This window comes from Lolium rigidum, chromosome 1 (genome assembly GCF_022539505.1).
Source record: "Lolium rigidum isolate FL_2022 chromosome 1, APGP_CSIRO_Lrig_0.1, whole genome shotgun sequence".
NCBI lineage: Eukaryota > Viridiplantae > Streptophyta > Magnoliopsida > Poales > Poaceae > Lolium > Lolium rigidum.
This window is the reverse complement of record NC_061508.1, coordinates 207,258,340-207,330,428: the sequence shown is the minus strand read 5'-3', so window position 1 is coordinate 207,330,428 and position 72,089 is coordinate 207,258,340. Positions and strand designations below refer to the sequence as shown.

General features: G+C 43.9%; 2 protein-coding genes and 1 long non-coding RNA gene across 3 annotated transcripts; 1 reads left to right on the top strand and 2 right to left on the bottom strand.

Moving 5' to 3' along the window:
- Nucleotides 1–31,955: 31,955 nt before the first annotated feature.
- LOC124654441 (probable CCR4-associated factor 1 homolog 11) lies at nt 31,956–32,747 on the top strand. The gene has a single exon (XM_047193442.1). The coding sequence runs from the start codon at nt 31,956–31,958 to the stop codon at nt 32,745–32,747; it is 792 nt and encodes a 263-aa protein (XP_047049398.1).
- A 667-nt stretch (nt 32,748–33,414) lies between these two features.
- Nucleotides 33,415–37,490, bottom strand: LOC124683019. Its single transcript, XR_006996532.1, has 5 exons — nt 37,393–37,490; nt 36,481–36,577; nt 35,943–36,131; nt 34,185–34,321; nt 33,415–33,640 (listed from the first exon to the last, which is right to left on the bottom strand). It is a non-coding gene; the product is annotated as an uncharacterized LOC124683019 (long non-coding RNA).
- A 4,954-nt stretch (nt 37,491–42,444) lies between these two features.
- LOC124683018 (protein DETOXIFICATION 16-like) lies at nt 42,445–49,172 on the bottom strand. Its single transcript, XM_047217601.1, has 8 exons — nt 48,948–49,172; nt 44,538–45,082; nt 44,342–44,428; nt 44,198–44,254; nt 43,878–44,116; nt 43,172–43,290; nt 42,945–43,031; nt 42,445–42,692 (listed from the first exon to the last, which is right to left on the bottom strand). The coding sequence occupies exons 1-8, from the start codon at nt 49,143–49,145 to the stop codon at nt 42,582–42,584; spliced, it is 1,443 nt and encodes a 480-aa protein (XP_047073557.1). The 5' UTR covers nt 49,146–49,172; the 3' UTR covers nt 42,445–42,581.
- Between the last annotated feature and the right edge of the window lie 22,917 nt (nt 49,173–72,089).

Genomic DNA, 72,089 nt, shown 5'->3' with positions numbered 1-72,089 from the left:
GATAATCATGCTTACTGCATGGTTTTGTTGTTTAAACAAATATTGTATTTTGATTAGAGTGACACCTTGTGAGGTTTAATAAAAATGGAAATGGTTAAGATATTGATCTCCATTCTTTTATAATTTAGGAACCATTTCTGTTTAAATGATTTGAAAATTTAGAACATGTGCATGATGAATATGTTATATTTTTCTATTGCTTAACCATAGTGATTGCTCACATATAGTTGAATTATGGATAGGGTTTAACAAATGGTATAGGGTATGGAATTGGTTCATTATTTTATGTGGAGAATTATTCCTAAGGTTTTAAGAAGATGGTTAAGAAAGTTCTATAATCACTAATCTGGTTTTAGTAAACTTTAGCTTGAACTAATTAAGATGGATCCTATGTTTATTATTAGCAATGCATTTGCTAATGATGGTTTAATTGATAGAACACTACTTCATTTGGTCTACTAGGATGGAAAGGCAGAGTTCAATATTTTATGTGAAGTAATTCCTAGGTGAAAGGTTTAGGGTTTTGGTGATGCTTCACTAATTGAAGTATTAAATAGGCATGAGGCATGGCAGGGTTATAATTATAATCCAAAGTAATCCATGGGTTGGAATTAACATGTAGTTTAGGGTTTAAGTTGTGACCACCAATATGATACACAACTTGAATTAGGATATGGCATAAGCTTTGGTTATGTTTTACTAATGGGACATGGCTCTCACCTCCAAGATCAAATATTGACTTGAACAACTAGGATTAGTATTTTTCTAATATTCTTGTATGAACATGGCTATGGTTAGTATTATAATTTCTCTCACTTCTCAATGTCTTGGAATAGCCTAAGATCCTACTCAAGATATGCTGATATGATCCTCTAAATAGATGGTTTCCCTAGGAATTCTACCTTGGTATCTTCTGTAGCTTGTTCTTCAGGAAATCTGAATAAACCTGCATCTTGTGGTATGCCTCCACCTCCTAGCTTCTTCATCTTGATTCTAGTTATTTCACATGGAGTGGCTCTAGGTGTTTGTTCCCATGTATGATGGTACTTGATGACCAAATGGATGAAGGATGTGGCTCTATTTATAGGCTTGGGCAAGCTCTAGTGTCATGACACCTAGGTGGTGACTCTTGATTTGGTTTGATGAGTAAGGTGCTTGGGTGTCATGCCCTCATCCATGGCAATCCTTTGGGCATGAGGTGGCATAGCTTGGAAAGCAAGTCATGTAGATATTTTCATCCCATGTGGCAAGATCATTATCCACTCATATGATTTATTTTTGGATAGCCAAGTGGCATTTGCTACTAAATATCTTGTGGATGGTTTTATTATTGTTGATGAGTCACTATATTATATTTGATTGGATTTATATTATAATATTGGTGAAAAGGTGGAACTTGAAGGTTATTCCTCAAATTTGGATAGTTTTTGTTTGATTTCACCAAGGCATGATCATATGAGTTTCAAAGTACTCATAGTTAATTTTATTCAAATAGTTTGATCTATAATTCGTAATGTAAATGGATTTAGTTTTATGATATTCCATGTATTTAATAAGTTATGATTTAAATAAGAATGTGTGGCTTTTATGCACTTTAAACCCTGTGGTTTACCTTATTTATAAGTGAATTAAATTACACACAAAAGTAATTGCTAACTTTTAAGTGTTAGTAAGTTAAGTTAGATTCTTAAGAATGTGTCCTTTATTGATCCAACCTATGGATCAAATTATGTCTACCCAAAATAAGGTTTTAGCAAAGATCACAGTGAAGTTTATAGCGCTTGACTTGATGATCTACTTCAATTCCGAGCAAGTCAAGTGAAACTTCGATTCTTGTGGTAAGTTTTATTTGAAAGCGCGAAAATTCCCCGGATTTTCTATGCATGAATGCAATGCACACTTTGGTGTTCTCTCATTTTATTGTCTCTAAACCTGGGATATTACACCGCGATCAGGAGGTGGGCCGCGATCAAGATGGGCTTGGAAGTTTACATATGGAAGATCTATGAAGCGGCCTTGCACGGAGAATTTGGGCTAGTTAGCCCGTGTATCTTAGCATAATAGATTGTGTATCGATTTAGAAGTTAGAGTTTATCTCGTGCACGGTTTAGTGCACGCCCTCATTAGAAAGTCCCCTGGACTATAAATATGTACCTAGGGTTTATGGAATAAACAACAACTCACGTTCAACCCCAAAACAAACCAATCTCGGCGCATCGCCAACTCCTTCGTCTCGAGGGTTTCTATCGGGTAGCGACATGCTGCCTAGATCGCATCTTGCGATCTAGGCAGCACAAGCTCCACGTTGTTCATGCGTTGCTCGTACTCGAAGCGCTTTTGATGGCGAGCAACGTAGTTATCATTAGATGTGTTAGGGTTAGCATTGTTCTTCGTTTAAGCATGCTTACGTAGTGCAACCCTTGCATATCTAGCCGCCCTCACACCTATCTCGGGTGTGGGGGCGGCACCCGCTTGATCATTATTTAGTAGATCTGATCCGTTACGATTGCTCCTTGTTCTACAAGGATTAGTTTAATATCTGCAATAGTTAGGCCTTACAAAGGGGGGGAGGATCCAGTGGCACGTAGGGTGGCGTCCGCAAGTCCTAAACGGGATGTTCCTAGGATCAACTTCATGTTGGTTTTTTGGCCTTGTTTAGGATCGGCTTACGAGCACCGTGCGTGGCCGCAAGGCCCAACCTGGAGTAGGATGATCCGATTATGCGGTGAAAACCCTAAATCGTCGTAGATCTCATTAGCTTCATCTTGACCAAGCAGGACCACCAAGTATTCGTGCACCCCGTACGGATCATGGGTGGATCGGCTCTTTGAGCCGATTCACAGGATAACCTGAGAGCCGATCGAGGCTCGTATTTAACGTTTACATGTATGCCTGCGCAGAAACTAAGCGAGGCATCCTCATCACCTTCCCGACCAGGTATAGGTCAGGTGGCACGCCCTTGCACTTCGCATCGCCGCGTGTGACCAGAAGAGCATTGCGGGCCGTCGCTCGGAGGGGTCTCAGCCAGCCGCAGCTCTAGGCTCTTCCCGGCTCTACGGTGTTGACAAGGCCGCTGCCCGCCGGTGGGTTTTGGCAGTCAACAACAAGACCTTTTGAAATGGTTTCAATGGTTTTAAAATGTTTCTAAACTAATAAGAATCACATTAGAGTCAATAAAAGTCAAATCAAATGGAGAGAAATCAAATAGGGAGAAAATCCCAATTTCACTCACATACACATAAGGCCAATTTTGCAAATCTTCACCAAAGGCCACCATGGCTTGATCTCTTGCTTGTAGAATACTTATATATGATAAACCAACACAAATGCATCAAAGAAACAAAAATCAAACCAAGGAAAATCTCAAAAACCTTCACACATATGATAATGGTCATATGTCACCTTTTTATTTTCTTCACCACTTTGCCCATCCTTATCTTGTTATTCCTAAACCAGACATGGTCAACTAAGGCCACCTCATCCAAGACCAAGTGATGGTGAACAATGTTGGTGTTGACCACCAGGCCTAGAGTTGACTAGGTTGACCACAAATGAGGTGCCAAGATGGAACCCGAGAATGAAAACAAGATCATCTCACTTTTGAGATTTTGCAAATCTTCTTCAAAATGAATACTACCACCACACATGTTTGTCTCTGGTCTTTTGCAACTCAACCAAACCAAACATTTGAAAATTTTGAATCCTTTTGAGCTAAACCAAATTTGGTAAAATTTGGCAAATTGCAAATAGACATAAATTCCAACACTTTTTGAACTAGTGCTCTACCTCAACCTAACCTGCCCCAAACTAACCTACATGTCCCCTTGACCCCTCTCTTCATCACTCCACCCCAGCAACCCTAGAGAGGCAATGCATGGCATGCATGCACACCCATGCCGGCCATGGCGCCACCTTGCCGAGCCTCCCCTCTCTCCCTTCTTCCCCAACCACGACCACCATGTCCAGTACCTCCACCTCACCTCCCTACTGCAGCCTATGCAAGCCCTGGTTGGAGAGGACGCCGACAGTCGCCGGAGATCGCGCGCCCAGGACGGCCAGGACATGCCGATGACGTCACCGCAGTACCCGCCGCGGACGTTGCTGGCCACCTGCCGCCTCGCCAGCACACGCTCGCCCTGTACCTCCTCTTGACGCCTTGAGCATCCCCGTGCCACCGCGGACGCGCCAGACACGCACGCGACCACTGCCCTTGCCCGCCGCCGCCGGAGACAAGGACGGAATCCCGCCGCATCCGCGCCAGTACACGCCATCGCCCGACCGTCGTACGCCTCGTCGTACCGTGCCATTAATACCCCTTCGTCGCCCTGGAACGACGACCTCGCCGTTGACCTCGTCCGCGCCTCGCAGCACACTCGCCCCTCTATAAATACCGAGCTCCCCTCAGCCATCCAAGCACACCAGCAGCATCCCCACTCTTCCCTCACCCTCCTCGACCACTTCCCCTTCTCGATTCATCACCGGAGCTCCCCAATTTAGCCGCCGGAGCACGCCAGTACCTCATCTCGCCGGCGTCGATTCAGGCCACCTCCAGCCTCGCCACTGGTACCAGCGCACTCGCCGTCGACGACAACCTCGCCTCGCGTCAACGCCGACCCTCGCCGGAGCCTCAGCTCGCCGCCGACCCCCTACCCCGCCGTGCCAGCACCTCCCTTCTCCCCGACGACGACGACGTGCGACCGTCGGATCGCCATCTAATCCAACCGCTCACGATCACCGGTACCGTTTCGGTAAGAGTAAGTCGCTGACGTGCGGGCCCCTTTGTCAGTTGGCCCGTGGTGCGTTGAAACGTTACCTGGGCCAGCCCAGTCTGTCTTCTCTCGTTTCAGCCCAAGTTGCTTTCCCGCCAGCCCGTTAAATTTAAATTCGGTTTAATCAATTCAATTCAAATTCAATACTGGCTCCAACTTTGAAAATTCATAGAATCTGTTTGGCTTGGCCAAATTTAACAAACTTTATATTGTTAGACAGCTAGTAAAAATTTCTACAACATGCCACTGGTCCCACCCCAAGATCTGTTGTAGAAATAGAATGATAAAAAGAAGAAGGCAGAGACTTTTTCATATTCACATAATTATTAAAAATCAACCAAAATAGGTATTTAAGTAATTCCAACTCTCATAGCTCACATTTGAATTACACTAATTGTTTCTGCAAGAAAATGGTGTGGTCACTTTGAATGACCATGGCCTAGCTTAATTAAAGGACTATATGGCTATTTCTAGTCAAAGATATTGTCTAAAACTATTAATAAATCACATGGGAGTTTTTCTCTCACTTAAAACTTTTCATGAACAATTCAAAATGAGGTAGAGACTCTGGTCATTTAGGTCTCATATGAATTGTTGATGATATTAAATCTTTACCATATTAGGATTAAATTGTATGGGGTGATTCATCTCATTTAAATCATTTTCTTAAATGATGATTATGAAGAGGTTGATTTAGTCAACCTAGGTCATATATTATTCATAAGAGAAATTAAATCTTAATAGGATAATGAGAGGAAATTATTTCTCTAAGTAATTAAAAGTAACACCTTAATTAGAATGAGAGGGAATTATTTTTCTTAAATAAGAAAACAACACATCTACCCACTTAATAGTAATGTGTGATGCTAGTTTAATTGGTGTAAATTATATGAGGTGTTGCACTTCATTTAAATCTTGTCCCAAGTACTTTCATATTAAGTTTGGACCCCTGGTCAAATGCTCTCATATGAAATACTTGGAGATTTTAAATCATTTGGAGAAGTATTAAATAGTATGAGGTATCTCTGCCTCATTTAAATCATTTTCTCAAATGATGATGATGAATGGTTGACTTAGGTCAACCTGGATTCATGAGGGATTGTTTGAGAAATTAAATCTTAAAGAAGACTCAATGAGAGGAAATTATTCCTCAAGAACTATATGGAAACTATCATTTACATATGAAATGAGAGAAAATTATTTTTCCTCAAGCAAGACCACCCATGCACCAAATTGTGTGAATAGAATAGTTTGTGTGAATACATGTGATGTTTAGAATAGCCAATGAATTGCTTGGTGATTGTACCTCGTATTCGTATTTTAGACGCTAGTACCGAGGAGTATCAAGAGGAGGAGGAGGTCTACTTTCAAGGAGAAGAAGACCACTTTGATCACCTCAACCACCAAGGCAAGCTATACTCTTGCAAGTTAACACCATTGCAAGTTCTATTGTTGCAAGATAATACTCTTGCAAAGTGCAAAGCTCACCATGAGCAAGGCATTACCCCATTTACTTTATGCTTATGATCCTATTTCCCAGTTTTACTGTACAAGCTTTATTTACTTTTGTTTTACCAAAGTACTTTTTGATTCATGATTCACTTGGTTAGTATTGGATTAGTACAAGAGTATCAATGTTAGCCTAGAAGCAAACAAATTACTTAGCACCCCTCATAATTAGATGCTAGTGCTAAATTAAAGATGACTACTCTAGTTGGGAACTTGTGAATTGAAATGACTTTGAAAACCTTGGAATGATGAGTCATTCTTTTGAAAGAATTTGAAGGTGAATATGACTGGTGAATGACTTGGTGAATTTTACCAAAACTGATGGTTGGGTTCGGATGCGATACCATTCCAATTTTACAAGTACCCCCACAATACCTGATATGGGTAGGGCTTAACTAGAAGTTTATGTATCTTAGTATGGGTTCCCTCTGAACAAGCGTCATCGGGGTTATGCCAAGGGCTGCCTCCAAAAAGATATGAAATGGTGATATGACCTGAAATGAGGTGAATGTCCGGCCCAAGCCCTGTGCAGTTCCCAGGCTGACAGTTGTCTTCACTGGGAGGCCAAGCTCATGGGGAGAGATGCCTATATTAGGGTATGTAAGTGAAAGGTTATGGTTGGTAGTCCGCACACGGAGTGTGATAAATCAGGGCCAGTTAACCCTGACGGATTATTGCAAATGTTGTGGCACAAGTGTACGACCTTTGCAGAGTGTAGAACTATTCGAATAGCCGCGTCCACGGTTATGGACGGTTGGAAAAGCCATACTGTTCCGTCATCAGACCATTTTCAAAAATGTGACATGGGAAGGGTGACTTGTGATTTGAACTTGAAATGGTGACTTTGACTTAAAAACACAACTGAGTTGTGGGAATGACACTAATGTTCCCACTTGAGTTGGTTAGCACTTGAAGAGTCTTTATTTCAAATACTTGTGAACTAAAATTGGCTTTATGCAAAAGAAACTAGAGCTTAGCACCTCCTTACTAGAAATGTTAGTACTTACATTAGTATTAGTTTGCGAGTACTTTAAAGTACTCACGGCTTTGTCCGTGGCTATTCAAATGGCCAGACTATGAAGAGGAGCAGAACTATCAAGAGGACGACCAGCAGGACGCCTACGACAACTAGGGAATCTTCTAACGTCAGACGTTGGCCTGTGGACCAGAGAGTCCCTTCTATTTACGCTTCCGCTATGAAACTATGAACTTTGTGTATGTTGATCAATAGATCAACTATTTGTGTAATATTGGATCATGTGATCCCTATTTGTAAGACGACTATGGTATGTAATGAATGATGACTTATGATATTCAACTGTTATGTCTCGCAACAATAATATTCCTGGGATTGCGATGTATGGCATAACAGGCATCTGGACTTAAAAATCTGGGTGTTGACAAGTTGGTATCAGAGCCATTGTTTGACCTTAGGAGACCCTAGTTAGAATGGACGTCTGGAAAACTTAGTTTCAAAAACCAATGAAGTAAATATTTGTGAAAACTTGTTCTTACTCTTATCCTTGAGATCTTTTTCAAAAAAAAAATGAGAAAATCTATACTCTACTTTCTTTGCAAGCCTACCTAAAAATTTTGCACACTTGACTATTTCTTTAACTTACTTATCCTAATTGCTCACAGATGGAGTACCAATGGGAGTTCTATCAGCTTGGTCCCGGAGGCGACCTAAGGTTCGAAAAGGATTTGAAGCAACTAGTGGAATATCTAGGACACCCGTATCCCGAGTTCTTCGGAATACCCCTCAACAACCACTCCGGAGAACCACCTCGGTGGGAAGTTTTTACTGATCTACGAAGAAAGCTTGGAGCCCCGGTATGGGAAACCATCTGGTTTTCTGTAACGGGAAACACTTGGAAGGAAGGACTAGTCAGAGCTATGCAAGAAGCAATTTCCCGTTTGTGTGGACAAAATGAGAACAAGATCAAGAACACTCGCTTCATCTACTACCCAAGACATGACTCCATGGGAAGATCGATGACCATGCCACCACCCACGGAGATGAACCCCTATGTAGCACACCAGGACTTCAGGCTGTACAAAACCTGCAGGGATTTGGAAAACGCCCTCGCCTCTCACCAAGCACATTACCCGTGAAGACGTAGAATCCCCCCCCCCTGAAGAGTAGTATCACTCCAGCACTTAAGTAGGTGTGAGTTGTATCAGGATCCCCTTGTATCGTAGAGCGAATGAATGGTTCTTCAAACCAACGGTGTGTTAGATTTGTAATGTATGATGTTTGGTATGAATGAAAAAGTGTTGTCGGTTTTACCCCCTCAACACTACTCAAGTTTTCAAGTTTTGAACTTTTTGAACTGTAACTCAAACAAAACATAGAAATTTCCCTCTTATCTTATCATCTACTCCGATACTCAGATGGCCCCACCAACCCGCAGCGCCAACCAAGACGCCATGATGCAGATGCTAGAGATGATGATGGCAGATCGCGAAGCCGAGAGAGCTGAACGCCAGGCCAACATTGCTGCACTGCAGCAGATTGCTCAGAACAACAACGGCCATGGACACCACGACCACCCTGGGTCAAAACTGTAGAACTTTCAAAACACCAACCCACCTATTTTCAGTAAGACCGAAGAACCAGTTGACGCAGATGACTGGCTCCAGACAATGGAGAACAACCTCGAAGTTGCGGGAGTAGAAGCCGCAGAAAAAGTACTGTTCACCACCCACTACCTGTCAGGACCTGCACGAGCCTGGTGGACAAGCGCCCGCGCAATGAATGTTGGACAGATGATGACCTGGGAAGACTTCAAGCTGAAGTTTAGCAAGTACCATGTGCCCCAAGGACAGATCAAGATGATGAGAGACGAGTTCCGTGAACTCAAGCAAGGCAGAATGTCCGTGGTAGAATACCGCGACAGATTCCTTACTCTGTCAAGGTACGCCCCGGACGAAACCGACACCAACGAGAAGCGGAAGGAAAGATTTCTGAACGGACTCCACGACGAAATGCAGACTGTACTGGTCAACATTCCCTTTGCTGACTTAGAAGCCCTGGTGGACTCAACCATCCAGATGGAAGGGAAACTACACCAAGCCAATGAGAACCGCAAACGCCGGATGATGAACCAGCATGGGTCCAGCAATACCCAGAAGTACAACAACAACAACTCATCGGGAGGATATACTCCAAAATACAACAAGCCCACTGCCCAGACCTACCGCCCAAACTACACCAACAACCACGGAGGACCCCCGAAGCTCGGAGGCAACAACAACAACAATCACACCAGCAACAATAACCCCAACAGCAACAACAACGGGAACAACAACAACAACAACACTGGCCCGAGGACTGGAAGCAATGCCATCCCCGTCACCCCGAAGGACAAGTCAACTGTAAACTGCTATGAATGTGGAGTTGTGGGTCACTACTCCAATGAGTGTCCCAAGAAGCTTGCCAAGATTGCCGCCAACACTGCTGCACCTGCCCAGCAACAGCGCCGCTTCGCCGGTAGAAGGAACCAGAACAACAACAACGGTCGTTTCTACCACATGACTGCCAATGAAGCTCAGGAAGCACCCCAGACCATGCCAAGTATGTTTTCCTGTAAATCCAATCGCTCAATCTTTCTTAGGAACCTAACTTTTCTTAAAATCTCGGGACGAGATTTGTTTAAGGGGGAAGGGTTTGTAACATCCCAAATTTCAAAACAAAGAGAAAATGAATGTCCTTTTCCCAAAAATGAGAACCAACAAAAAACTTTTCTTACAGTGAGTGCTATGCATAGTGCTCATACCTAACACTTGTGCTTTGCCATGATGAGTGTTACTATGTTTGTGTGATAAACCCTAAAACCCTAAAGTGATCAAGTGAAGATCACATATAAAATAAAAGAGAAAGAAATCAAATAAGAGAAACCCTAAACCTTGATCTTCTCAAAAACCAAAAGGATCTATTTTGAGAAATTCAAAATAAAGAAAAAGACATATATAGGTAAATCTTGAACCCTACCTTTATTACTTTTGCTAAAAGGTGGTGAACCATGGTGAACCCCACTAAACCCTAAACCTTATTCCTCTTGTCACAAATCTTTGAAAAACCAAAATAAAAAGAGGTGATCTTAAATAAGAAAAAAAAGCATATGCAAGCCTATGGCTACTTTTTTTGCAAATGCTCCAACTTTGAGTGTTGACCTTGGTAGATGTTCTGAAATATCTCAACACACCCAACCAAGTACTTACCAACCAAGTTAAGTGAGAATTAAAACTCAAATGCAACATATGCATAGAGACATATGTGACACATAGCCATTTCATCAAACCTTGACCTATGACTTTAAACCTTGACCAAATGATGTGAAACCTTCTCCAAACCTAATCTAATGCTAAATTAACCCTAACCCATGCCCAAGTAAAGCAAGAGGAACAATTTACAAAAATAATAAAATTTGACACCTCACCTCTTATGTGTTATGGCCATTTTTGCAAATCTTTGAACAAGACCTTTTGAAATGGTTTCAATGGTTTTAAAATGTTTCTAAACTAATAAGAATCACATTAGTGTCAATAAAAGTCAAATCAAATGGAGAGAAATCAAATAGGGAGAAAATCCCAATTTACATACACATAAGGCCAATTTTGCAAATCTTCACCAAAGGCCACCATGGCTTGATCTCTTGCTTGTAGAATACTTATATATGATAAACCAACACAAATGCATCAAAGAAACAAAAATCAAACCAAGGAAAATCTCAAAAACCTTCACACATATGATAATGGTCATATGTCACATTTTTATTTTCTTCACCACTTTGCCCATCCTTATCTTGTTATTCCTAAACCAGACTTGGTCAAGTAAGGCCACCTCATCCAAGACCAAGTGATGGTGAACAATGTTGGTGTTGACCACCAGGGCTAGAGTTGACTAGGTTGACCAGAAATGAGGTGCCAAGATGGAACCCGAGAATGAAAACAAGATCATCTCACTTTTGAGATTTTGCAAATCTTCTTCAAAATGAATACTACCACCACACATGTTTGTCTCTCGTCTTTTGCAACTCAACCAAACCAAACATTTTAAAATTTTGAATCCTTTCGAGCTAAACCAAATTTGGTAAAATTTGGCAAATTGCAAATAGACATAAATTCCAACACTTTTTGAACTAGTGCTCTACCTCAACCTAACCTGCCCCAAACTAACCTACATGTCCCCTTGACCCCTCTCTTCATCACTCCACCCCAGCAACCCTAGAGAGGCAATGCATGGCATGCATGCACACCCATGTCGGCCATGGCGCCACCTAGCCGAGCCTCCCCTCTCTCCCTTCTTCCCCAACCACGACCACCATGTCCAGTACCTCCACCTCACCTCCCTACTGCAGCCTATGCAAGCCCTGGTCGGACAGGACGCCGACAGTCGCCGGAGATCGCGCGCCCAGGACGGCCAGGACATGCCGATGACGTCGCCGCAGTACCCGCCACGGACGTCGCTGGCCACCTGCCGCCTCGCCAGCACACGCTCGCCCTGTACCTCCTCTTGACGCCTTGAGCATCCCCGTGCCACCGCGGACGCGCCAGACACGCATGCGACCACTGCCCTTGCCCGCCGCCGCCGGAGACAAGGACGGAATCCCGCCGCATCCGCGCCAGTACACGCCATCACCCGACCGTCGTACGCCTCGCCGTACCGTGCCATTAATACCCCAAGGACCGCCGTGACGTCGCCTACCTCCTGCGCACCTTCCTCGCCCCTTCGTCACCCTGGAACGACAACCTCTCCGTTGACCTCTTCCGCGCCTCGCAGCACACTCGCCCCTCTATAAATACCGAGCTCCCCTCAGCCATCCAAGCACACCAGCAGCATCCCCACTCTTCCCTCGCCCTCCTCGACCACTTCCCCTTCTCGATTCATCACCGGAGCTCCCCAATTTAGCCGCCGGAGCCCGCCAGTACCTCATCTCGCCGGCGTCGATTCAGGCCACCTCTAGCCTCGCCACTGGTACCAGCGCACTCGCTGTCGACGACAACCTCGCCTCGCGTCAACGTCGACCCTCGCCGGAGCCTCAGCTCACCGCCGACCCCCTACCCCGCCGTGCCAGCACCTCCCTTCTCCCCGACGACGACGACGACGTGCGACCGTCGGATCGCCATCTAATCCAACCGCTAACGATCACCGGTACCGTTTCGGTAAGAGTAAGTCGCTGACGTGCGGGCCCCTTTGTCAGTTGGCCCGTGGCGCGTTGAAACGTTACCTGGGCCAGCCCAGTCCGTCTTCTCTCGTTTCAGCCCAAGTTGCTTTCCCGCCAGCCCGTTAAATTTAAATTCGGTTTAATCAATTCAATTCAAATTCAATACTGGCTCCAACTTTGAAAATTCATAGAATCTGTTTGGCTTGGCCAAATTTAACAAACTTTATATTGTTAGACGGCTAGTAAAAATTTCTACAACATGCCACTGGTCCCACCCCAAGATCTGTTGTAGAAATAGAATAATAAAAAGAAGAAGGCAGAGACTTTTTCATATTCACATAATTATTAAAAATCAACCAAAATAGGTATTTAAGTAATTCCAACTCTCATAGCTCACATTTGACTTACACTAATTGTTTCTGCAAGAAAATGGTGTGGTCACTTTTAATGACCATGGCCTAGCTTAATTAAAGGACTATATGGCTATTTCTAGTCAAAGATATTGTCTAAAACTATTAATAAATCACATGGGAGTTTTTCTCTCACTTAAAACTTTTCATGAACAATTCAAAATGAGGTAGAGACTCTGGTCATTTAGGTCTCATATGAATTGTTGATGATATTAAATCTTTACCATATTAGGATTAAATTGTATGAGGTGCTTCATCTCATTTAAATCATTTTCTTAAATGATGAGTATGAACAAGGTTGACTTAGTCAACCTAGGTCATATATTATTCATAAGAGAAATTAAATCTTAATAGGATAATGAGAGGAAATTATTTCTCTAAGTAATTAAAAGTAACACCTTAATTAGAATGAGAGGGAATTATTTTTCTTAAATAAGAAAACAACACATCTACCCACTTAATAGTAATGTGTGATGCTAGTTTAATTGGTGTAAATTATATGAGGTGTTGCACTTCATTTAAATCTTGTCCCAAGTACTTTCATATGAAGTTTGGACCCCTGTCAAATGCTCTCATATGAAATACTTGGAGATTTTAAATCATTTCGAGAAGTATTAAATAGTATGAGGTATCTCTGCCTCATTTAAATCATTTTCTCAAATGATGATGATGAATGGTTGACTTAGGTCAACCTGAATTCATGAGGGATTGTTTGAGAAATTAAATCTTAAAGAAGACTCAATGAGAGGAAATTATTCCTCAAGAACTATATGGAAACTATCATTTACATATGAAATGAGAGAAAATTATTTTTCCTCAAGCAAGACCACCCATGCACAAAATTGTGTGAATAGAATAGTTTGTGTGAATACATGTGATGTTTAGAATAGCCAATGAATTGCTTGGTGATTGTACCTCGTATTCGTATTTTAGACGCTAGTACCGAGGAGTATCAAGAGGAGGAGGAGGTCTACTTTCAAGGAGAAGAAGACCACTTTGATCACCTCAACCACCAAGGCAAGCTATACTCTTGCAAGTTAACACCATTGCAAGTTCTATTGTTGCAAGATAATACTCTTGCAAAGTGCAAAGCTCACCATGGGCAAGGCATTACCCCATTTACTTTATGCTTATGATCCTATTTCCTAGTTTTACTGTACAAGCTTTATTTACTTTTGTTTTACCAAAGTACTTTTTGATTCATGATTCACTTGGTTAGTATTGGATTAGTACAAGAGTATCAATGTTAGCCTAGAAGCAAACAAATTACTTAGCACCCCTCATACTTAGATGCTAGTGCTAAATTAAAGATGACTACTCTAGTTGGGAACTTGTGAATTGAAATGACTTTGAAAACCTTGGAATGATGAGTCATTCTTTTGAAAGAATTTGAAGGTGAATATGACTGGTGAATGACTTGGTGAATTTTACCAAAACTGATGGTTGGGTTCGGATGCGATACCATTCCAATTTTACAAGTACCCCCACAATACCTGATATGGGTAGGGCTTAACTAGAAGTTTATGTATCTTAGTATGGGTTCCCTCTGAACAAGCGTCATCGGGGTTATGCCAAGGGCTGCCTCCAAAAAGATATGAAATGGTGATATGACGTGAAATGAGGTGAATGTCCGGCCCAAGCCCTGTGCAGTTCCCAGGCTGACAGTTGTCTTCACTGGGAGGCCAAGCTCATGGGGAGAGATGCCTATACTAGGGTATGTAAGTGAAAGGTTATGGTTGGTAGTCTGCACACGGAGTGTGATAAATCGAGGCCGTTAACCCCGACGGATTATTGCAAATGTTGTGGCACAAGTGTACGACCTCCGCAGAGTGTAGAACTATTCGAATAGCCGCGTCCACGCTTATGGACGGTTGGAAAGGCCATACCTGTTCCGTCATCAGACCATTTTCAAAAATGTGACATGGGAAGGGTGACTTGTGATTTGAACTTGAAATGGTGACTTTGACTTAAAAACACAACTGAGTTGTGGGAATGACACTAATGTTCCCACTTGAGTTGGTTAGCACTTGAAGAGTCTTTATTTCAAATACTTGTGAACTAAAATTGGCTTTATGCAAAAGAAACTAGAGCTTAGCACCTCCTTACTAGAAATGTTAGTACTTACATTAGTATTAGTTTGCGAGTACTTTAAAGTACTCACGGCTTTGTCCCTGGCTATTCAAATGGCCAGACTATGAAGAGGAGCAGAACTATCAAGAGGACGACCAACAGGACGCCTACAACAACTAGGGAATCTTCTGACGTCAGACGTTGGCCTGTGGACTAGAGAGTCCCTTCTATTTACGCTTCCGCTATGAAACTATGAACTTTGTGTATGTTGATCAATAGATCAACTATTTGTGTAATATTGGATCATGTGATCCCTATTTGTAAGACGACTATGGTATGTAATGAATGATGACTTATGATATTCAACTGTTATGTCTCGCAACAACAATATTCCTGGGATTGCGATGTATGGCATAACAGGCATCTGGACTTAAAAATCTGGGTGTTGACATCCATTATCTGTTTTTATGTTGTCCCGGTATGGATGTCCTTAGTTGAGATCTATCAAAAACGAGAAATCAAATGCGATTTATCACCTTGGATCTTTGTACAGGCGACATAGAGGTACCCCTTTGTGACACTTGGTCGAAACATATGTTATGCAATGATAATCCATGTAAATCCAAGCTAATTAGGACAAGGTGCGAGCACTATTGGTATTCTTTGCATGAGGCTTGCAACTTATAGGATGTCTTATGCATAACACATATGAATTATTACTACCGTTGACAAAATTGTTTCTATGTTTTCAAAATAAAAGCTCTAGCACAAAAATAGTAATCCATGCTTCCCTCTGCGAAGGGCTTTTCTTTTACTTCATGTTGAGTCAGTTTACCTACTTCCTTCTATCTTAGAAGCAAACACTTGTGTCAACTGTGTGCATTGATTCCTACATACTTGCTTATTTGCATTCATCATATTACTTTGTGTTGACAATTATCCATGAGATATACATGTTGAAGTTGAAAGCAACCGCTGAAACTTATATCTTCCTTTGTGTTGCTTCAAAACTTTCTACTAAGAATTTATTGCTTTATGAGTTAACTCCTATGCAAGACTTATTGATGCTTGTCTTGAAAGTACTATTCATGAAAAGTCTTTGCTATATGATTCAGTTATTTAGTCATTATCTTTACCATTGCTTCGAATCACTTCATTCATCTCATATGCTTTACAATAGTATTGATCAAGATTATGATAGCATGTCACTTCAGAAATTATCCTTGTTATCGTTTACCTACTCGAGGGCGAGTAGGAACTAAGCTTGGGGATGCTTGATACGTCTCAAACGTATCTATAATTTCTTATGTTCCATGCTAGTTTTATGACAATACTCACATGTTTTATACACACATTACATCATTATTATGCATTTTCCGGCACTAACCTATTAACAAGATGCCGAAGCGCCAGTTCCTGTTTTGTGCTGTTTTTGGTTTCAGAAATCCTACATAGGAAATATTCTCGGAATTGGACGAAACGAACGCCCAGGGTCTTATTTTTCCATGGAGCTTCCAGAAGACCGAAGAGGATACGAAGTGGGGACACGAGGCGCCCTAACCATAGGGCGGCGCGGCCAGGGAGGGGCCCGCGCCGGCCTATGGTGTGGGGCCCCCGTGCCTCCTCCGACTCTGCCCTTCCGCCTACTTATACTCTCCGGCGCGAAAACCCTATTACCGAGAGCCACGATACAGAAAAAGTTCCAGAGACGCCGCCGCCGCCAATCCCATCTCGGAGGATTTAGGAGATCGCCTCCGGCACCCTGCCGGAGAGGGGAATCATCACCCGGAGGACTCTACATCACCATGATCGCCTCCGGACTGATGTGTGAGTAGTTCATCCTTGGACTATGGGTCCATACCAGTAGCTAGATGGTTGTCTTCTCCTCATGTGCTATCATGTTTAGATCTTGTGAGCTGCCTATCATGATCAAGATCGTCTATTTGTAATGCTACATGTTGTGTTTGTTGGGATCCGATGAATATGGAATACTATGTCAAGTTGATTATTGATCTATCATATATGTGTTGTTTATGATCTTGCATGCTCTCCGTTGCTAGTAGAGGCTCTGGCCAAGTTGATACTTGTGACTCCAAGAGGGAGTATTTATGCTCGATAGTGGGTTCATGCCTCCATTGAATCTGGGACAGTGATAGAAAGTTCTAAGGTTGTGGATGTGCTGTTGCCACTAAGGATAAATCATCAATGCTTTGTCTAAGGATATTTGTGTTGATTACATTACGCACCATACTTAATGCAATTGTTTGTTGTTTGCAACTTAATACTCGAAGGGGTGCGGATGCTAACCCGAAGGTGGACTTTTTAGGCATAGATGCATGCTGGATAGAGGTCTATGTACTTTGTCGTAATGCCCTAAGTAAATCTCATAGTAGTCATCATGATATGTATGTGCATTGTTATGCCCTCTGTATTTGTCAATTGCCCAACTGTAATTTGTTCACCCAACATGCTATTTCTTATTGGAGAGACACCACTAGTGAACTGTGGACCCCGGTCCATTATTTACATCTGAAATACAATCAACTGCAATCTCTGTTCTCTGTTGTTCTTCACAAGCAAACATCATTCTCCACACCATACGTTTAATCCTTTGTTTACAGCAAGCCGGTGAGATTAACAACCTCACTGTTAAGTTGGGGCAATGTATTTTGATTGTGTTGTGCATGTTCCACGTTGGCGCCGGAATCCCTGGTGTTGCGCCGCACTACACTCCTCCGCCAACAACCTTCACGTGGTCTTCATCTCCTACTGGTTCGATAAACCTTGGTTTCTTACTGAGGGAAACTTGCTGTTGTACGCATCACACCTTCCACTTGGGGTTCCCAACGGGCGTGTGCTTTACGCGTCAACACATGGCATGGCAAACACGATGCGATGCAACTTATCCATATTAAGCGGAATCGGAATCCCGACACACAATTATTAAGTTCGAGTTATTTTTCTACCCCGCATATTAAATGTTGGTTAGCATGGTAAAGACATGGCATGGGTGCGCTACGTAAATTTAAATGGAACCGGTATAAAATAATAATCCCGCACAATTCCATATTTAATTATTAGGTGGATCGCTATTACCCACACAACCACAAGATATGCGATGCAACACATGTTGATATGATGAATGCAACAAGTTATGTATGGCACATTTATAAAGTAGGATTGGCTTAGGATCGGGGCCTCACGGTATCGGAACAAAGGTGGTCGCTGGATTCGGGTTCGGAGAGGAAGAAGAACTTCGGCTCCGTGACGAAGGTCTTGGCGTTCCGTGATCGAGGTCTTCGGTTCTCCTTCCGGTTGCATGGGCGCACTTGGTTTCACGGGGAGAAAATCGGAAGAACATTTGCGCCCTGGGCGAGTTGCACGCCATCACCACAGCGACACCATGACACAGGAGAGACAAGCTGAAACAAAATGTGGGGAGTGGCCAATGCCAAACACCACAGAACCAACATCACCACGTGTTGGAAACATCCAACCAAATCAACAAAGACCAGGGACGAACGGTTGACCAGGAGTTCGGGGACGTGCGCGGAGAGGGTGCGTTCGGCTCGGAGGAGGCCATGCGGGTGGCGCCGGGACGAGCTCGAGGGCGGTGCGCCGGTGGGAACAAACCAGCAGGCGACAGCAGGACGGGGCGTCCAAGGTGCAGACGACCACCGGCAGAAAAACAGGGTCACGGAGTCCTTGGCGGTGCGGGTCGGAGCAGAACCACGTGGTGCTGACGGCCCTGACTCTCGGTGGCGAGCGGGTGGCGACGGGGCGCAGAACTTGGCGTTGAGGACGTCCGTGACAGGGAGGAGGCGCCGCGCGGGCAGGGCAGACGAGCTCGCGGCGGTCAACGGCGCGGTGCAGGGAGAAAGCGGGGCAAGAAGGAGGGCGCCACGCGCGAGGTCAGAGGGGAGAGGCACCAGCGAGGTGGCGGTGCACGGCCGGGGTGGTGCTGCGGCGCGGCGGCCGGAGGCTTAGGAGATGCTGAGAGGGAGAGGGAGAGCGAGGCGAGGAAAGGAGCGTCGGGGAGGAGAGCGAACGGGGTCGGGGTCGCGCGGCTCTTGGTCGCGTGCGGCAGAGAGCGCAGAGGGATGAGAGGTGGGAGGACCGGGCCAGAGAAAGAGAAAGGGGGGGGGGGTTTTGAGCAAAAAGGCCAGGCCGGCGGCGGGGGCTAGGAGTGCAAAAAAGCCAGGAGGGTTAGGGTTTCTCCACCGGTGGGTTCCACGTGGGTCGGGCTGGGGAGTTGGTGGCCTCGGTTGGGGCCACTTGGGCCTAGCCGGTTGGTTGCCTTCTCCTTTTTTTAATTTAACAAAATGTTTTTCTGTTTATTTTTCTGGTTGCTTTTAAAACATTTTAAAAATAGTTTTGGTACCAGAAATTACTAGAAAAATATGGATTTAATTTTGGGATGAAAAGGAAAGAATACTTTTGGCAACAAAATAAAGTTTAATAAAATAATTTTGCGGATAATAATATGCATGATGGCATGATGATGCATGAAAGAAAAACATCAGGCAAAACCTAATAGGGGTATTATCCTGGGCTGTTACAGCTCGCCCCAAATCGCTTTGGGAGGCAGTTTGGGAAACGCGACTGGAGATGCTCTAAGCCCCCGGCGGCAGGGAACGTAGCGAAGGTGCCTCCCGGGTGTCCGCATGACGCTGGGGAACGGCCGCTGCAGTAGCCGGGTAGCAACACCGGTTATTTGGCGGGCTCAGTTGCTTGGCAAGCTTGTAGGAAATGGAGTGGAGAGGCTGCGCGAGTGCAGATTTTTTAGCTCAGTAGTTGGCTCTTTGCGTGCAGCCTCGCATTTTTCAATACGCTGGAGCCGGTGCACCAAATTTGACTCACGCGACGCACCAATATCCCGCGCGCCTAAAAAACTTTGCCCGCACTCGATTTTGCAGCATTTGCTGGAGCGCTGGCTTTACCTCTCGCGCGCTTTATATGATGCCTATTAAAGATGCTCTAAGGATCTTTATATAGACTTCAAACTTCAGATATTGTCATCTATTTTCAGATAAAACTCAGTGAATTGTTAAACCAACCAAATCATTAACAATCATCTAATAAGCCCAATGGTTAATTAATTAGGTCCTAAATACGATGTGAATCATGCGTCGAGTTTAAATTTAAAATTAAACTCACATGCTTTAACAATCTACAGAGCCAATTGTATGGACAACCTGACATTCAACGCTATACGCCATCCTGGACGTAATCGCAACATACTCACATACACAGCGTTTTAGTATAGCCGTACCGGCTTACTTAAATATATATTTCACTTAACTACAATTCCGGTTCAATTGTTTCATGTTATTTTCATGAATATATTTTCTTTTAATTTCAGAAGTATAATCTACACTACTTAAAAAGCACGAATATGTTCCCTATTCTGCCACTACAACAATCCCTTCGTCGTTTCGTCGTCGCGCATAGCGCATCGCTCCTATGGGCCTGGCCCAAATCCTTCGCTGGCCAAGAATCCAAGATTTCCCAGCCGCGTGGAGTCGTGAAGGTCACAACCCTGCTCGTCCGGAACAATAGTTACCGAGGGAGGAGCCAAGCGTCCGAGCTAGGGTTTCACCCCGCCGCCGCCGCTCACTTCAGATGATGGTTCGCGCTTCGTCCCTGGTCCGCCACCCCCACTTCTCCGAGCACGACGACGGCAACGGTGCGCGCTCGCCTCGCCCTCTCCGACCTTCGCCTTTCTACACTACTTAAAAAGCACGAATATGTTCCCTATTCTGCCACTACAACAATCCCTTCGTCGTTTCGTCGTCGCGCATAGCGCATCGCTCCTATGGGCCTGGCCCAAATCCTTCGCTGGCCAAGAATCCAAGATTTCCCAGCCGCGTGGAGTCGTGAAGGTCACAACCCTGCTCGTCCGGAACAATAGTTACCGAGGGAGGAGCCAAGCGTCCGAGCTAGGGTTTCACCCCGCCGCCGCCGCTCACTTCAGATGATGGTTCGCGCTTCGTCCCTGGTCCGCCACCCCCACTTCTCCGAGCACGACGACGGCAACGGTGCGCGCTCGCCTCGCCCTCTCCGACCTTCGCCTTTCTACACTACTTAAAAAGCACGAATATGTTCCCTATTCTGCCACTACAACAATCCCTTCGTCGTTTCGTCGTCGCGCATAGCGCATCGCTCCTATGGGCCTGGCCCAAATCCTTCGCTGGCCAAGAATCCAAGATTTCCCAGCCGCGTGGAGTCGTGAAGGTCACAACCCCTGCTCGTCCGGAACAATAGTTACCGAGGGAGGAGCCAAGCGTCCGAGCTAGGGTTTCACCCCGCCGCCGCCGCTCACTTCAGATGATGGTTCGCGCTTCGTCCCTGGTCCGCCACCCCCACTTCTCCGAGCACGACGACGGCAACGGTGCGCGCTCGCCTCGCCCTCTCCGACCTTCGCCTTCAACCGTCACCAAAGACGACATGCTCCGCACGCGCTACACCACCCTCACTCGCGGCGATTGGTGGCTAGAAGGGGCCGATGTTTGCTGATTTTGGTGGAATGGATGCGGTGCTTGGCGAGTTGATGATGGAGGTGGTGGTTCCGCTGACCACGAGTGAATCCTCCTCCGAGCTCTCCCCCTTCGATTGTGCCACACCTACGACCTCAGCAAGATCTGTAGCGGCAGCGCTAGGTCTTCGACCCCAATCCATGGTGGTGCCAAGTCTTTGTTTGTCCCTCACCTGCGAGACCAAAGCAGCAAGCGGCTCCTGAAGATCTGTTCGCGTGCCACATCCACATCCCAGGTGAGCCTGATGCGGTGAGTCACTGTCTTGCAATTTACTCCTTCTGGAGTACTCTCTCTGTACGGCTGTACCAAATCTATATCACATTTTCAATAGTTCGTCTCAGTTTAGATAGGATTCTTCAGTGGTAAGTAATATATACATCAGTGCGAACACTTTGCTAAATTGTAGCATAACACCGATTAAATAATTTGCATATGATCGATTAAGTATCTGGACAAATCAGCTCTTAAAGAATCCTTAGTTTTCAGGGTAGTTGTTCTCATAATTTTTGTCTACAGAAGTTTGTCTGATGGATGGCAGTTCGTAAACAGAAGTTAGTTTTCTGGGTAGTTGTTCATGTAATCATTGCAAAGGTGTGCAGGCTACATCAACAGAAGTACAACACACCATTGAAGTATTCAGCTTTCGTCAAAATCAAGCGTCAAGAGTTGCTGATGATTATTTCACATGAAGATCAAAGATATATACGGAGTATATATTTTTTAACTGGGGCGCATAGGCCACCAGCTGGTCACAATCGTCTTCCGGTGAGAAGCCTTGTTATCGTTCAATAATATATAACAAGGACAAATATGATTGTAAAAGCTATTCCCGTATTTCTTATTGCAATATATTGTTCTGTGTTTTATATTAGAAAATGAATTCAACAACGGCCTATGGATAAGTTTTATGTAATGCTTGCTTACTTAACCCAACTTTGTTTTACTGTGCTACAATTCATTTCTCTGAGATAGATAGATGGTGGTTCATGTCACATACAAAATTACTGACTTAATTCCAATCACATGAGGTTTAAGCTATGATTTTTATCTAATAACAAGGGGAACAGGAGAATGTTTATGGATAAGCTTGAAACTCCAAACATGTTTACTGAACCTGAAGCTTATGATACTGTCTGCATATGATACTGTCTGCATGTCTGGGTAGGTTCACCTATGTTTAATCATTGGAGAATGTATAGTAGGAATGTATGGGCACTAGATTGGTCATTTTGCTTTGTTATTCTTCTTCAGTGATTCAGAAAATGAAGTTTCTTGACTAAGAACTTTTTTTTGCAATTGTTGATCATTGCCAGACGACAAGCAGAAGCTGCCGACTTTTAATTGTGAACCTACCAAGGTTTGATGGCTTGAAGAAGAACTTGATGGATTGTGCAGACGCTTGTACAATGAGCGCATTGAGGTGAGGGCAAACATTAGGCTATTCTGCCCGTGCCGGCCTCTAAGTGCCAGTGAGATCTCCTGTGGGTGCCCAACAGTGGTTGAGGTCTATCCGTTCTAGGAGACTGACCTTCGGTATGTTCCCACATAGAAATTTGATAATGCGTGTGGACCAGCTGATGATCAAGGTATCCATTGTTCCTACTCTGTTTGAGATACCCTAAATTCTGTTCCAAATTCATAGTTTTGTGATATGAAATGGAGGCTAATAGCATCCCGGGGCAACAAATATCTACTCTTAATTTAATAATCTGACTGACCTAATGGTGTATATATGCATTCCTTTCCTGAATGTATCTTAGATATGATTGTATTGTCGAAGGATAATAATGTGTAATATTGTAATTGTTTTCTCCAGATAGGGCAGTGTAATTCTTGATGATATCAGTTTAGGATTTGCTGGTTCGAAATATTTCCATTATTCGTTGTTAACTAGCACATCATTTTGCTGAATGACCGGTGTGCCTAAATTGCTGCACCTTTTCTAACAGGCAAATATTCCTAAGCAATATCCTACATTCATTTGCCTTTATCTACTTGGCATCTATACCTTATTAAAATTAAGTTATGTGACTAAATTTAGAGTGTCTAAGTAAGAATTTCAATGATTTAACCACTACGACAGGTTCAGTTGAATCCTTGCAAATACCTGTTAAATTTACATGACTGGGAAAAGAGAGAAAAAAACTCTATTTTTAACAGACTTCGGGTTAGTTGTATCCCACCTCAGATATTGCTGCTTACGCTGATTCTGTACATAAATACAGATATCTTCATGTGTTTTATAAATAAATAAAAAATCGTAGGAAATTGATGGAGATTCAAAACTTGTTTGTGTCCATGATTCTGCTCGTTCCAACACAACAACGACACATCCACATGTAGTTAGAAGCGAATTTGGTAGTCTGGATGTTGGCAGTTTGTCCTGGATAGATGCTAGCTTATACTGCTTGTATTTTCAGCTAGCATTGGCTCGGGAGCATGCCAATCGGTGGGGGCAATGCGTCTGTTTGGGAAAATATTGGATGTATAACTAATTACAGGTTCTTCTTTCAGTGTCTGCGTCCGCAGTAGTGTTGTATTGGCACATTGGTATGTTTTGAGGAGGAAGATCCTGGTTGGTATTCGAAAGTTCGCTGAGTTCAACCCTCGGCAGGTTGTAGATATTGAAATGCATGTAAGTCACGGTTTTCTCTGCCAAAGTAATACCATTTCTCTATTTATTAATAATCCCTAACCGATGTGGAAGCATGTCCTATATGCAAAGATTACATTGAGGAACTTAGATTGTTATTATTACCGAATTGAGTATGTTGTAAGACGCATGGGGATATAAGTAAAATTTTCTCCGAAATAGTCTGCAAGCTAAATATCAAGTTTTTGGTTTGTTCATTTGGGCTAATATTTCCTAGGTACAATGAATATCAAGTTTTTTGGTTTTCAGCTTTTGCCTAATTTTTTTAAGTTGCTTTTTCGATTATGCAAATTTCCGATGATGTGGAGGTGGTTTGGGAATTGTTTCAATTTTGATATTCGAAGCATAGGGATGTATTGTTCAGTAGAAGTTTATAGATATAACCAGGAAGGTTAACTAGGAAGAAGTGGTAACTACAATTGTCCCATAGATTACATGCTACCTAACTGTACTTGACTTTTTTCCCTTTTTAGGAATTTAATTTCTATGGTGCTATGAGAGAAAGGCATGTTCACCTCCCTCAAATTTACGTTCCAAATACTGCAAATGCATGACAATTGATATTTCCATCATCACCTCAAACTATGATGTCTTCTCTCAGTATTATGAGATTCTTTTCCGGAAAATCTATTAGTGACAGTGGATAATTTTCATTTACAAGGCATATGCTTATAGGTTTGGCTTATTGAATTATCATATTGTAATATATGGCTTCTGTGAGGTCACCAATTAACCTATGCTAAACATATGCAGATGATTACATGTGTACCACATATCCGGTTGAGATAAGGTCTGTCATTCCTCTTTCATGACGTCAAGCGTTGGGTTGTGGGCCTACCGCGAGCCTCCTCCCCCGAGTGCCATAACCAACGACAAGCGGCGGAGAAGAAACATGGGCGTACCACCAGGGATAGGTAATGGCGGCAGCGGTGGGGAGAAGGCGCTCGTCGAGGCTAGCGGCTGGAAGGCAGGGCTGGGCAATTCGGTCCCGTTAGTGGGGAGGCAAGGAAAGGATTCTTGACCAAAGGAAAATGGAGGGAGGTAGAAATTGGGAAGGTCGAGAGTGGGGAGGCAGGCAAGAGGCACTAATAGGGTGGTCGTGTCCCAGTTTGGGTGTGAGTTTCTTTTATATTTTTGCAGTGTCATGACTCAAGCAAAGTTTCAAGATAATTAAGGCTTAAAAAGAAAGTTTGGTTATGTGTATGTGGCTGCAAAACTATGGCTTCTCAATATGTATCAGTATGCTAAATGTATTTGAAAACTCGTTGCTATAAAATACGTCTTCTCTAAATGCACTTTAATTGAATGCCAAACTACATGGTTGTCAAAACCTAAAGATATCATGGGAAGACATTTTACTATAACTATAGAAGTGAGGAGGAACACATGTTTTCATCAAGTGCAATGAGTTTAACTTGGTGTGTGGCGAAACATGGATTGGAGCCATAAACGATTTCCTTGACATATGCTGATGAATATCGAAGCAATTGAGGATTCAACTGATGACTGCTTGATGGAGTAAGTAACCAGTATAGTATCCGTGTAGGAGATATTTCTTTCTCGGTTGAAGATGTTGCTCACAGGGTTTAATGCCATCCTATATATGTGCATTAAGAAAAAAAAAAATTTGAGACCCGTGGCAACGCACGGGCATTTGTACTAGTCTGTACTAATAAGTTACGGACCAGTGGTGTTGGTAGATCAGAAAAACCAATTTAATTTTCGTCAATTAAAAAAACCAAAAAACCGATAGTCATACTTAGAGAAAAACCGGATTGCTGCGCCATCAAAACAGTCCATCGGGATCGGTCGTCCGTCATACGTAAAAAAACCGAATTAATCAGCACCCAACAAAATATTACAAGTATGCCACCGCAAAGTGAAATATACCGGTTCAATCCCAATCCTACCCTCTTCTTTTCTCCCCGACGCGCCGCTTGAGAACATAAGGAAGGGAGGACGGCATCGATGGGCAAGAATTGGGGATAGAGCCATGGGCGTACGTAGCGGGGGGGCCGGGGGGCCGTGGCCCACCCAGAATTTCTGAAGTTTTTCTGGTACCCCTGGGGAAAAAGCCCAATTAGCCCAATTCTCAGTCCGTTCGTCGAAGACGATTTTACGAACTCACGGACCAAAGAACCAGGTCACGAACTCACGAACGGACCTCACGCGATTCCCCACTGCCCGCCGTCGCCGCCGCCCGCCCCTATTGGCAACACCTCGACGCTCTCTGCCTCTCCGGCGCTGCTGTCCGCCCGTCGTCGCCTGCCTGGACTCCCTCTGCCGCCGCTCTCCCTGCCGGTCGCCGCTGTTGGGCTATAAGCAGTCCAGCAGCCAGCGCATGTACGCGTCGGCTGCTCACCATGAACCACTAACTGCTGCTATTCTCTGTTGACTGTTGCTATTTTCATTTGTTATTGTTAAGTGTTTAGGACATAAAATTGCCTCTGCTATTTATCTATTCTCTATGCGAATGTTAAAATAAGTAGTTTGATACTCGTAGAAATGAAGTCACTTACATAGTCGTAGATGATGAAGAACCGAAGATTGTGAGCTTTTGTTGACATACCTTGATGCCGCACCTCCGGTCCAATCCGATATCGAGAGCGAGATTGAAATTGAAGAGAACACCACATCCTGGGGAAAGGATATGATGCTCACTTTCTTCCACATGATCCGTGGGAAAGGATATGATGCTCACTTTCTTTCACATGATTCGGGGGAAAGGATTCGTATTTTAACTTATGATGTTAATATTCAAGATGTTGTTCGGAGATGATATATCCTAAAAGGTCCATGCCAAATTGCCAACCATGTGAGCATGCTTTCCCAACAACAAATAAAAAGGGTAAAAATCGACACTTTAGACGATGTATTCTATCACGTAAGACTCTTTTCATGTTTTGGACTATCTATATTGTAATCGTGCACATTTGATATATGTATTGAATTTCAATGTTGACAATCCATTTTTTTTATATATTGTTCATTACTTTATTTGGTAAACGTTTTTCACAATGTGGGAGACGCAAAATTTTTTTTTTTTTTAGGTGTGCCCCCCCTCCAATTTTTTCCTGCGTCCGCCACTGGATAGAGCCCAATTGAGGATTCGATTTCGTCTGAGGATTTCACTACGGCATTAATTGGCAGCCAGCGAGTTGATCCCTCGCTTCGCCGGAAGTTTCCCGTGCCCCCAGACTTCTCACGCGACATGGCTGGCCGAAGCAGCAACACATCAGAAAAAATGGAGGGGGCCGGTGTGGAGGAGGACAACGCGAAATCCTTCTTCAGCCGCATCGCCCTACCAGCATCACCCACTTTCCTCTGATGATCCCGTGGCCCCGCCCGCGATAGATCCTCCGGCCGCCGCATTCCTTTGCTCGCTGCCGACGCGCCCCCGACCTCCGGCTACTTCATGAATTTTGCTGCTGCCCTGACTCGTTCCTGGTGGCGCCACAGCAGCGACGGCGTGCACGAAGGAGAAGATCACAGACGCGTAAGGATTGACGGGAAGGCCATCAAAGCGATGTGCGGCGGGCGTGTCAGCGTTTTTGGTCAGCTTGCTGCTCCGTTTGCTCTGCAGGTCTCTCAGTTTCCTTTTGTGCGCAAAAGCACAAAGCAGTATCATGATTTTTGCCATTGATTAATTAGCATGGTTATTCAGGCAAAACCGTGCTGAAGAGGAGTGTATAGTGTATACAATGCACTATATTATGAAAAAATGGCCGCCGTACTTTGCCAAAGACTGAATTTGAACACCTGCCATGATTGACCAGCTATCTCAAGAGCCGGACCATTGCTATCAAAATGTGTTGATTATTGCTAAAAGAAATAAGCTCCACGAATAGAATTTCTCAGAAATCAGCATGCACAATGCGAGATCATGGCCATCCCTGTCAATAGTAGGTTTTGTTGTACACTTATACTTCAGCGTTACATGTAATAAGCAGAATTCGGAAAGCAAATTTTGTAGTCACCTCTCACCTGCGCAATGTGACATTGGCAAGGGTAAAATTATATATATATATATACTATTGTTTCCCGTAATATGTTTTGCACGTTTGCTTACACTATTTCTTCTTGGCCCGTTTATATTGTATATTTCTTGAAAGCAATTAACTGCAGTTGCGGATTTTTTTAAATAAAACTCCACATTATGAAAATTTCGACATGTAGAGAGAGTTGTGCGTTCCCATTTATGCCTTCAACATTCTTAGCCAACATGTTTAGCACACAAATAGTTAAATGTGGAGGCCATTGACAAGTATAGAATCCACTTTGATGGACTGGAGTCTTGTGCTATTTGGTGTCATGATATATTTACCATTAATTATAGTAACAAAAAATGTACAAGTGGAGGGACGGTGTCATTGAAAATAGGCCTAATACTGAGAGATGTTCCAGATGGATGAACGTATGATTTTGATGTTTTATGGTTATACTATTTAAAATTCACAGCAACGCGCGAGTATTGTGATGTTATGGCACTAGTGGAAAATGGTGCTTTTGCACCGGTTGGTAAGGGCCATATGCACCGGATGTCCAATCGGTGCAAAGCATCCGGTGCAAAAGGCACCCCCCTTTTGCACCGGTTGAGTTGCGAACCGGTGCTAAAGGGGGCACCACGTGGCGGCCCCCGGGCGCCCGACCGAGAGGACCTTTAGCACCGGTTCGTAAAGGGTCTGCCGCGGCAGGAAAATATCTCAAAACGCTGCCGCGGTGAACCCCGCTACCGTAAAAAAAATTCGAATTATTTTTCACTCCCTCTTTTTTTCCTTTTTTCAGAATTTCTAATATTTTAGTTATTTCACAAGTTTAGTCTCTAACTACCCTTATCTCTAGTCTAATTACTTACTCGTGCTCAGACTTCCCGCTCGATCACCCATCCTCCCACTACTCTAGCACTAGCACGCTTAACTTTCAAGTTCCTTTCCATCCCGCATCCAAGTGCTTCGCGCGTATGTATGTGATAGTAGTATCGTATCAATCCTATTAACATATCGGTCGATGTCATATTTCTTTATTGTTCGAATTTCAAATAATTCTTTTAATAAACAAAAGTAATGATATAATAATAATCTTGAATAAATAAATAAACATTAACTTTATAATTTGTATTATTTTTATTTATTTTTAATTATTTTCAATTTTTTAATTTTTTTGCCAAACCTAAAACCTGAAAATTTGAAAAACTTATAATTTGCAGAGTGTAATCTTTATGCAGGATGCAATTATTAATTTTAATTTTGAAAAATAAGAAAATATATAAAATCCTAAATTTCTAGAAAGAACTAAAATCTTCCTGCTTTCATATTTTAATTTGGAATTTTGCGAATCTAAAAATTGGCTAACCGGGTTAACCCCGGTGAATTCGGATGTAACTTTTTCCCACGATGATTTTGATATATTATACGTTTTTTTACGACGTCGTATGCAAAAGTTAATGCGGTTTTACCATTTTTCAAACTTTTTTTGCAAAAAAAATTGAAATTCAAATTTGTTAATTTTCCCTAATAGTAGGTTGTGTAACATACAGGAATCTCAAAAGATTTTATCTTTTAAATTTTTTGAATTTTCTATCATTTTCTTTTCTATTTTACAGTGTTAAAAAAGGCGATCCAGGGGAGGGGGGGTGGAGGTGCGTGGGGAGCAGAAAAACCTTTTACACCGGTTCGTGTTACGAACCGGTGCTAAAGATCCCGCACGAACCGGTGCTAATGCCCCCTGGACGTCCAGAACGCACGAACCGGTGCTAATGACCCTTTTCGCACCGGTTCGTGCCAAATCCGGTGCAAAAGCTCTTTGGAGCAAAAAACCAAAGCCCTTGTTTCTACTAGTGTGGTTATATTATTTTAAATGCGCAGCAACGCGCGGGCATTCCGCTAGTAACGTAGTAAGTATGTAAAATATTAAAGCCACAAATTCCAACAGAAACGATGCGATGGATCGGCACGAGCCCACAAGCCTCATCTCTTATTTTCTTCTGGCACCAAAACGAATCGGTTAGTCTTCTAATCTGAACCAAACAGGGTATCGTAGTGAATTCTAACACATAGTACATATGTGATTCTATACTGTCTTGTGCGACTCCGTATTTCCCATAGAAATTGACTAGCACAGTACCCGTGCGTTGCTACGGCGCCGCCATTCTCGGCAACAAACTCAAAATACAATTCTAAAAAAATAATAACAATAACAACTTTGAGCTAGACAACATAGTCTAATATGGTTAAACTTACATGAGCAAAGCAAGACAATCCCAGATAGATGACCTCCTGGCTTCTTAGTTTTCTGGCGTAATTCATCTGAAACACTTGATACTCTCATAATTTGACTTCGTATAATTGATTGACCCGTGTTTTCCTCTAGCGTTGGCCTCCCATAGATGTAGTTAAAAAATAGATGACACGACACAATATGTTATCTTTAAGCTAATGGAAGTTTGCAACAATTTGGAAACATGAATTTCATCAGTCATATCAAAAGACGGATATGTGTTCTAATAACCCAGATAAGAAATAACACTAATATATGCACTATTTACTCGCAGATGAAGGGAGAGAGAAAGCCAATAACTTAACATAAAATCCTCGCATGTTTCTATTAGAAATCTGCAGACCATCAGTTTGGTGTGGATGATGACCAAAACGCTTCATTCGTTTATTGAATAAATTTAGAGTTTGATAGCGATTAGGAGTTCCAAATCGCTCCAATCTCTACACAATTGTTGGCCGTTACAAAAGGGAATGGCAGATATATCTGCTGCAACTGCTCCCACGGCCCACTCGATATCTGTACTGCTCCTTCGAGTTGAGTTTCAGAATAAACAACAAACAATCAGATTGGGGTACAGCTATATGGTACCGATCCTGAAGTGCAAAGAGCAAAGCAAGACCACATTGCAAGTGCTCCAGCCATCGTAACGCGAGGCAGACTGGTAGTGCACGTCGCCGGCCGGCTAGGGAATCTGACTACTGACGCACTGAGCGAATAGGAACTGGGTCGATGGGCTGCCTACCCGGTTGGCAGCATTGACTCGTGCGTGATCGCCAGGGCCGGCGTCAGGCAAAACATTAGTAGGGCACCAGCAATCTCGCGAATCCGTCGCTCAGATTTCGGCCTTGGTGCGGTCGTCCAGGACGCCCTTTAGCTTCCTCGAGTCCGGCGGGATCTCCGGCCCCCTACCCAGTCGCCACCGCCGCTCGCGGGGCTGCTACTGCGGCCTCTTCCCGCCGCCCCTCCTCTGCATCTGCCCCTCTCATGGCGTCCCATCCGGATCTGACGGGGACGTGCTAGGGATCGGCCGGCCGGTGCTCAAAGAGGACCGAATTGAGCAAGAGATTTGGTTTAGTTTGATCGAAGGTTTGCAGCCCTATTTATGGCCAATGGACGCGGTGGCGGTGCGGGGTCGAGGAGGGTGGTCGATCGGAGGCACGTACGACTCGCTCGCTCGGCCCATATTTTCCTAGGCCCACTTCGTTCGCGCGAGTTTATCTGAGTTTTAACTAAACGAACCGGTACGTGAGTGGCAGTTGTGCAGTATTATGTGTTTTGGTGGGAGGGCAAAACGGTTTGGCAGAAACCTTAGCTCCTTTATTATTAGGTATAGATATAGATTTGCTCACCGATTACCATCCGATCCGGACCGTGTGTCCGATTCCCGCTACAACTGTTCAGACAGTACTATATATACTCCGCCGCCGGAGTACTCACAACTTCAGAAGAGGTTGACACTATAGCAGCGGAAGATCTTCGAAAGCAAAACAACAGCAACGCACAGTCGAGTCATGTTTTCGATGTTTCCGCGGCCGCCGGCTTCTTTCCAAGGCCCCGTCCCCATGCCGGCGCCACACGTCCCCGTCCTGGTGCACCCTGTGTGGGGCTGGAACTTCCACCAAGAGGCCGCCAGGCTCCGTCACTTTGCCGAGGGCGCCCGGTACGTCGCCGTCAACGTGCACTACCCGGGCCTCGTCCACCATCCCGGCAAGGACCAAGACGCCCTCACCGACGAGAAGCGCTACCCCATCCTCAAGTCCAACGTGGACGCCCTCAAGCCGCTCCAGGTCGGGATCGCCGTCTGCGACCGCGACGGCAAGACCGAAGCTTGGGAGTTCAACCTCCGGGACTTCCGCCGCCACTCTGATCCGCACGACGCGAACTCCCTAGCCTACCTCGCCGGTCGTGGCCTCGACATCGACACGTTCGCGAACCACGGCGTCGACGCCTGGAGCCTCGGCGCCATGCTGCTGAATTACTCAGGCCTCATCGGGCACTGGCGCGGCCTGTCGTGGGTCACCTACACGGGAGCCTACCACGTTGCCTACCTGCTCAAGATCGTCACCGGCGGCTGCCCGCTACCGAACGACGTGGCCGGGTTCGTCGGCGCCGTGCGGCACTTTCTGGGCGACCAGGTCTACGACGTCGCCGGGATGGCGGCCGACTGCCCGAAGTTGCCCGTTGGACTGGAGCGCATCGCCGCCCACCTCGGCTTCCATCCGCCCTGGAACAGCCCCAGGCTCGCCGCCGCCGCCGGCGTACGCGCGCTCCAGGTGTTCAGGAGCTTGGAGGACGGAGAGCTCCGAGACAAGGTCAGCCGATACAGAGGTCTGCTTCAAGGCCTGCATCACTAGTTCGATCGGACACACACACACCAACGATCGATGTCCGTGTACTGTTTGATTAGTTTCCTAGTCCAAGTCTAGGATTAGTACTGTCGGTTAGTGTTTTTTTTTTTTTTTTTGGTTTCCTTGTACCATGTCAAGCAACCGCCTATTTGGGTGCTATAAAAAAAAATCGAAAAACAACCGATGAAGCCTATGGGCAGAGAAAAAACATACTCCCTCCGGTCTCTTTTAATTGACTCAGATTTAGTACAACTTTGTACTAAATTCGAGTCAATTAAAAAAGACCGGAGGAAGTATCTTTTCTGGTGGCTTCTATCTGCTCGTCGATTCGGTTCAGGTGTGCGAAGTGGCAAAGGAAATAATATGAGGTAAGGCGGTGAATTTTTAGATACCACTTGTAAGCTTGCACGTGCCACGTACGTCTTATTTAATGCAAATACACATACTAAATAAGTCACACTTTCTATATTGTGAAGTTATATGTACTGTCTCGAAAACTTTTGAAAATATTTTCCTTATTTATTTGAAACAAATAGCTATAAAATAGTCTAATCCATCACACAGATAAATCTCACATAGTGCAATGGGGTTTACATGGCGTATACAAACTTTGCATTGATAGCGGTCATCAACCAGAAGCACGATAATGGTGTGGTACACAAATAGCAAAGAATAGTAATGAAATAATATATATTCTTCCTCATGTAGTACTATGATGAATTACCCTCAAATTAACAAAAATAAATCGGTGAGCATCATCTAGCCAGATCACTCATACATGTTAAGAGCTCGAAATTCATATGAAAGAAATATGTTACAAATCCCCTTATTGGATTGTCAAACATAACCATACCATGTCATCCTTATATCACCGCACTCTATCTGTCATCCAAAGGACCCTTCCATTCAAATAAGAAATCTGTCAGTCTTGCAATAGGCACATGAAAGAACATAAATCTCTCTCCAAATTTGATACTTTGTATCTTTTAGAAATGAAGTGTATATGTACAAAATAATGGTTTGGCAAACCTGCACCGCAGTGCACACTGCCCCTGCACTTGTTGGTGCTCAAAAGAAATAGCAAAGCTAGAAACCACAAATGTTGTTTAAAGTGGTGGACAAAGTAGAGCATTATTATATTGTCATAATCATAAGAGGTGGAGAGTTTTCTAAGGTACCCTCCCATGTCTATATTACAGTGTAATAGATCAAAGAGCAACATCAGTCAGATTCTTTTGTACAAAAATCCAAGACAATGTTTTAGCGTGAAAGGTAAATATAATTATTTCTCTCATCCTGATAATAAATACTCTTCACCTAACTGGCAACAACCTACTGTTGGCAATATATCAGTCCTATCATAAGCAAGAATTTTACAAACTTAATCATGACTCATGACATGGGCTGAAACTTCTAATTAATGATCCAAAACAAAAATCATACCATCATTTATTTGTCTGCAGATAACAATGTTAATCATTTCTTCTGACATTTCCATTATGCCCGGAAAACATGTAGTTCTCTGCATTTGTTGTATCCATCCATCTTCAAGGACTTCCAGTCCACAAATAAATCATTCTCTGCATCAAAGATGGTTGCCTGATTAGGAACATGTTACTTGTGCTCTCCAAGTATTACCTTCTTGGCATATTGCTACTTTTTTCAGAAAATATTTAGTCAGGATGTGAAATACCCATGATATTTGAACCAATAAGCCTAATTTAATATAATATACTGACCATCTTACATAATCAACTTGGCTCCTAAAATTAAAACAAAAATGCACACAGGTAAAAGGTTGATATCATATAATTTCCGGATTTCAAGGAAAGATATATCAAATCATTTGCTTTCAAGTGATCCTTGTGTAAGGGGAAATATCATGCTGCTCATGCCCTTGAATGATTAAATTTAAACCACACTATATAACTTTTATAGCGCATCTAAACCAAAATGCAAAGGTTAATCGTTGACGGGTGGAGACACTGCAGATCCCGCCTGACCAAGAGGTCATCATGGTCGGCATGCTCATAACAGTCGGGAGTCGGCGGGGGCGACACGTTGACCTCTACGGAGCTATCTTCGTGTACATCCCAGTCGGACAAGCACCCGTCCGCGCCGTCAAAAGGACTACACTGCAAGGCACATAAAAACACCGAAGACATCTTCCCTTCACGCTGAAACCAGTTGCCACACAATTACTTTATATGCAATCTGGCACCGTTTAAGTACATGTTGTGCGAACAGTCGTCAGCTACCGTGTGTGAAAGGAGCATGTACTGGACAGTGCCATCAATTTTCCTTCATGCTTCGTCAGTCGACGATAACTGGATCGCGGCAGCTGGCCTCGATGACAGATGGGGAGAGAAGGACGCCCTTGACGGCAGCGTCGGTGACGGTAGAGCAGGATGGCGGGGCGCGCGGGCTGTGGAGGAAGACCGCCTAGAATGACAGGATGGAGGGCGACTGCTGAGGAAGGTGCGGCAGAGGACGATGGTGATTGGGAAACGACGGGAAGCTTCGGTGGAGGTGATCTGAGTAACACGCAGAGGCCAACGAAGGCGGTATTTGCGGGGAATTGTATGTTTAGCGGATCTGGGAGGTGCTAAATATGTTGAGGTACTCAACATGGAAATGATCTGAGCACTTGGGTTTTGATGGTTTAACGGCTGAGATTAAATGTATCCCACACAGTTCTTGCTTTTATATAAGTAGTAGACAAGTAGACATAGAGATAGAGATTATACATGGAGCTTTTACAACTCAACACTTTGACCAGCACCTTAATTCTCATGCTTGATGAGAATCAGATGATGAAAATGGAATATCGACTATTTACTTATCCCTTTATGAACTAATGACACTTCAACTTCCTACCAACGGATATTTTATTCTAGCTTCAGGCCTAGCACATCCTTGCACCTCATAGATTATCACAACAATAGCATAGAGAGGGGGATGATTATGATGACAAAGCGAACATAGAAAATCTGGCTCAGACAAGTTTAGGTGTAACCAACAGTAGATCAAAGTAAATTCAGGTGTGTTTATTTCTGGTTCATATGATAACTAAATGAACTGAATGCATGTCTAAGTATATATTAAATTAAATGCATGCCAAGCGTAAAGTTATATATCATGTCAACCAAGGATTTGATGGAAAGCTTGTAATTCACTATGAATACAGATAACCTGAATTACCACATGTTATGAATCAACATGCCTCCAAATATCAGAATAAATATTGCGTCAGCAATATAAAATTTGTAATCTCTATGGCTCCCTCCCCTTTCCTCCATGTTGATGTTCATTCTGAATATTAAGAATGAGATAACCAGAAAGTTCAGTAGTATTACTTTTGACCTTTCCGGGCATTGTAAACCAAAGTTCCTACATCAATTGTTTAGAAGCTATCAGAAATACAACATCATATTTTGTAGTCTGAAACTTTCCAGCAATTAAAGAAATGTAAAATATGCAACATGTATAATCACCAGTTGATATGGTCACAATACATGGAAAAGTATTCTTGGGTGCGTACAATTATTTGAACAAAATGGGAAAATATCCTTAAAAGTGATTTTAGCTCCTCATGACATTCCTATACTGCACCAAGGTACCTAGTTTCATTAGGAATTTAGACATTGTTCCCACAAATCAGAACGAATAAAATATAAGGTCCCAACAGATCAGTTTTGTACATTTGATAGAGAATGCTCGTCTAAACCTATGTCAATACCTGAAATACCTGAAAGCATCTGTACTTTGTACCCAAATGAGGAAGGTCTAGAATGGCTGGAGGCAGTTGAACCAGGCTTTTGTAATGGGTTTAAAACCTGCCGCATCAGAAAATCCAATGATCAGATCAAACCCTCTCCACATACAATATTTCTGAAAATCCTCTTAGGTGATTTGTGCATAGTAAACTGAACATTAGCACATAACTTCATCTAAGTATATTAAGAACTGTTTAAGGAAACATCAAAAAAATACATGAGTTAAATATGCGGAACATTAGATAGAGGTAAAAAATGATAGGCTTCTAAGGATAGCATTTGGGACGATCATGGAAACATGAAAAGGAGTTGCTAGAGAACATACAAAGAAGAATGCTTACTTGTACGGAGTATACAATAAGTTCGATAGCAGGTGGGCATGACTCAACTTCTCAGTGACCAAATGTCGAATTGACAATGCCACAACTTCATAAAAAAACATTCTGATTTCGTGGCATGTAGAAAATCTACATTGCTTAGCTCCCGTTTCAGGATACAGTGTTGGCAAAATAATACACTCTGAAGAATAGTGTTTGGATGAAGCGTTAACTAATGACTGAAATACGTGCAGATGTATGGATTGAGAGGGAATACCATGTTAGGAATACGGATCCGATATGCTTTGCAATAAAATTTGAATCATCAAATGTGGTTTAATAGATTGATGTGCAATTCTGTATCCACTACCATCATGCGGACACCCAATAGTCAAGTTTACAGAGCTTCAAACAAAAAGTCAAGTTTACACCAAACCAGATCGTGTGGAAGCCCTGACCAAAAACCAAATCCAGATGCAGAAAAAATTAACATGAGCATTCGTACAGAACTGAGTCAACAAGAGAAGAACATGAAGTGGAGGGAGCCGGAGGATTTACCTATCCCGCTGCAGGTCAGATAACACGACGATGGACGGAGGGGAGCTTCCGATCCGGTGAGAGCTCAACACATCTTCCACCCATGTGAGATATCTGCGGTCACCGGGGAGGGCTACGGCGGGAGTGTGGGAGCGCTGCGCTGGGAGCCTGGGAGGGATGCGACGGGAGCCTGGGGCGGTAAGGCGGCCACAGCGGCGATGGAATGGCGGCATCACGGCCTCACAGAGAACTGAGAAAAAAACACGGAATAGACCTGGAACGTTAGATAGACTGGATTAATGGCTAGGATTGGTTGGATCAGACCCTCTGGGTCTTTTATTAGTAGTGGTGAAGTAGTAATAAGTATTTTTTTTTAAATACCTAGTTTCTTTTTCGACTCGAAATCAGTGTTACCGTGTTCACCAAAAATCAAGGTAGGGCGGCTGCCTTGCCTAAAGGGGAGATTCGCCCATGGGTGTGCGTTCCGGGAGGGGATGTGATGCAGCCCGACCTTCGTTCTTCACCGCATCATGTGCGTCAACGCCGACACGTCACGCAAAGGTGAATCTTCTCCTTTATGCGTGCCTAAAATTGTCTCTCATGAATGGTATGCTAATTCATCCTCTGTCGTATATATCACCATGATAGGAATACATCGCCAAGTACGGAGGAAGTGAAGGACGCCACGGATGCTCGAGAACTCAAAACCGAGGTCGTGGAAGCATGGAAGAAAATCCAGGCGCAGCTACACCGGAGTCTCCGTCCTCGCCGACTCACACCGGACTCTCCGGACCATGAAGATTAAGACCGAAGTCTCTGGCCTACGTACACGAAGTCTCCGGACTAAGTGAAGCCCCAGCCACAAGTCAATTCGAGCCAAGACCCATGTACCCCTTGTATGCCTAAACTATCCCTCCTTAGTGGCTACCGATATATAGGCTCCCACCTCCCCCTTCATTAGGTAAGAGTTGAATTTGAGAAAACCCAGACTTATGCCTCCACCGTCTCTTTAGGATTAGGGAAACCCCCTCCTTATATTATCAAATCAATTGTATCAAGGCACCCCACATATGATTGATTTTTCATACTTGTAATTCTACCTCGGTCTCTCACTCGTGTGAATCTATCGATCATATACCGATCTTTCTCTCAGGGATTCAACCTCGTGTCTTTCCCTCGAGAGATTCTATCGGGATAGTGGTTCGGACTATCGGGAGTAAACCGGAATTGTATCGGGTTGGTGTGTGTTTTGTGTGCGTTCATCGAGTCCTTCGCCGCGTTCTTCGTGTTCATCCCTCACCCCTCATGTTCTTGGTCAATTCATGAGATCGGGCCACACAATCGAGGCTTAGCCGTCATCAGGATGTGCATGTCAAGCCAGCTGTAATCGATCCAGCTCTTTGCTTGGATGCTTACCTCTTGTAACGTGTGCATGGCGGTAGGGGCAAAGCTAACAATTTGTAATCATAGTAAGGTGAAGGATTCACGTTTGTCTTAGTGGAGGCAATCTCTTACTAGCGCCTCGCGGCGGACGACCGTCACTCAGCAGAGCGGTCTGGTGGAGACAGCGGCGTGCAGTCGTTAAGGAGGCGGCAGGTGATCGTTGCTCGGCAGAGCGACATGGAAGATATGATAGAGTGTTGTTGTCGGCGAGGCGATGAAGGTGGATGATCATAGATGGGAGAGGTGCTACCAAGGTGAGGTACCGGGAGTCTCGTTAAGATCGTTGTGAGGGAGTTTCGTCAAGGTCGTTTTCGAAGGAGTCCAGGGTTGTCACCTTTCGGCGACCGCCGCCGCTCCTCTCGAAGAAAGAGAAGGTGATGCCTCCCTGTCACCACCACCGGGCACCTTTTCCTCGAGCTCCCCAAGCAAAAGAACACATTGCAATGGTCGTCGGAGAAGGTGAAGGAGAAGGCGCAGTTGCGATGGATGAAAGACCCACGGTCCGCGGACGTGTCGGAGCTCACCCAAGATCACTGCTTGTCGACCGATATTGTTCTGCGAACGACACACAAGCACACTGAATGGTGTGTTGTGTAGGAGATGGGCATGTTCATCGATTTCGAAGGCAACAAGGGCAAGGACATCGTCCTCTCTTCATACTTTTGAGAAAAGACAATGACAATGACCACGGGCTATAATGACGGCGACAACTACAAGCTAGACGATAATGCCTTCGATTAGGTCCCTAGGTTAGGGGTTTACTTCAATTTTATTGAACTTTATGTTAAATCAAGGAAGCTTATATTGAATCCAATTTTGAATAAAATTGTGTTGGTTTGTTTAAATTTTATGAGGCTAAAAGTCTTATGGGCGGCCTGTGGGGGCAGACACCCCAAAAAGGATGGCAACGTGTGCCCCGAAAAAAGCCATATCTAGCGCTATTGCCGGCATCCTTTTGGGGTACCCGTGAAGATGTTCTAAGAATCAATCTAGAAGGCTAGCTTTGTACATGGCAAAGTAATACAAATTGGAACATGTCAGTCGTGTGATTTGTTGGCTATTTGGATGGAAGATGAATCTTTTCGGCACTCCCTCCGGCCCCAAATACTTATTGCACGGGATTGAATAAATCTAGACACATTCTGGCTTAAATTATTTTGTTATATGTGTGAAAAGTATTCACGGCAGGAGGGAGTACTAAAATTTGCAATATTTGTGAACTATGTGCTTTCCAAATCAATACACTTAAAAATAGCATTCCAAGTGTCAAATCTCGAATTTGATGATGAACCAAATCCAAAAGCCCTGCTCCAACCGTTTTTTTTTCTGCAGGGATCCCTGCTCCAACCGTGACGACAAAGAATTGATAAAATTACTTTTTTCACGAGTTGGCCACACAATCACGGAAACGGAAGTACTTTTCTGGACTAGTCAGTGATCGGAACTGAAAGAGGAATGCCGATCATGTACAGTTGATCAGGTTCAGACTATTTTTATTCACCTAGGCCGATTCGGATCGTGTATCCGACTCTCGCTGTAGTCCATAATAACCTGGAGTAGTACTTCCCCCGCAAAAAAAAAACCTGGAGTAGTACTTAGGGCATGTACAATGGTAGAGATTGTGCGCCTTCTCTTAGTAGTCCACGTTATGTAGAGAAGACGATAAATATACGTGATACAGTGCATTATCTCTTATTATTATCATTTGCAATAAATGAGATTTAACTATTATTAATAGGAAATTATGTGACTAAGAGAAGACAAGTGGTATAATAGGAAAAATAGCCTTCTCTTATTTCATAAGAGATCATCTCTTAGCTAAGGGAAGACAACCTTCTCTTTTTTCCTTCTCCCTCCTCTAACTAATCAAAATCTAACGTGGCAAGTATAAGGGAATGCTGACATAACAACTTGACACAACGACAGCGCTTGTCGGCGGTTTCGATTAGCCATGTTTCCCATGTTTGCACCGCCACCCCCATCTCCGTACAACACGGTTCCAATGCATCGGCCACCGTCTTCCTGCCACGCGGACATCGTGTCCCTGCCGCCGCTCCTGAAGTTCCTGATTGTCGGCTCAGACTGGCCCTGCGCGTACTTGATGCGGAAGTTGCGGCTCTTCTATAGTCAAGTACCTTTCTTTGTTTTTCTAGTTCACATCCGGCACGAGCGAGTCTATATTGATATGCTTGCAATTCTTCTGTTGTCGCTGTTGTGGTCATCGGCTCCGTGCCATCCATGGCTCTCTGAGCTCTATCCCAAGCTGCTTGCAGAAGCTGCACTTTTCCGCGAGGTGTGGTCCCGACGTACTTATTTCCGGTTCCTCGCGTAAGATCGGCGGGATCGATGTATGGATTGCCCAGATCATTGAAAGCCTCCGACGCCTTTTCTGGATGACTTGATTCACCGATTACACAGATTTGATGATATATTGTAGCTTTGTTTTCTTCTTCTGGATTGGTGACACCGTCTGATAGATCGGCGAAGACCTCCCGAATAGTTGTATATATGTCGATGAACTCGAAGCTGTGGATGCTTTTCGAGTCGCTGCTCAGATCGGAGCCCGTGAACGACCCGAAAGACATGTTGCCGAACATATCGGCGAGTTCTCCGCCGATGGCGGGCTTGGTGAACCTTGACGATGAAACCTCCTTGTCGCCTGACTCGATGATTGATGTTGGTGATCCCGAAAAGTCGGAATCGGCCGCTGACGGCCCCGAAAAAATCGGTGCCGCAAAACGGTGCGATCCTTCTTTCTCGACGAGGAAGTGGAAACTCCCGAACGTCATCTCCGTCGACTCCTCCAGATCGGCATATGCATGCAAACGAGCGGGAGGGTGAGGAACAAAATCGACGGGATCAGGTTTGACATGTTTACCTCCGTCCATCGCGTTGTTTGCTACTGATGATGTTGTCGATGTTGACGATGCCATCGAGATCAGCTCCTTGTCGCCTCCAATTCCCACAGACGGCGCCAATTGACAAGGGTTTAACTTGTCAAAGCCTACAAGTTGTAGACTAGGGTTTCGCGGAAAGTAGAGGGCAAGTAGATCTCGAAGATTCAGCCGAAAAGGTGCTCGACTATGAAAATTAGGGTTTGTGTTGACAATGATTCGATCCTCTCTTTCTCCCTCGGCTCCCCTTTATATAGGAGGTGGGGCCGAGACTTTTGTATCGTACAAGTTACAAAGTCCGGGAGGTTATTTGAATCCTGCCCGTGTTATTACAAGACTCTTTATTCCTAACCTATCTCTATTTTCCATATCGATGTTTATTGGGCTTCCGGGCTTCATAAACGTCGGGTCGTGGACCTTCAGCCATCCTCAGCTACTTTATTCGGCAGGCCCATTCGGGATGCCTATGTCACCGGTTAAGTGTAAGGTACATTGAGGTATGACTTCCGAGGACTTCCCTCGAGTGTAAATGTTGTCATCATGTCCATTGACCTTAGGATGTTCGGTGGCATGTACGGGGACTAAATGATAGGGCCACAAGCAAGGGTGTCCAGAGCCGTATTAGCACGACGGGCGCATCAATTGTATGCTTTCTAGAGACTAAGCTTTAAAGGGAGTTTTAATTAACTCAAAGATGACATCAAGGTGGTACAAGAAATATAGTTAAAATTTGCAGTTATGGGGCATAAGCTGAAGGCAATAGTTTTTTTTTTTCTGTGATGTGCCCAAGGAGCAAAGTAGGTTAAACTTTGTCCACGTACATCCGTTGGTTTTCTGATCAAGGCATGTGGGGTGGAGAAACATGATCTTCTGTTACGTGCTCCTTATACCTTGAAGTTGCCCTATATCTGTCTCACCCTCTCTATTGTAGACGTTCTCTTTTTGCGAGATGGAAATATGTACTCTCTCTTTAGCTTTTGCAGCCTATAAATAAAACAAAGAAACAATATAAATATGAATCCAAATTCAATTGACGATTGATTGAGATTTAAGCGAAGAATTTTCTAAATGCAGGATGTCTTGTACTTTTATTATGGTTAACCGCCTTCTCCTAGTTGGATCTGGAACGTGTTAGTCATAGAATTGGTGTGATCTTATTTTAAGTTAGTAGATGTAACTTCTGGATCTGATGCAAATAGTAAAAATGCATGTCTATTTGTTAAATATAAAACTTACCAGGTTCTCCCAATCAATGCATAAAAATGCCATTCCGAATATCAAATCTTGAACGCACAATGCGATGATGAACCCGATCCAAAAGCCCTGACAGTACAAACAATTGAAAGGTATACTTTTATCACAACACAATTATATAAGTACCTTCATGGGATAGTCAAATTCTCTTACATTAATAGCCAGATACTTCACCAGTTAAATAAATTTAACCACAGAATATGGTATACCTTTGCTCTCATATGAACAACAAATCCCAAAACAACTGAAAGAGGGACGCCAATTATGTACGTCGTTCCTAAAATTATTATTGCACCTTTCTTTTGCAAACCACATCCCCTTAATGTACCTAGAAATCCAGAAAAGTGAAGAATATATGAGTACCACTGATTGCATAAACTAGTAAGCAATTGTGCACCCCTCTGGTCCAAAACAAAACCATGTCCTGGTTTCACGGATACATAGTTTGAAATTTAATTGACATTTTACGTGATACACAAATTTTCCTTGTTACAATCATCTAAATAATTATACAAGTTTAATTTAATGGAATCATTATCCACAAATGGTGCATTTCATTCCCCGCAAATTATTATCACTAACACAAGGGAGAAACTATCACCTTAAGGAGTGGTACATTCCTTTAATTTTCATGGCACTTGTGCAATTGTTCTAATCACCATACACTTACTAGTAGTTATGCAATTGACAAAATTATCTCATATTATTTAATTAACAGGGAATGTAAAGTAAATATTTTCATGAGTTAGTCAATTTTCCTATTGGATTATTTATGTCCATTTCTATTCAAAGACATTGTGTCATAATTTGCCATGTGATATAATCATGAATCGTAGCCCAACTATGTGTAATGATTTGCAAAATTTTCCTGATAGGTTTGTTTGTCTAGATAAATAAATAAAAACATGTACATACCTGAAAACAAGCACTGTATTGAATCAACAATATGGCAAATGGCGACCAAAGGTAATATATTGGCCACATACTTCACAACTTTGGTTTCGTTGCTATAAAGCTTTCCCCATATATTTCTTAACAAGACTAGAAGTAAGGACATGCTCAAGCCTTCAGAGGTAGCTATAAACAAAGCTATTAATATAACTTTGCGCGCTTCTTTTGGACGACCAGCACCCAACTCGTTTGATACACGTATGCTGAAGACAAATGAAATGTATAACCAAGGTGTTACGCAAAAAATTGTGGAGTTACAATGTGAACTCTAGATTTCAAGTTACCTGACAGAACTGCTCAAACCAAAGGCGATCATGGTAACGATTGATGAAGTATTACGCCTATGCATTCAAACCATGCCAGTGTCAGTAAAATCTAGATAAATTTGTGTATTATTTTTATAACACAAGGAAAGGAAAAAAACGTACGTAATCGAGAATGCTGAAGTTTCGAGTTTTGGGTCCGGGAGAATACCAGAAAGAAGCACTAGAAGCTCCAACGACCAGAATCTTAAACTTGATTAACAAAATTTTCAGGTGAGACAACAGCTAGATGAAAGAGGGATTTACACATAAAGAACTGACTAAGATTAAAGAATGACGTTGGAGGACGGACAGCACTCACCATAGCATCAATGCTGACGAGGCAGCAAGCTTGAGGAACTGAGACACATGGTGGAAGGCATCCCTCGAAAACCCTTTCCATGTTGCCTTACAAGTGTGTGAAAATCTGATGTAAAGTGCAAGAAAGATAGCATTGAACCAATATGAGATAGAGAGAGCCATGGCAGCACCCTTGTTTGCAAAAGGAGACTTGAAAACAAGAAGCCAGCACAACGGTACGTTGAGTACTGAACAGATCAATGAGCTAAGCATCAAGGGAATCACTACTCGTTGATTGTTCAGGAATTTAGTCTGGCATTGAACGAGTGCGTAACCAAATAGTCCTGGGATCAGCCATCGGATGTAGGAAGCGGCCTCGGTAGAAACATCACGATTTTGTCGAATGAATATCAGTATAGGCTCTGTAAAATTCCACATTACTGACACTGGAACGCAGATGGTTATTAACACTAGCATAGCTCTCTGCGTGTGTACACCAACAGAAGCTTCTTCTTTTGCACCGAAAGCTTGACCGCAGAATGTGTCTAGTGCACTGCTCAGTCCAATCTGCCATAAAAAAGAATGAAACATTATTCCTCAATAATGAAGTCTGTAAAATATATGTTTTGCTACATCTGCATATTAAATAAATAATTGTTGGGTTTCTTTCTAGACACAAAGAAAAACATACCCTCAGGTGCATGTATGGAACTTATATAAGGTGATAGTAAAATATAGTACTAACTCGTAAGCACACCATTCCGGGAATTGGTATTTTCTGTCGAATGTATAATTATTGCTTACAGGGCCAATTGAAATCCAAGGTCAAAATTCTTGATGTAACGTGGCCACACATCATCAAATATGTGTTAAAAGAATTGAAGGCCAACAATATAAATTACTAGTATAGATGGTTAAATACTTTTCAAAGAATGCAAGCACATAAATGTACTTAAGAAGGTTCAAATTAAGCAAGGAAAAAACTCAAGTAGTTTAGCTTATGAGGACACTAGGCAAACACATAAGTTTGAGGAAGGTCTGTTATGTGGCTGCTAGGGTTTGGGAGGGAGAGAGAGGGCTGCGAGGGCACGAGAAGGCCGACCAGGGGCCTTTTGCCCACGGCCGGGCAAGAGAGAAGGGATTTCCTTCTTAATTCTTGCTTGATTAGATCGATACATCTCCTCTCCATATATAGAGAGGTTTACTTGACTCCCAAGCAAGGCTTACTTGACCCCTAAGCAAACCCTAAGACTAATGGGCCCAGGCCCATGACATACTCTAACACTACACCCCACCTGGACATGCAGCTTGTCCTCGAGCTGCAACCTAACGACGATTCGACCCCACACAAACCTAACGCCTAAAAAACAAGCCTTTTACATCTCGGCCTATTGTATTGAACTGAAATAAGCTAACCCGAATGAGACTCCGACTCTTTATTTTTGACTCCGAACGATAAGGCAAGAATCTTCCGTGTGCCGAACTTGTGCATTTACAGCCCCCTGGATCCCAAGGACACCATCGGGACCAAGGGAGCCCTCGCGGCGGCCGGCGGCGGAATGCAGTGGTGCTACGCGGTGCGCTCCTGTCGGTGACACCATGTCTTCTCCCCGCCGGCTGACTGTCGATGTCGCAGACTTGGAGGTCGCTGCCCGCGGGAAAAACAGCATGTCCGCCGCCCGTCGGGCGAACCGCACGCCCAAGATCCCCGACGCAGCGGACGAGATCGAGGTTCGTTGCGCAACGATGCGCAACTTGGAGGAGCTGCAACTGCAGATCACGCATCTCCCGCACACGCCGACGCGCTAGGAGGCCGCGCGCAGCAGCCTGCAGCTTCACCGCCGCCGACACGTGGCGGATAGCGATCCAAGCCGGAAGCGGTGACGGCGACGGAGGGAAACGGACCTGGTGGCAGGGCATCTCGGGCAGTGTCGATGTAGAGCCCGTGGCCAAGGTCGCTCCCACACCGCCGAAAGGCAGGGACGGCGTCGGTGGTGGCAGCAGCCGCTGCTGCGGTGTTGGTGGCGACGGCAGCTGCTGCTGCTGTTGCAGCTGCCCACCGAACGACAGGGACAGCATCGGTGAGGACAGCAGCTGCAGCGGCGTTGGTGGCGGCGGCAGCTGCTGCTGTTGCTGCAGCATCCCGGTGGGGAAAAAGGCGGCCGGCTGCTGGAGAAGAGGGACCCCCGGCGCCGAGGTAGGGCCCGGCCCGGAGATGGTGGACAGCGGCAGCGGGGACTGCAGCAGCCCGATGTCGGGTGGCGGCGACGACAGCAGCAGCGTCGGCTGCCACGGCAGCAGCGCCGCCGGCGGCGGCGGCCCGTAGGGACCGGCCAGGAAGAGGCGGATCTCCTGGACAGCAGTGGTGAGATCGCGGATTGCTCCGGCGATCTCCTCCGAGGTGAGGGCGACGGGAAGCGGCGCGGTGGAGGTGGCCGGCACCGGCCTGGGCGGGGCGCCGGTGGTGGTGGCCATCGGGCCAGTGGTGGTGGGATGGCTGGGCATGATCGAACCTGGAAATCTGATACCAAGTGTTATGTGGCTGCTAGGGTTTGGGAGGGAGAGAGAGGGCTGCGAGGGCACGAGAAGGCCGACCAGGGGCCTTTTGCCCACGGCCGGGCAAGAGAGAAGGGATTTCCTTCTTAATTCTTGCTTGATTAGATCGATACATCTCCTCTCCATATATAGAGAGGTTTACTTGACTCCCAAGCAAGGCTTACTTGACCCCTAAGCAAACCCTAAGACTAATGGGCCCAGGCCCATGACATACTCTAACAAGGTCAAACACATATATTGCCAACAATATGCTTGGACTATACCGATGTATTGTAAGACTACAGTGGTATATTTATAGTCCTAGGGAGCAGTAAGCCATTGAAGATATCTGGTTAGCTTAGTATTACAAAGTCAGCCAGTCAAGCAGTAAATATATTTACATTAAATTATTCCGGCTGAAAACTGAAGTAGAACTGCAATTTATGATTCTCATTGCATCCATATATATTTAAGCTGACTCCGAAAGAAAATAAATGATTGGCCTTCCCTATTGGTCTACAGAACCGGCTACAGTTTAAGAAAGAAAACCAGCCTCAAAGGATGTAGGAGGCAATAATACCTTCAAGATGTGTGCAGATAATATAAAAAAGTAAACAGGCTCATGTAAAGTTGCTTTCCGAGGAAGAATTTGAAGGGAAGCTAAGCTTGGGACGCTGAGTGCCCAAGTGGAAGTACTGTATCTCTGGATATGGTTCTGGCCCCAATTATGTTTTTTTTTAGGGAAAGCCATTCGGCGTATTTTATTGAATCTCAAACACAATTATATCATTTATGAGTTCAGCAAATAAAAATCTAGAGAGTCATCATTCCAAATACAATCAATATGATGACTAAAACTATGCCTAGTTGTAGGGATTTTTTTTCTTGGAGACAGGATTGACTAAGAAGGATGATGCTCCATATTTCATCAAGTAGAAGCCTTTTTTCATCATGGTTTTCTAGACACATGGAGACTACAATCGGAGGTTGGTAATGGCGGAGAGAGTCCTGGTAGCAATGAAGACAATGCGACACAGGTTCTCCATATGTGACTGGGTGTGTGGCGACTTGCAGCAATAGCATTGGCAAGCAATCCATACCCATGAGCTAGACCCATGAATTATTTTCCCAAAAAAAATTGTAAAAATTATTAGGTATGCATACCCATTAGCTGTATATATGCTTGTATATACATAGTAGTGTCATTTTCAACATGTTCAACATGCCGCACGGAACACGCCCTCCGGCGCTCCTCCACACTCTCTACAGACTACAGCCCCGCGTTCGATTCTCCTGGCGGCACTGCCTAACGCCTCGTCGGCGCTGCACACGAGCAAGCAAGATGGCATTGAACCACGGCGGCATATCTTGATTCCGGAAGGAACAGCTACGGCGGCACTGCGGCATCAGCAGCACTTAATCACCCACAGGGGAACTTGCAGAAATTTTATTTTCTGTTTTTTATTTCCCCCAACTGTGGAGGATGATCCTTAATTAGTTTTTAAAAATTATATATTACTTGTAGGTCTAATAATGAAGAAAAAGAAGAAGCAAGGAAAGTGCAGTGATTTGAAGGCTGCAAAGAAACCAAAGATTACTTTGATCTCGACGCCAACAGTAATATTCTGATGAAATTTGAGCGTCCATTTCTTATAGTGTTATTGTGTTGAAAAACAATTTATTTGACTTTGCATACCCGATATAAAAATCATGCCTCCGCCACTGATAGCCACCACAAATGTACGTGGTAAAATACTCTTACGGGTACTGGCTGGCGTGCTACATATCTAGAGCTTGTTAATTGTTACGAGTCAATGAGTAATGAAGCCATGAACATAGTTTTTGTAACGGAACGAAGCAAAACATCATGCTGGAGAGGGGAGATGCATATACGTACCATTATGCTGAATCCAGTGACAAAAGAAAAGCTGGTGGCCAACGCTGTGCCGGCGAAGACGTGCTCGCTGTCGCTCAGGTGACCGACGAACATGAGAGACACGAATAGGAGGCTCGTGTTGAGCACATTCGTGAAGGAAATTGGCAACCCGAGCTTCAACTGCCTCTTCATCTCGTCTAGTGCATCTCCTACCTCCATTCACAAATACTCTCTCTCTCTCCCCTCTTGTCTCTCTCTCTCTCTCTCACATGATGATTGCCGTTTCAGTTCAGGGTGTACTTATATAGAGACGAAATAGGTAAAGTCCTCTTAGCCTCTAGGTCTTGCATACGTGGAATACACATTAGTTGCCGTGGGTTGGCTTTTACAAACTCTGCCCGTGGTTGCAACGTGCAAGCTTCCTTTAAAAACAATCTTGCTGCAAGCTACCCTTTTCACCGATTAGCATATTTCCGGTGAATGCTTCTAACTTTTTGACATGCTCACAAGTGCATTAACATACTACTGTACATGGTTTCCGGAAAACCACAAATGTAGCTTGAGGTACATGTGGACCCTTTTTTGAAAAATTTGAAAACTGCATTTTGAAGTTCCTAGAAAATCTGTAATTGAAAATGTTGCCTTCTACAAACGTGCAAATTTTCAACTCGAAATACCTTAATTATATTCGCAGCTGTGCCAAAATGACAAATTCACAAATCTATAATAGCCAGTAGTACAAACTTTCAAAACTTCAAAATCTTTCAGATTTTGATATTTTTTGTGCAGCCCGAATATGAGGTATATCAAGTTTAAATTTTGAGTATTGATAGAATAGAACATTGTCTACTAAATCTAGGTTTTTACAGATTTTTTGACACATTTAAATGTTATTTTTAAATTTTTCAAAAAAAGACATGTAGCTCGAGCTACAAAAAAATCCACACTCCATAGTTTCCCAGCTATAAAAGATGACCTACCTCTAAATAAAGTCAGCGTTGGTGAACATGTTGAGGATCATTGAGAGAGGGACGTGTACCAAACACTGTTTGAGATCCCTCTTGAAGATGATATGGTGGTGTACAGCCCACTGTTTGAGGTCCCCCTTGAAGATGACATGATAAGACAACCGCGAAGATCTATGATTGGACTCTAGGGTCTCTCAACCTCTCAGGACATTTTCAATGAAGCGACGCAAATAAGACGATTGGCTGCGCCTGTTTGCGTCAGCCCGCGTACACGAAATGATCATCAGGCCAAGCTTGTCCGTTTGCGTCTAGGGCAGCTCGGCCCAATGTATTGTATCCCGCGAAGCCGGCCATGTTCTCTATTTAAACTCATCTCAAACACAAAGTAGTGCAATATTTTGAAACAAATTTAACATATAAACAACGAAAATTTTCAAACTAATTTTTAATCTAATTACATAAACAAAGTACATATTTTTAGAAGTCCCCGCCTCATCATCCTCACGGAGGCGCTTCCTGCTCATCACCTCTTCGAAAAAGCTCGTCGCATCCGACGAGCTTGTGTCCCCCTCCGATGAGTAGTCCTTGGTGTCTTCCTTGTAGCCGGTGCAAGCCAACTGCGTCTCCACCTTCTCCTTCACCCGGCCCTTGCCTCCCTCTTTGCCGCCGCCTCCTCAGCCGCCAGCCATGCCCACATGGCCTCTTCATCCTCTTCCTCTTCCTCATGGCCGTCGTCGGCGACGTCATCTCCCTCCTCCTCCTAGCCGTCCCACGGTGGGAAGCTAGAGCTGCTTGGCGTGCCAGTTCTATTCCACCAATGTCGCCATCCCAGCAGCTTCCCCTCGCTATCAGAGTCTGATGACAAAGAGAGGTTGCTCATAGCACCGTTTGTCCTAGAAATGAATGGCGGCGGCCGGTTGGAGATCCAAATGCGCAGACGTAGGGGTTTTATATTGAGTGGGGATAAATGGCGGCAGGTAAAAAAAATGTTGTTGCTCTTCTGCGACGGTTTACGAGTTCACGCTCCATTTCGGTGGTTCGCTCGTCGATCCACGCGGTTGCCATTCCCGACAGTTGTTGTGCTTAAATTTGCGCCAACTGAGAAGACACATCGAGCCAGGTCGCTGCTAGGCGGGCCCGTGGGAGAAGCGAGCGATCGAGCGGCGCGACCTGGCAGCGTCCGCATAGACGCATCCCCGACGTATATTTGGACCGCGTTTGCGTCTCCACCGATAGCCCGTTGCTATGTGTCGTTCCTCTGCGCCTAGACGGTTGTTCCGAGCCTTATCAGCACGACGGGTGCATCTATGGTATGCCTTAGAAGACTAACCTTTAACACTAGTCATAGTGGGAAGTAACATAGAGTAGTAACATGTATGCACATGTTACTACTCTATGTTACTACATTTATAGTGGTTAGTAACATCAAAATAGTATCATACTCCCTCTATCCTAGTTTGTAAGTCACAATTTTTGAATATCTTGGCCCAATGTACTAGCTGATTGGGTCTCATTTTCTCTCTCTCATTGGTGCATGCAGCCCATTTCTCTCTCTTATTGGTGCATGCATTCTCTTTCTCTCCCTCATTGGTGCATGCAACCCCTTTTCTCTTCCTCATTAAATAAAATTATGCCTTAGAGATGAGGGTTATGGGACAAATAGTTTTTGGAAATATGACTTACACTCTAGAACGGAGGGAGTAGTTGTCTTTATTAATTAGCTTATAGACTCATTGTATCTTGTGAAGTGTGATGTTACAGTAGTACCTATGTTACTCTATCCTTCTCTCTCCTTATTAACTCACTGCCACATAAACAAATTTGGTGAGTTGGATATTTAGTACTTCTACTATAAGTGTTCTACAGTAAACTTTTATTGACTCAAAATCACATCAAGGCATGTGAGGCGAAACTTTGTCCACGTCCCTTGGTTTTCTGATCAAGGCATGTGTGGTGGACATACGTGATCTTCCTTACACCTTTAAGTTGTGCCAAACTGTCCTCAGAGATGTTTTCTTTTTTTGAAATGGAATCGTATACTCTCTCTTTAGCTTTGGCAGCCTATAAGAAAAAGAAACAATATAAATGTAAATCCAAACTCAACTGACTGTTCGAGGTTAGCCTGGCAATCCCTCAATGCACGATGCCTTCTAATAAGGTCAACTGCTTTCTCATAACACAAACTAGAACACGTTAGTCGTGTATTTGGTGTGATCTTGTGCATGTTAGAGCAACTCTAACAGCAACTGAAAACGAACCAAATCCGTATTTTTCCGGCAAGAATATGGGTTTGGGCCGAAAGAGGCCTGGAATGGAGCCCAAACTCGCGGCCTGGGTCCGAGAAACTGGACGGCCGCCCCCTATTTATACAGGGCGGAGAGGCGAGTTGGGTTACAAAACCCTACTCCCCGCCGCCGCTCCGCCGCGATAAGTCTCGACCTGCAGCGAGCAATTTCGTCGCCGTCTTCGGTAGGGGAGGGGGCTGAATCGGCAGCGGAGGCTCGCCGCCACGTCCGACAGGTATGCGGTTGGAGGCGGGGCGCGCGAGGCGGGCGCGCTCCGACGGAGCGTGGAAGCGGGCGGCCCGCAGGTGGCCGTGCAGGTTCGCGCGCCGGCCGCCGCGCTCCGAGGCGCGCGACGGGGAAGCCGACGCCCCACCCGCCGGCTCGTGCAGCCCGCCGCTGCCGGCGCTTCCGCCACGCGGCGACAGCGAAGACGACGAGGAAGACGGGCCAGCTCTCACCTGCAGGAGCTCGACTCGACGGAGGCGGCGCCATTCGAGGTGGCCGCAGTCGTCGTTGCATAGGCGTCGCCGGCGCAAAAACCCTCCTCCTCTGCCACGCGTAGAGCCCAGGTGACAATCCCGGGGCCAATTTTGGATCAAATTAGCGCGCAGGTGTAGGTTTAGTTATTATTTTGATTCGTATATGTAAATTATGTTCGAATGTAGTTCGATCGGAGCAAAATTTCGTTTCATTTCGCATGGTTCATCGGAGCAAAATTTCCCGCGACGTTTGATTTCCATTTTTCAGTTCGCGTTTTCTGTTTCTATTTGGCGCCGCGACTAAAATCATCGAAACTGAAAAGTTCAGGAGACCGAACTCCGTGTTTTCGGTTTGTGTTTATACGGGCACTACTAGAGATGCTCTTAAGACAGTATATATGGAACTTATTGACCTGTAAAAGACAGCTGAAGTGCAACTCAATTTATTATCTATGCAACTTACCAGGTTCTCCCAGCTAATGCATGAAAATAGCATTCCAAATATCAAATCTTGAACGAACAGTGCGATGAATCCAATCCAAAAGCCCTGCTCCAACAGTGACAAAGAATTGACAGTTACTTTTTTAGTCGCAACAAGAATACGGAAGTAACTTCATGGGCTATTCAATATCACTTGATTATAGCTCATGAACTTCACCAGTAAAGAATTTTAACTGAAGAATAGTGTAAGTACCTTTGATCAGGTGAATAGCACAGCCCAAAACAACTGAAAGAGGAATACCGATAATGTACAACGTTCCTATCATTACTATTGCACCTATCTTTTGCAAACCACATTGCCTCAATGTACCTAGCAATCCAAATAATGATGAACACACGAGTACCACTCACTGCAGCCCATAATTTTTTCATGTCTTTACAAGGACAAGTAAGCAATAGTGCACCCCTCTGCTCCAAAACAAAACAATATCCTTGTATTCCAAAGGTCTATCTTTTGAAACGTAATTGACATTCAAAACGAAACACAAATTTTCTTTCTGAAATACCATTCTCAAAAACATTCGGCAACAGAATTTTAATTTAGTCGATCCATGGGCTCCACAAATGGTTCACTTGTGCCCCGCATTTATCTCAGACACATGGGTGAAGTTCTAACCTTGAGGAATGGTACAGCCCTTGGATTTTAGGTATATGATTCTAATAGTACGTGTGCATTTAACAAAATTAGCGCATTTTAGTTAACAGTGACAAATGCTAACCTAAATCTCAATTTTTCTGTTGAAAAGTTCAAACTCTATTTAAATCATGAGATACACATGGTGTCGTAGTTTGCATGTGATAAAACTTAAAATCATGCCGAGAAGTCTAATATATGTGCAAGGATTTCCAAAATGTGGCTGACAGGTATATTAGAATTAACAATTGCAGGTAATGGTACACTTGTAGATAAACAAAATAAAATGTTTACGTACCTGCAAACAAGCACTGTGTTCAATCAAAAAGATGGCTAATGGCAACCAAGGGTTACATATTGGCCACATACTTTACAACTTTGGTTTCGTTGCTATAAACCTTTCCCCATACATTTCTTAACAGCACTAGAAGTAATGGTACCCTCAAGCCTTCAGAAGTAGCTATAAACAAAGCAATTAATACAACTTTCGGCGCTTGTTTTGGACGACCGGCGCCCAACTCATTTGAGACACCTATGCTGAAAACAAATAATTGCATGACCAAACTGTTGGGCAAAATAATTGTAAATTTACAGTTGGTTAACTTACCTGGCGGAAGTGCTCAAACCAACAGAGATCATGGTAACAATTGATGATGTATTACGCCTATGAGATCAAAACATGCCAGTATCAGTAAAATCCAAACAAATTTGTGTACTTTTTAAGAGAAAAGAAATAACAAAACCTACGTGATCGAGAATGCAGAAGTTTCGAGTTTTGGGTCGAATAGCAGAAAGAAACACTAGATCGCTCCAATGCCCAGAATCTTAGACTTGATTAACAAAATTTCTAGGTCAGACAAAAGCAAGATAAACAAGAATCTAATCAAAAACTGACTAACATTAATATATCGGCTTGCTAGAATTGAAAGCACTCACCATATCATTAATGCTGATGACACAGCAAGCTTGAGGAACTGAGGCACATGGTGGAAGGCATCCCTTAAAAACCCAGTCCATGTTTCCTTGCAAGTGGGTGAGTACTTGATATAAAGAGCAAGCAAGATGGCATTGAACCAATATGAGATAGGGAGAGCCATGTCAGCCCCCTTGTTGGCAAGAGGAGACTTGAGAACGAGAAGCCAGCACAGCGGTACATTGAGCACAGAACAGAGCAATGAGCTAAGCATCAAGGGAAGCACGGCCCCTTGATTGTTCAGGAACCTAGTCTGGCATTAAACAAGGGATCATCCATCGGATGTAGGAACCAACCACGGAGGAAACTTCTCGATTTTGTCAAATGAAGATCAGTATAGGCTCGGTACAATTCCACACTACTTACACTGGAATGCATATGGCAAATAACACTAGAGTAGCTCTCTGTGTGTGCACACCTATAGAAGCTTTTTCTTTTGCACCGAATGCTTGACCACAGAATGTGTCTAGTGCAGCGCTCAGTCTAACCTACCACAAAAAGAATGAGACATTACAACTCAATAATGAAGTCTATAAAATATAGTTTCCTTACGTTTGTAAATTAAAGAAATGATGTTAGTTTTCCTTGCAGGCAGAAAGAACATCATATTATTGGGTGCAAAATATTGCTTAGGTAAAAAGATCTAGAAGTAATGTGCACAAACGTAATCAAATATGTGGCAAAACTTCAAACACAAATAGACAATAATAGAAATTACTAGAATGATATGAATAAATATTTGTGAAGAACACAAACACATAAATATGCTTTACTTTCTACAAAGGGAAAAAGGGGGAGGGGGGGGGGGGGGCTAGTTTCAGGAAGGTTCAAACACTTGTATTGCCGCACTGTTTTATGATTCAGTTCATCCATATCTTCTTCTTTTTACAGTAGAAGCAGCAGTAGGAGCTCTATTGCAAGTGCAACTTTGCAGAAGGTGCATAGAGAAATTGAATGTAAAAGCAACTGAAAGGAACAATGATAGATTGAGAGGTTAAACAGAGTGTGGACCAGCAGCAGGAGTGATACGTACAGAGGCAACAGCACAAGCAGGTGCGCACTTGGTTCGCAGCCCGTGCCCGCCTACCAAATCGCGCCGCCGGATCGATCCCATCAGCTTCATCACTCCGCCAGGATTTCGCACGGCGTCTCCGCCGGAGGGAAACCAGAAGACAGGAGAACCGGGGCCCCGCCGGACAACGCCAGTACGCCGGGCCGCCGCCGCATATCACCGGACACCGGCACGAAGCAACAAAACAGATCCGAATGGCCCTCATATACCACGGGCCAGGTTCGGTTTCTTTCCGCCCAGTTTTTCTGTTTTCTGCTGGGTTTTTCCTCTTATTTTTCTTTCTCTCTGTTTTTATGTTCTTTTCTTCTTATTATTTGTATTTTCATTTAAATAGAATAAAAGTTCAAAATTTAAATAAGTTCACAATTAATAAAGTCCAGATTTGGAAATTCATGTATTTGCAAAGAAATTAGGATTTGAATAAATTATTCACGATTCAAATGTTCATGAGGTTCAAAAAAGATGTCCGTGATTGTACTATACGTTCAAAAAGTTCAAACAAAACTTCATGGGATTAAAAAATTAAATTAAAAAATAAAAAAGGTTTCAAGGAGGAAATATTTTACAAACACCTAGACAGTCTACAAAATCGACTGTGATTTAAGAAACAATCAGTCGGGAAAGGTGTAGGTGATCACTTAAATAATTATTTAAAATTCAAAATAATAAAGAGTTGTGATATCACGATCTAAGGGTTAATATGATTAATATGCACTACTAGGAAAAGGCCTAGCCGTAAGGTTGACATCAGTGGAGCACCATGAAGGCCGTGCACCACTACTACTTAGCAGTGGCGCACCACAAAATGGTGGGCCACTGTTACAAATTTAGTAGTGGCGCACCTTGTTTGTGGTGCGCCATTACTAAATGCTGGCAGGGGGCCAGCTCCTACCCCAACCTAGCAGTGGCGCATGTCGAAGGGGTGCGCCACTGCTACTTCGCTTACCTATGGCGCATGGCGCAGTGGTGTGCCACTGCTAGAAGGTGGCCAGGGCCCCTTTAGAGATGAGGGCTTTAGCAATGGCGTACTGCCGTGGTGCGCCACTACTAGCTATGGCGCACCACCAACATGGTGTGCCACTGCTAAGTTGGGCAGGGGCGTGGGTTGCAGGTAGCAGGTGAGCAGTGGCGCACCATGAAGCGGTGCGCCATTGCTATGTGACCCTAGCAGTGGCGCACGGCTACGTGGTGCGCCGCTGCTAACCTGGGACCATTTCCTGCTTTTCCCCCTCCACTCACATGTGCCACCCACTTTCCCCAAACACTCTTCCACCACCACCTCCCACCAAATCTGGATATGGTCGTGTTGCTCCTTCTCCCCACCTTATTTTGACCTCTTCGTTCACCCAAATTAAGTGGTACACTTAATTTTCTTCGTAGGTAAGCAAGGGTGAAACTTTCTTTGTCTCAATACCTACTCGATCTCAACTTTTTTCCTCATCCAACACTCTCGGTCTCGCCGTATCGGTAACTTTGTTGGTTTTATACTTTGTGTGTGACCGGTTACGATCGTCTTGCACACATGTGTGTGCATATATGTTAAGCGAAAGCTCCGCATGTGTTGTGCATGCGCGAAGCGTCACGTGCATATGTGTGTTGTATGCGAAGCCTCCACATGCATGTGTTGTATATGCGAAGCCTCCACACATGTGTTGCATGTTTTTGTTTGCGAGGATTAGAAATGCGATGGAGTTGCCAATATTTTGCCGAAACGTTGATTCATTTCCGTTTCGGTGAATAATGGGCATACTACGCATATACATATGTCCTATTTTTAGGGAAGGTCATGCCAAAATTTTCTTTTGGTATACTAAGATAACCATTTTCTCTATGCCCGCAGGCGACCATGGTCCGGATGAAGAGATCGTGGTGATACTGTGCGAGCTTGAGATGTACTTCCCGCCCGCATTCTTCGACGTTATGGTGCATCTGCTGGTACATATCGTGGAGGATATCATCCAACTGGGGCCGACGTTCCTGCACAGCATGATGCCGTTCGAAAGGATGAATGGTGTCATCAAAGGGTACGTTCGCAACGAGGGCACGTCCAGTACGGAAGCATAGCCAAGGGCTTTCTCGACCGAAGAGTGCATCTCCTTCGCACGAGTTATCTAGAAATCGAGAATCTCGTCGGTCTACCCGTAAACAGGCACCTCGGGAAGCTCGCCTGGATGGGGTCACCGCGAGGGTAGCCGCGAAATGCATGTCGACTTCAAGGGTCGAATCGCCGACTTTGAAAGAGCAAACCTAGTCGCGCTACAACACATAGACGTGGTCGATCCTTGGGTGGTAGAGCACAAAACCTTCATCGCCACGACGTACAATGATCGGGGCCAACGAGAGGACGGACAGAGATATAATCAAAGAGCACAACTCAATCTTCACGCGGTGGTTCAAGGACAAGATGCCGACGTACCCTATAGACGAGGATTCTTCTCGCCGAAGAAAAACTCATATTCGCATTGTCACAGGGCGCCGAACACAACCTGATGACATTTCAGGCGTACGATATCAACGGCTACACATTCTACACCGAGGAAAAGGACATGAAGAGCGATTATCAGAACTCCAGGGTAACGATGGAGTCCTACACCGGTGAAATAAAGCAGAGATACTACGGAAAGATCGAGGAGATCTGGGAGCTGAGCTACACCGGAGAGAATGTGCCGATGTTCCGTGTCAGGTGGGCCAAGAACGTCGTAAAAGAAGACCGACATTTCACCACCATGGTTATACCCGAAGCCAAATCCAAGACAGCGGGCGCAAAGGTCACCGCGAAATATGAGCCATGGGTACTAGCTTCCCAAGTGGACCAATGCTTCTTCATTACCGACCCGCAAAAGCCCAGCCCGTGTTGTCGTGAGGAGAGGCAAAAGGAGCATCATCGGAATGGATGGAGCCGCCAACGAGCTAGACTTTGACCAGTACGGCGATCCAAAGATGGAAGATGACGACGACGATGATGAAGAACCATACACAACAAGAAGAAGCAGGACCACCCTACGTAAAGGCCGTCCATTCAAGAGAAGAAGTCTAGGAGTTCCGGGGCTAAATTATTCAACCGCGAGAAAGAAGGGCAAGAAGATTGTGAAAAGATAATTATGTATCATTTTCTTGTATGAATAATGGATGTCATATTATTAATCTACACATTGTACCGATCCAAATAGACATATAATTTATATTTTTGGATATTTTTTAGATTCTATAGTATTTTAAATATTCTACATAATTAATTATCATTTTCTTGTATGAATAATGGATGTCATATTGTTAATCTACACATTGTACCGATCCAAATAGACATATAATTTATATTTTTGGATATTTTCTAGATTCTATAGTATTTTAAATATTCTACATAATTATAATTATTTATGCCTTTTATTTTGGTGTATTATGCTATTTAGGATGTTTATTATAGTGTTAAATCAATTTAAAAAGAAAAGGAAAAAATTGGGGCCGCCAGGGTTCGAACCTGGCCGGCTAGGTTTGGCACAAACCAACCCGGGACAGAGCCAGTGTGGTACTAATCGGATTATGTCAATTGCCCCCGCGTTTTTCTTTTGACCCATACATAAAGTGGTAGTGGCGAACCCCTAGAGGTGCGCCATTGTTAAGCCTCATAGTGGCGCACCACTAGAGGTGCGCTATTGCTAAGGGTGTGTGGGACTTAGCCAAAATCCCCTGTCCATTCCCCACTGTGGCCAGATCGAGATTTCCCCACTCCCCCTCGAATCCCCGCCGGCGACTACCACTCCCCCTTGATTCCCCGCCGGTGACCGCCACTCCCCCTCGAATCCCCGCCGGCGACTGCCACTCCCCCTTGATTCCCCGCCGGTGACCGCCACTCCCCCTCGAATCCCTGCCGGCGACCACCTCTCCCACCGCCGGTGCCCCATCCTCTGCCTCGTCGCTCCCCAGGCTGCGCACCGTGGAGCAGGAGAAGGAGAAGCGCACGGCGCCTGCGACCTCGTCCTCGACCTCACCGCCGAGGAGCCGCACGCCCTCGACCTCTGACGCTGCCTGCGACCTCGTCATCGACCTCACCGCGGAGGAGCCAGACGCCTTCGACCACTGACGCTGCCGCATCCTTCCCAGGTAGCCTTTGTGCTCCTCCCCTCATCCTCCTCTGCTAGGTTGACTGCTAGGTGCTACTCCTGCTGCTTGGTGCTCCCCCTCGAGCCGGCACTACTGCTACTGCTCGGTGCTCCCCCTCGAGTCGGCGCTGCTGCTGCTGCTAGAAAGCCTGCTGCTTGGTGTTGTTGTTGCTGTTAGATAGGTTGCTGTTGCTGTTAGGTGCTGCTGCTGTTAGGTTGTTGTTACTGGATGATTCAACTAGTATGATTTAACAGCATAAGGTTAATTCATCATCCTTGGAGCAGTAGTAAAATATCATGGAGCAGTAGTAAATTTAAATTGGAGCAGTAGTAGATATCTAGTGATTTTAAGCTTCTGGCTATTATGTATCTGATATTGCATACTCTATTTGGAAAATAACATATAAACTAAAAAAATGGGTGTAATTGCATACTCCTACTGCTGTAAGCTAGTATTTTTTTTAGAAGAAATGCATTGCAAAATGGGTGTAATTCTAGGAATATGTTGTTGCATGAATGTTTGCATTCTATATTTTGGAAATCATGGGTTTTCAAACAATCTGCATATCTTCTTGTGCTAGGTAACTCTTTTATTTTAGAGTTCAAAGCTTACTGGTGCTTGCTAGGTGTTGCTCCTGCTACTAGGTGCTTGCTAGTTGCTTCCTGGTGCTTGCTAGGTGTTGCTGCTGCTGGTGCTTGCTAGTGCTTGTTGCTGCTTGCTGGTGCTTGCTAGTGATTCCTGGTGCTTGCTAGTGCTTGCTGCTGCTGCTAGGTTGTTAGGTTGCTATTAGTTGCTAGGTTGTTAGTAGCTAGGTTGATTGTTGCTGCTGCTAGATTGTTAGTTGCTAGGTTTTCAAACAATCTGCATAGCTTGTGTTGAGGTGTAACAGTGGAAGTTTGATTTTCGATGCTCTGTATGCACTATGCAATGATGCTCGGTATGTTTCACTATGTGCTTCAGAAATGAATGTTAACTATGTGCTAGTCTATGCACCTTATGCAAACCAAATGGGGAATTTTGATTTCACAAAAGGTGGTTCTCCTTCTGCTGAGAGCAAATGTAGTTCTTTGTAGTTCATTGGAGTTCATAGGAATGCTCTCTGTAATTTTAATTTCACAAAAGGAGTTCATAGGAATGCTCTTTGTAATTTTGAAAATGAATATGAATATGTCTCTGGTTATATGCATATCATAAAGGCAGCAGCATTTCCATTGATCTTGGACTCTTGGTAGTGCAGTAGTTTTTTGCTTGCTTGCATGATGATGTTGTTCAACCATGTTGTTGCTTGCTTGCTGATGTTGTTCTGGTTCCTAGATGTTGCTTAGGTGCTGCTGCTGTTAGGTTGTTGTTTAGTAACTCACAATTGCTGCTGCTGCTTAGGACCAGGAGGAGGAGGACCACCGAGGTGGAGGGGGAGCGCCAAGCACCAGGAGGAGGAGGCGACCTGCACTGCCCCGACCACCTGCACTTCCTCGACCACCTTCACACTGCCTCAAGGTGATGAGCCCAGCAACTCCCCCTGTTAACTTTTAAACTTGAACTTCTCTGTTAATTTCTTGTTACATGGCCACTGTTAATTGCTCTGTTAATTTTTGCAAAATGTCCCACTGGTTTGAATTGTAACTCGTTGGAATGTTGATCAATTTGTGCCAGATACTTGGTGGTCTCAGTTGGTATTATTGACATGTTTGTATGTTACATGCACTAAGCTTGAATGTTGATTACGTAGCCTACTTTAGTAACTCATGCATGCATAGGACACTGATTGATGAGTATAATTTGTTAACTTATCACGAGCAGAGATTGGACCTTACTAACCTTCACTACAAGAAAAGTTGCCATGGCCGACGAAGTTGAAGTCGCGCCGTGGTTGCTGGTGTACCATGGCCGACGATTTTGGGTCTGTCCGTTGTGCATGTCAAAACGTTTTTTTCTCGTTTTTGAGGCCACCTAGCCCGACGAAAACGGCCAAAACGTGGCGTATGGTGTCCCGGGACGTGGTGCATCTCGAATTCTCGGGTTCACCGGCCGAGTCAACGCAAATCCGCACCGCCGAGGGATGTAGGGCCCAGATGGCAGCCTCTCTGGCATTGTTTTTTTTCTCGATCGCGCCATCTCATTCAACGCTCTCCGATCGAGCCGTTTACGATGCAGGATCATGGGTCCCGCATGTCATCCTCTATGAACCAAAATTCTTTCTATTCTTAGATTTTTTTGACCCCCTGATTTCTGGCTACTTCCTTTTTTTTTGATCCCTTGCCGTCTTGGAAACGTTGAGACCGCTGCTGCTAATTGGGACCCGCATGTCATCCTCTATGAGCAATCAACTTTCTTTTCTTGGAGTTTTTTTGGCACCTCAAATTTGGTCACTTGCCTTTTTCTTTCGATCCCCTGCCGCCTCTCAAACGGTGATACCGCTGCCGCTAAATGGGACCCGCATGTCATCCTCTATGTACTATAAAACTTTCTTTTCTTGGATTTTTTTTGGCAACTCATATTTGGTCACTTACCTTTTTCTTTCGATCCCCTGCCGCCTCTCAAACGGTGAGACCGCTGCTGCTAAATGGGACCCGCATGTCATCCTCTATGTACTATAAAACTTTCTTTTCTTGGATTTTTTTGGAACCTCATATTTGGTCACTTGCCTTTTTCTTTCGATCCCGTGCCGCCTCTCAAACGTTGAGACAGCTGCTGCTAAATGGGACCCGCATGTCATCCTCTATGTACTATAAAACTTTCTTTTCTTGAATTATTTTTGGCTCCTGATATTTGGTCACTTGCCTTTTTCTTACAATCTCATGCCACGTTTGAAACGTTGAGGACCTGCAGGCTCATGGGACCCGCATGTCATCCTCTATGTACTATAAAACTTTCTTTTCTTGGATTTTTTTGGCACCTCATATTTGTTCACTTGCCTTTTTTGTTTCGATCCCCTGCCGCTTCTCAAACGGTGATACCGCTGCTGCTAAATGGGACCCGCATGTCATCCTCTATGTACTATAAAACTTTCTTTTCTTGGATTTTTTGGCACCTCATATTTGGTCACTTACCTTTTTCTTTCGATCCCCTGCCGCCTCTCAAACGGTGATACCGCTGCTGCTAATTGGGACCCGCATGTCATCCTCTATGTACAATCAAGTTTCTTTTCTTGAATTATTTTTGGCTCCTGATATTTGGTCACTTGCCTTTTTCTTTCGATCTCATGCCACGTTTCAAACGTTGAGGACCCTGCTGGCTCATGGGACATGCATGTCATCCTCTATGTGCTATAAAAGTTTATTTTCTTGGATTTTTTTTCACCCTCTGATTTTTGGCTATTTCCTTTTTCTTTTGATCCCCTGCCGCCTTGGAAACGTTGAGTAAGCTGCTGACTCATGGGACCCGCATGTTATCCTCTATGTACAATCAACTTTCTTTTTCTTTTGATCTCAAGACGCATTTGAAACGTTGAGACCGATGCTGCTAATTGGGACCCGCATGTCATCCTCTATGTACAATAAAGTTTTTTTCTTGGATTATCTTTGGCTCCTGATATTTTGTCACTTGCCTTTTTCTTTCGATCTCATGCCGCCTTTGAAACGTTGAGTAAGCCGCCGGCTCATGGGTCCCGCATGTCATCCTCTACGAACAATAAAAGTTTCCTTTCTTGGAGTTATTTTTGACCCCTAATTTCTGGCTATTTGCCTTTTTCTTTTGATCTCCTCGCCCCTTTGAAACGATGAGGATGCTGCTGGCGGTGTCGGTCCCACATGTCATCCTCTCGTGAACAATAAAAGTTTCCTTTGATGGATTTATTTTGAACCCCTAATTAATTTCGGGATATTTCCTTTTTTTTCCTTTGATCCCCTGCCGCCTTGGAATCGTTGAGGATGCTACTGCCTCATGGGTCCCGCATGTCATCTTCTCAGAACGGTAAATGTTTCTTTTCTTGGATTTTGTTGACCAAACGATTTTTGGCTTATTTTTTCTTTCGATCTCCTGCAGCCTTTAAAACGTTCGTGACGCCGCTGGCTCACGGGTCCCACATGTCAACCTCTATGAACAATAAACGCCGAGGATGCCGCTGCCTCATGGGTCCCGCATGTCATCCTCTCAGAACGAAAATGTTTCCTTTCTTGGATTTTTTACCAACAGATTTTTGGTTTATTTTTTCTTTCCATCCCCTGCCGCCTTTAAAACGTTGATGACGCTGCTGGCTCATGGGTCCCCGATGTCAGCCTTCCCGTACAAGAAACATGTGATATTTTGATTATTTTGCAGACAATAAACATTGTATTTCGCTCTGAGCTATTGCAAACGGATAAATTAAATCTTTATTTTTACATAAACAAACTTATATGTCTAATCTCCTTGTTTTGTGTTTTTGTGAAGCATACGACTTTCCTGTTTTTTTTTAGAAAAATCCGAACTTTCGTGTTTTGGAGTGGGCTGAAATTGTACGAGTCAAAAGGCCCAGCAGGATAGTTCGAAGGCCCAGATGTCCAGATGCAGCCCAATTGAAATCTTTCTTTTCTTGTATTTTTTTCACCCCTGATTTCTGGCTACTTCATTTTTCTTTTGGTCCTGTGTCGCCTTGGAAACGTTGAGACCGCTGCTGCAAAATGGGACCCGCATGTCATCCTCTATGTACAATAAAATTTCTTTTCTTGGATTATTTTTGGCTCCTGATATTTGGTCACTTGTCTTTTTCTTTCAATCTCATGCCGACTTTGAAAAGTTGAGGAAGCTGCTGGCTCATGGGTCCCGTATGTCATCCTCTATGAACAATAAAAGTTTCCTTTGTTGGATTTATTTTTTACCCCTAATTTCTGGCTATTTTCCTTTTTCTTTTGATCCCCCGCCCCTTTGAAACCATGACGACGCAGACTGGCAGTGTCGGTCCCACATGTCATCCTCTATGAACAATAAAGGTTTCCTTTGATAGATTTATTTTTGACCCTAATTAATTTCTCGGCTATTTCCTATTTTTATTTTGATCCACTCGCCGCCTTGGAATAGTTGAGGATGATGCTACCTCATGGGTCCCGCATGTCATCCTCTCGTAAAGGTAAAAGTTTCATTTCTTGGATTTTGTTTACCAACCGATTTTTGGCTTATTTTTTTTGTTTCGATCTCCTCGCCGCCTTTAAAACATTGACGACGCTGCTAGCTCATGGGTCCCCAATGTCAGCCTCCCGTATCGCAAATCCTCTTTCTGCAAAGGTTGTATTTCTAGCTAGATAGCTAAGGTGGATTCGAATCTGCCGTGGTTCAGGCAGCTCAGGTAAGCCTTCTTGCACTGATTAATGGAACTAGTGTATAGCAAGGTCAAGACATGTGGTTTGGTGTAATGAATCTATTTGAATCATGTTGTGGATTCAATCTGATAGTTCTCTAACAGAGTCAGCCAAAATAGAAATTAAGTTTTTTTCTAAAACGGAAATGCAAATTAAGATGAACACAAACATTATTTATCATAATAGTTGATCATACATACATACTTGCTAAGAGCAAAAGCTTGCCGTAGTTTTACCACCCATACAATTAATTAGCAGCTCGTATAAGATAACCTTATATAAGTATAACTACAAATGCATTTGCTAAGGGCTCATGGGACAATAGAACTAGACAACCGCAAACTTGATGACCAGCATGTCACAGCGGCATCGAAAGATCTTGACCTTCAACTTTGATCCAATGGGAAGTTTGGCACCGTCAATGAACTTTTTCCACCTGGAAGTAACAGCCAAGCAGCCATCTGTGGGACTGACGGAGTACCGTCCCTCCACTTCACTCTCCATGACGAGGGAAATCTTGCCCCTTCGGCCAGCATTGAGATCCTTGGCGATACTTTTAGGCAATTTCTGATTCAAAGCAAGAGATACCAACAAAAATTAGTCAATGGCACCAATGCACTGAAGACTGAACCATGTGAGACTTTGAGCAGAGAAGACATCAAGATAAGAGCAGTTATGCTGTCATATACTCACGAACATAGCCTTCAGATGCGTCCTGGTCACCACACGGGTGGCCACAGCAATGAGCTGAGACCTCGGTGATCTGGTTGGGGCAGGTGCAGGAGCCTGGGCTGGTACACGAGCTGGTGCTGATGCAGGAGACTGCTGGGCAGGTGCAATAAACGGTGCCTCTAGAGGAACCGGTGCTGATGCAGGAGACTGTTGGGCAGGTGCAGTAAACGGTGCAGCTAGAGGAACTAGTGTTGATGCAGGAGCCTGCTGGGCAGGTGTAGTATATGGGGCCTCTACAGGAACCAATGCTGATGTAGAGGCCTGCTGGGTAGATGCAATAAACGGTGCTGGTACAGGAACCGGTGCTGATGCAGGAGAGTGGGAAGCCGGTGCCGGTGCTGGTGTGGGTGCCCTTTGTGACATCCGCTCCTGTTCCATCAGGGGATCTGCAGCTTTGATCATGTTAAACCCAGCAAGCTAGAACAGAGGGAATCTATTATATATTAAAAATGCATTAAGGGCTAACCAGAAAATGGGAATTATGCTAGAAAATCCCACAATAATTAGAGACATCTGACCGTTTATTTTATTTAATTTTACGGAGTAAAAATCCACAGTCCACAGCCAATGGATCTTTACGATAATAATATGTCATTATTTACCCACCAATGCCACGAACCTAAAAACCTACGTCTCAAACCCTAAACTCATTGGCGTCTAGAATCCCGATGAAAAAAAAAGAGATCACACTTCCTCCTGGTGGCTCCAAAATAGTGAATCTCCTACGCCTTCTTTGTTGCAGCCGGCTGAAGCAGCCAAGAAATCAACGTCGTAAGGCCATATTCATTGGGCGATGTTTGTTGGAGAAGTTCCTTGCTTTGAGGATCAGGTATGATGTTTGGTCTAAGATTTATGTCGGAGGTTTGCGGCGACGTGCCGGCGGCGGCCAAGAGTGACGCCGGAAACCGACCTGGGCGGTGGACAAGGGGGTCTAAGATTTATGTCGGAGGTTTGCGGCGACGTGCCGGCGGCGGCCGACCGAGAGTGACGCCGGGAACCGACCTGGGTGGTGGACAAGGATGGAGATCCGAGGGCGTAGGTTGGCGCCGAGCGTGGGGCTGAGGAGACGTCCAGGAAGAGGTCTCAACGGACGAGAAGAGCATGGAGATTGAGCCTGGTACGACGTGACATGGAGGACGCGGTTTCCATCCAGCCGGAGTTCCTCCCTGGCCACCACTTCTTTAGGGCGTTCGACTGCCATGGGACGTATCTGAGTACATGCCACTGCGTGGGAAATACGGTTGAGGAGACGATCAAGAGTCCGGAGGCTAGAGCACATGACTGATCAAGGCAACGCAATTAAAGATTCAAAAGGAGAGAAAGCTGCAGCTGGCAGGGAGAATTAGATCGGAAAGCAGCTTGATTTATTTTCTATGGTACCGATTTATTTTCTATGGTACCCGTATCATGCTAGCTACCTATATATTTGCTAGGCTGATGATGCCTCGGCATGTACACAGCATGCAAGGTGTGGCGGCAGAACTTCCTTATGTTGATGATCCGCACATCTACAAATCATCTGCGCTAAGATCGGCCGGGGATAGGAAGATTTAAGCTTTCTCTGAGCAGCAGATCAGCAGCCAGCATGAAATCGCGTTCGTACTTCTCATGGAGTGGATCGTAGTCAGGGCCAAGGAAACGTTCCCGTGATCCCGTCCATCGCTAGCTCAATATACTGACCAGGTTATCCAATTACCTAATTCTAATGAGTTATCTCTGAAATCCGTTCTGGAGTGCACATGCATATACTCTTGCAACTTCGTCACAGTCGATGCCTTACTGATCATCTGGCCACGACATCAAAAATCATCAAGTAAGCTTTATCATGCATCATCAATTCTCTGTGTTTTCCGGTTCTCATGTTCTGTTCAAAATTATAAAAAAAATCCATGCACACCAGGCAAGAATACTTGGTTCCTGCTTCTCGCGTCAGAGCAAGGTCATGGTAATATGTACTTCACAGCATATAGTTTCCAGATTTGTAATTTCTTGATTCATCTATCCTTCCTTTGTTTACGATTTACGAAGTGCCCACATACATGATACCATTACTTTAACCACATGCCGACTGCATATATGATGATACGTACAAAGCATGTATATGCCACATGCAGTTTTGGTATTTGTGAATAATAACTCATGTGTGGATTCTTTAAGATTAGAGTTTTAGACACATGTGAAGTTGAGCACACCAATTAAATTATAACATGGAAGGCAGGTTGTACATCTCCGGCTACAGAGTTCATGTCGATTATCTTCTCTACAAAAACAAATTGTCAAAAAAAAAAGTAGTAATAATGCGTCTGTGACTCCTTTCGTACTCAAAATATTAATTATATATTTCACTTATCTACAAATTCCGGTAACACGAAATATGAATAATACCATATGACTTAAAATTAGACGTGCATCAATTAATATTAGATTATTAAAACATCAGACACCCATCCGTGTGTAAAGCCTAATTTGTTGTTGATTGCGTTAGATTAACCGACTTTTTTTATATCTATTGCAGATACGACTCTATGTTGATGAAGAGAAGAAGTGTGTTTTAGATGGCAAAGGAAATAGAGGTACAATTGTTAGCAGATAAGTAAGCATGGTCAGGAAAGAAAAGTATGTATCGTAATCTTACGAGTAATTAATTCATGGCAGAAAATATCAGAAAAACCCAAAGAGTAGTTCCAAGCAGTGGAAGATGAATCATAATAACAACATGTAGTTGAGAGAGAGAGAGAGATAAATTTACTTGCAATTATTATAAAAAGAAGCATTGTTAATTGTTATCAAAATAGACGAGAGAAAAATAGTTTTAGTTGGCTTTCACGCTGATGTGTACTTTATGAAGCAAAAAAATACTTCAGAAGATCATCTACGTTTTAAATGTTTTGATAACCACCCAGACTATTCTTATTTATGTATTATGTGTTTCAAGTTTGTAGTTTGTGTTTTGTATGTTCATATAGTTGCATATATGTTAGAATACAGAGGCACGATATTTGTACTCCCTACGGTATCATAAGGGCTACTATTGAAACTTTTTGATACTTGGATCGAATAATGGAAATTATTTTCAAAACACATCACTATTTTATTCTTTCTTGGATTTATAAGTTTTTACTATTCAGAATTAGTGGTCAAAGTTGTTAAATGACTATTGTTATGGAACCAAGAGAGTTTATATATATACAGTAAAATGACACAAAATAGTACAATTAGAAACAAGAAACAAGCTAGAAAATGCCATAGTAAATAAAACATGTCCATGTATTGTTGAAGGCTTGCTTATCTAGCCTTATTTTAAAGAACCACAACCAACAGATCCAAGGACCAATATCATGCGCTGACTACAAGTAAGGGGACATGAATAATCAAATGTATAATTTTACTATTTAACAAGGTGAAATTGTTTGGTAATTAAGATGTATGATGTATGAATATGCAAATACGCAATTTTCAATTCTAGACACTATGGGTGTCGCAACCTTATTGTATGAATTTCCAAAAACATGTTTCCCAAGAATGATGGAAGTGGATGACCCGGGTCATATGAATGTCGAACAATCATTTTTACAATGCGAGCACATTAAGATTTACCATATTATGCAAAAAATTCCTCTTACGATGATCATTATTTGTACCGTACTTTACCAGATTTGCTAGAGCATCTGAACATGTATATGTTTGATCTTGACTTTATTTCTATTTCTATGTAGAACAAATGCCAAGAATGCTGAGATTATATGAGATGATGTTGGAATTGTATGTACATAGCATGCATGTTGTTTTTCTGTAGTGAGAAACAAATGATAACTATATCTTTAGTTCGTGTAATTGGAAGAAAATCCCGATCTACGGTAGGGAATACAAGATCGCCATTGAGTTGTATTGAAGTGTCTATATTTTGTACTGCATTGGCACACAAACACTGTCATATTTGCTGAGAGAATTTTTGGCAATATATAAAAATCTACCCACTAGAGCATGATGGTTATGAAATAGAACCGTAGATGTGTTATCCAAAACATTGTGTGTAGCAATATTGATTCTTGGCTGAAGTTATGAATTTGTATTGAGACATTAATTGTTACCTACTATCTAGAACATAAGAACTCTATGATATTTTTTTGAAATGAGTAGAAGATATTTAAGATGTTGCCCGCGGATGTGCGCGGGCCATTGTACTAATGGTTTAGAACAACTGCTCAGAATGCAGTAATCAAAGGATATGAGTACAAAAAAGTTACATATTATATATTTGGAAGTGTCTCCAACTCTGTAAGCAGTTACGTATATCTGCCCGTTTGAGTTTCTGATCCTCAGCTCGTCGCCCTTCTTCAGACCGTAGTCAAAAGCAAACTTTCTCCAATCATGTCCATACAAATATGTGATGGCCTGCGTCTTGTAGACATACACCTCATAGACCGTGTAGGTGTTCATCAATTTGCCATTGCCATGCATAGTGAAAGACCCTTCATGCGGACACATCTGGTTAATCATTGGACGAAGTTCACAAGGTACAGTCTGGAAGTGAAAATTGATACTAATGTAAGAAGCAGGAAGACTAAAAACAAGACTTTACTATATGCCAATTCATGCTAAACCACTGAGAATACATACCTGTAACTCTGTGAAGGAGTTATTAGAAAGGTAGATAGAGCCATAGGAGGTGTTATATGCGGGGTATGTACATGGGCCCACCATATTCCCGCAAGCTCGGCATCGGGATGGTGAAGGAAACATGGGAGGTACTACTGGTGCGTAGCGCTGAATGTAAGTGGAAGAATTAGGTTGTGTAAAGTGCATAGTTCAGAGCAATGCAAATGTTGACAAGCGAGTGCATAACACTATGTTACAAACCGAACAGTCAAAATTTAGTGTATGATGAATATAAGCATGCTAATTTGGCGTTTCCGAATTCCAAGAAGCATTAGACAGAGCCGGTGATAATATCAGACATAAATCATGGCATGTATATGTGGCTTAAGAAAATATACCCGAACTCTTGGATGGTTACGGCCCGGCTGGTCCTTGGACTTGAGCTTACACTACAAGAAAAGTTGCCATGGCCGACGAAGTTGAAGTCGCGCCGTGGTTGCTGGTGTACCATGGCCGACGATTTTTGGTCCCTCCGTGGTGCATGTCAAAACTTTTTTTTTCTCGTTTTTGAGGCCACCTAGCCCGACGAAAGCGGCCAAAACGTCGCGTATGGTGGCCCGGGACGTGGTGCATCTCGAAATCTCGGGTTCGCCGGCCGAGTCAACGCAAATCCGCACCGCCGAGGGATGTAGGGCCCGGATGGCAGCATCTCTCGGCATTGTTTTTTTCTCGATCGCGCCATCTCGTTCAACGTTCTCCGATCGAGCCGTTTACGATGCAGGATCATGGGTCCCGCATGTCATCCTCTATGAACCAAAATTCTTTCTATTCTTGGATTTTTTTGACCCCCGATTTCTCGGCTACTTCCTTTTTCTTTTGATCCCTTGCCGCCTTGGAAACGTTGAGACCGCTGCTGCTAAATGGGACCCGCATGTCATCCTCTATGTGCAATCAACTTTCTTTTCTTGGAGTTTTTTTTTGGCACCTCAAATTTGGTCACTTGCCTTTTTCTTTCGATCCCCTGCCGCCTCTCAAACGGTGATACAGCTGCTGCTAACTGGGACCCGCATGTCATCCTCTATGCACTATAAAACTTTCTTTTCTTTAATTATTTTTGGCACCTCATATTTGGTCACTTACCTTTTTCTTTCGATCGCCTGCCGCCTCTCAAACGGTGATACCACTGCTGCTAAATGGGACCCGCATGTCATCCTCTATGTACTATAAAACTTTCTTTTCTTGGAGTTTTTTTTGGCACCTCAAATTTGGTCACTTGCCTTTTTCTTTCGATCCCCGCCGCCTCTCAAACGGTGATACCGCTGCTGCTAACTGGGACCCGCATGTCATCCTCTATGTACTATAAAACTTTCTTTTCTTGAATTATTTTTGGCACCTCATATTTGGTCACTGATGCGTGTAGTTGACACGTCCGTTGGGAACCTTAAGAGGAAGGTGTGATGCGCACAGCGGCAAGTTTCCCTCAGTAAGAAACCAAGGTTTAATCGAACCAGTAGGAGTCAAGAAGCACGTTGAAGGTTGATGG

Bases quoted from the DNA above. Each gene is read 5' to 3' on its own strand.
- LOC124683018 (XM_047217601.1), bottom strand. From the start codon at position 49,145: ATGGAGGTAGGAGATGCACTAGACGAGATGAAGAGGCAGTTGAAGCTC. The intron at 44,255-44,341 runs GTACGTTTTTTT...TTGAATGCATAG, and splicing joins ACTTCAGCATTCTCGATTAC to GCGTAATACTTCATCAATCG. The intron at 43,291-43,877 runs GTATGTACATGT...CTGGATTTCTAG, and splicing joins AATACAGTGCTTGTTTTCAG to GTACATTAAGGGGATGTGGT.
- LOC124654441 (XM_047193442.1), top strand. From the start codon at position 31,956: ATGCCGGCGCCACACGTCCCCGTCCTGGTGCACCCTGTGTGGGGCTGG.